Source organism: Magnolia sinica, chromosome 19 (assembly GCF_029962835.1).
Source record: "Magnolia sinica isolate HGM2019 chromosome 19, MsV1, whole genome shotgun sequence".
Lineage (NCBI taxonomy): Eukaryota > Viridiplantae > Streptophyta > Magnoliopsida > Magnoliales > Magnoliaceae > Magnolia > Magnolia sinica.
The window spans coordinates 48,032,243-48,104,331 of record NC_080591.1 but is presented as its reverse complement, the minus strand read 5'-3'; the positions used below and the strand labels follow the sequence as shown (position 1 = coordinate 48,104,331).

The window sequence follows — 72,089 nt, the reverse complement described above, 5'->3', positions numbered from 1 at the left end:
AAATGCATGCAACTGACCATGGAGTGAAGGGAATTGACCGCGAAATGCCTCGAAACGACCGTGAATCAACACGGAATTGTTTGGGATGACCACGAAATGCATGGGAATGATCCTGGTTTGAATCGATTTGACCGCGAAATTTATGCAAATGACCGTGAAGTGAAGGGGATTGACCGCGAAATGCCTCGAAACGACCGTGAATCAACACGGAATTGTTTACCAGATGCAATATCACATCCTCCAGTCCATTATCATATCCTTCTTTGAGCACTTCGATCAATAGAGATTCTTTACCAGATAATGATGGACAATCATTCTCAATTGACCCATACAACAACATATCCTCGATTCCATCACCATCTCCTCCCCCTTCTTCTTTTAAATCGAGCTTCTCGATTAGCGAATGGTGGCCCATCTCCTCCACTTGAAACCCTTCCCCAGTCAATAAGATTCTGGTTGCTGGACCATTGAGGTACATTTTCGATATATCGATATTTACTCGATATATACTTACTTCAATATATCGAAATATCAGAGATATAATCGATAATTGCACTAAAAAATCAGTTCGACGCTGGACATTTTCTGACAATTTTCGATATATCGAAATCTAGTCGATATATCGATACCTCGATATATCGACATCTACTCGATTATATCGATAATACAATTTAAAAAGTATTTTGTCGCTGGACAGTGTGTGACTATTTTCGATCAATCGAATAATAGTCGATATATCGGTCGGTTGTAAGGATGACTTACTAATATTATATCGACTATATTTCGATATAATCGACAAATTACTCTACCATTAATCGATTAGGTTTCGATTATATCGAAGAGTTTCGATATATCGTGTTCTATTCGATATATCGAAGTGCAATTTTTCTGTTTTTTTTCTAATGTGTTTTTTATATTTTTTTTATTTTACTTTTTTAGGTTAGCTTGTTTGTACACACCCATGTCGGTACACACTCCATGTTTTCCAAGTTGTGTTCATAGTCTGCTTCTTCTAGTCTCTTAAGTTGCATGGTCATTTGCATGCATTTTGTGGTCAAATCGCTTCAAACCATGATCATTCCCATGCATTTCATAGTCATCCCAAACAATTCCGTGTTGATTCACGGTCGTTTCGAGGCATTTCACGGTCAATACCCTTCACTTCACGGTCATTTGCATGCATTTCGCGGTCAATTCGCTTCAAACCATGATCATTCCCATGCATTTCGTGGTCATCCCAAACAATTCTGTGTTGATTCACGGTCGTTTCGAGGCATTTTGCGGTCAATTCCCTTCACTTCACGGTCATTTGCATGCATTTCGCGATCAAATCGCTTCAAACCATGATCATTCCCATGCATTTCGCGGTCATCCCAAACAATTCCGTGTTGATTCACGGTCGTTTCGAGGCATTTCGCGGTCAATTCGCTTCACTTCACGGTCATTTGCATGCATTTTGCGATCAATTCGCTTCAAACCATGATCATTCCCATGCACTTCACGGTCGTCCCAAACAATTCCGTGTTGATTCACGGTCGTTTCGAGGCATTTCGCGGTCAATTCGCTTCACTCCACGGTCATTTGCATGCATTTCGCGGTCAATTCGCTTCAAACCATGATCATTCCCATGCATTTCATGGTCATTCCAAACAATTCCGTGTTGATTCACGGTCGTTTCGAGGCATTTCGCGATCAATTCCCTTCACTTCACGGTCAGTTGCATGCATTTCGCAGTCAAATCGCTTCAAACCATGATCATTCCCATGCATTTCCCAGTCATCCCAAACAATTCCGTGTTGATTCACGGCCGTTTCGAGGCATTTCACGGTTAATTCCCTTCACTGCACGGTCAGTTGCAAGCATTTCGCGGTCAATTCGCTTCAAACCATGATCATTCCCATGCATTTCGTGGTCATCCCAAACAATTCCGTGTTGATTCACAGTCGTTTCGAGGCATTTCGCGGTCAATTCCCTTCACTTCACGGTCATTTGCATGTATTTCGCGGTCAAATCGCCTCAAACCATGATCATTCACATGCATTTCGCGGTCATCCCAAACAATTCCGTGTTGATTCACGGTCGTTTCGAGGCATTTCGCGGTCAATTCCCTTCACTCCACGGTCAGTTGCATGCATTTTGCGATCAATTCACTTTAAACCATGATCATTCCCATGCACTTCACGGTCGTCCCAAACAATTCCGTGTTGATTCATGGTCGTTTTGAGGCATTTCGCGGTCAATTTGCTTCACTTCACGGTCATTTGCATGCATTTCGCGGTCAATTCGCTTCAAACCATGATCATTCCCATGCATTTCACGGTCATTCCAAACAATTCCGTGTTGATTCACAGTCGTTTCGAGGCATTTCGTGGTCAATTCCCTTCACTTCACGGTCAGTTACATGCATTTCGCAGTCAAATCGCTTCAAACCATGATCATTCCCATGCATTTCCCAGTCATCCCAAACAATTCCGTGTTGATTCACGGTCGTTTCGAGGCATTTCACGGTCAATTCCCTTCATTGCACGGTCAGTTGCAAGCATTTCGCGGTCAATTCGCTTCAAACCATGATCATTCCCATGCACTTCACGGTCGTCCCAAACAATTCCGTGTTGATTCACGGTCGTTTCGAGGCATTTCGCGGTCAATTCCCTTCACTCCACGGTCAGTTGCATGCATTTCGCGGTCAAATCGCTTCAAACCATGATCATTCCCATGCATTTCGCGGTCATCCCAAACAATTCCGTGTTGATTCACGGTCGTTTCGAGGCATTTCGCGGTCAATTCCCTTCACTTCACGATCATTTGCATGCATTTCGCGGTCAAATCGCTTCAAACCATGATCATTCCCATGCATTTCGCGGTCATCCCAAACAATTCCGTGTTGATTCACGGTCGTTTCGAGGCATTTCGCGGTCAATTCCCTTCACTCCACGGTCAGTTGCATGCATTTCGCGGTCAATTCGCTTCAAACCATGATCATTCCCATGCATTTCACTGTCATCCCAAACAATTCCGTGTTGATTCACGGTCGTTTCGAGGCATTTCGCGGTCAATTCCCTTCACTCCACGGTCAGTTGCATGCATTTCACGGTCAATTCGCTTCAAACCATGATCATTCCCATGCATTTCATTGTCATCCCAAACAATTCCATGTTGATTCACAGTCGTTTCGAGGCATTTTGCAGTCTATTCGCTTCACTTCACGGTCAGTTGCATGCATTTCGCGGTCAATTCGCTTCAAACCATGATCATTCCCATGCACTTCACGGTCGTCCCAAACAATTCCGTGTTGATTCACGGTCGTTTTGAGGCATTTCGCGGTCAATTCGCTTCAAACCATGATCATTCCCATGCATTTCACGGTCATTCCAAACAATTTCGTGTTGATTCACGGTCGTTTCGAGGCATTTCGCGGTCAATTCCCTTCACTTCACGGTCAGTTGCATGCATTTCGCGGTCAAATCGCTTCAAACCATGATCATTCCCATGCATTTCGCGGTCATCCCAAACAATTCCGTGTTGATTCACGGTCGTTTCGAGGCATTTCGCGGTCAATTCCCTTCACTTCACGGTCAGTTGCATGCATTTCGCGGTCAAATCGCTTCAAACCATGATCATTCCCATGCATTTCGCGGTCATCCCAAACAATTCCGTGTTGATTCACGGTCGTTTCGAGGCATTTCGCGGTCAATTCCCTTCACTGCACGGTCAGTTGCATGCATTTCACGGTCAATTCGCTTCAAACCATGATCATTCCCATGCACTTCACGGTCGTCCCAAACAATTCCGTGTTGATTCACGGTCGTTTCGAGGCATTTCGCGGTCAATTTGCTTCACTCCACGGTCATTTGCATGCATTTCGCGGTCAATTCGCTTCAAACCATGATCATTCCCATGCATTTCACGGTCATTCCAAACAATTCCGTGTTGATTCACGGTCGTTTCGAGGCATTTCGCGGTCAATTCCCTTCACTTGACGATCATTTGCATGCATTTTACGGTCAAATCACTTCAAACCATGATCATTCCCATGCATTTCATGGTCGTCCCAAAAAATTCCGTGTTGATTCACGGTCATTTCGAGGCATTTCGCGGTCAATTCCCTTCACTTCACGGTCAGTTGCATGTATTTCGCGCTCAAATCGCTTCAAACCATGATCATTCCTATGCATTTCACGATCGTCCCAAACAATTTCGTGTTAATTCACGGTCGTTTCGAGGCATTTCGCGGTCAATTCCCTTCACTTCACGGTCATTTGCATGCATTTCGCGCTCAAATCGCATCAATTCATGATCATTCCATAATGCATTGAATCGAGCGTGAAGTGAAGGGAATTGACCCATGCCTCGAAACGACCGTGAATCAACACGGAATTGTTTGGGATGACCGTGAAGTGCATGGGAATGATCATGGTTTGAAGCGATTTGAGCGCGAAATGCATGCAAATGATCGTGAAGTGAAGGGAATTGACCGCGAAATGCCTCGAAACGACCGTGAATCAACACGAAATAGTTTGGGATGACCGTGAAATGCATAGAATTGTCCATGAAATGGAGGGAATTGACGGTGAAATGCATGGAAATGACCACGAACTGATTGAAATTGACCGCAAAGTGAATGAAATGGATTGAAGCGAATTGACCGTGAAATGCATGCAAATGACCGCGAAAGTTGGCTAAAGTATCTTCTCCTACCCCAAAATCATATAGGGTACATCAAGTAACTAATTTTGGTTTATAAGATATTCTTGTTGAATGAATAGAGAAATAAATGAAAAAAAGAGAGATTTTTTTTTTTTTAATATGCTTATATATACATATTTATATAGATATGTATTAGAGAAAATTACAGGTAGAATAAAGTTCTCCATGTAAAAAATAAAAACTAAAAAATAAAAAATAAAAAAATAAAAAAATTTGCATAGACTTTTACGGACTACAGTTATGGGACTATAATCCGTAGCTATATCTTCGATACATATTGAATACACTTGATTAATCGAAAATTGCAGGATTTTTATGCAAAGTTGTTGGACAATTTTGGACCTTTTCCGATTAATCGAAAGACATTTGATATATCGAAGTACATATCGAAAGACCTTCGATGTATAGTAGAGGACATATTGAAAAAGCATTGTGCGGTTATCGCTACGGTTATAACCCGTAGCCAATCCTCTTCTCTTTTTTCCTGTTGTAATCCCACCTTTGTGGGTCCTTTTATGAGGTATGTGTTATATCCAAACCGTCCATCTATTTGGCGAACTCATACTAACGCTTGGGAAGAAAAATAAGACAGATTTAGCTATCAAGTGGACCACACTGTAAAAGGCAGTGGAAGATTGAACGTCTACCATTGAAACCCTTTTAGGGGTCCTAGAAGTTTTAGATCATTACAAAATTTGTTTTTCCTCTTCATCTAGGTCTTTGTGACATTATGAATATATTGGATGGAAAATAAATGTTATGGTGGGCCCTACAAAAGTTTCCACGATGAAAATCAAATTTCTGCTGCTCTTTGTGGTGTGGTCCAGTTGCTCTTTGGATATGATTTTTTTTTGCTTGGATAATGCTCCGAAATGATCTCGAAATATGGATGAACGTTGTGGATATAATAAATACGTAATTATGGGGCCCATGTAACTCTGATATCTTTTGAATGGGAACGGATTGGCTACTCCCCCTGACACCAGCCATTGGCTGGTGGTCGGTGCTCTGTGGGGCCCACCATGATGTATGTGTGCCATCCATGCCGTCCATCTATTTTTATATATCATTTTATGACATAGAAAAGAAATGAAGTATATTTCAATCTCAAGTGGACCACATTACAGGAAACAGTGATGAATAAATTTTGACCATTAAAAACGTTTTGGGTGCCATAAAAGTTTTTGATTAAGCTGATATTTATTTTTCCCTTCATCTGGGTCTTTATGACCAAATCAACATATTGGATGTCAAATAAACAGTACAGTGGGCCTTAGGAGGATTTTAATGACGAATATCCATTCATTATTTTTCTCCTGTGGTGTGGCCCACCTAAGATTTATATCCCTATAATTTTTTTATAAAGACATAAAATGATCTTTAAAAATAGATTAACGGAAGGGATGAAACACTTACATCATGGTGGGGCCCACAGAGCACCGACCACCAGCCACGGGGCTGGTGTTAGGGGGAGTAGCCAATCCGTCTCCCTTTTGAACCGTTCGTACGACTCGGAGTTCGAAGAGTGTCAGCGCTTGTCTTCGAGCGCCCCATATCCGCTTGAAGGAACAAGCAGGGGGGCTTTTCGACCTTTGGCAAGCCTTCCGTACAGCTAGGGCGTGTTGTCGCATAGGAAAATAAGGTGGGCGTAGTTTCCTAAATGGGCCATAAATGGGTCGTACAGTCGCAAATTTCTCGTAAAAAAATGTGGGTGCTCCATTAGGTTAATACTAAAAACTTACCCACATTTCTCTTAATTTAAGTTTGTGTGATTTAATTAACATATTGGATGGCAAATAAACATTACAGTGGTCCCACCGAGCTCCGTCCATTACCAGCCGGGTCAGTAAGCCATCACCCGTCCCACTTAAGTGGTAACCTGTGGGGCCTACTGTGATGCGGTTGTTTTTTCCAGGCCATTCATCCTTTTTTTCGGATCATGTTAGGATATTATTCCAAAATTGAAGAACATATAAAGCTCAAATGGCCCACACCACGGCAAACAGTGGGGAATGAACACTTAACTTGAAAACTTGTTGTGGGGAACAGAGGTTTTGGATCAAGCTGTTATTTGTGTTTTCCCTTCATACAGGTATGTGTAACCTTATCAATAGTTTGGATGACAAATAAACATCCCTGTGGACCATAGGCATTTGATGATCAGATGAACATAGCCATTTAGTCCGTGGCTTGGCAAACCAACGGTTACAAAAGGAGAGGTTGATTTTTGCAAGGTTTGCATCTAATTGCCGTTAGTTTTTTTTTCATGGCTTCTAATAACGGAAGGAATCTAATGGATGGTCTAGATTACTGATCAGATTGCCCACGTGTCAGAGTGGACCCGAGGGTGCCACCGGCTGAATTCCACACGCAGCGCAACAAGCTAAACTAGAGGGAAAAGATCATGTGCTCTCCATGCATTGTTACATTCGGTGGACACGCATCTCCTGCCATCCAAGTTCCAACAATGGTGGGCCGGGAATCCCATAACACAGCTTTAAGATATGGGTTCCTACCAAAACCAGCCCATCTATTTAGTGGGCCTGAAACTAGGACTGAGCCCATTGGGCCTCAGTTTTCAGCCAGGCCAGGCCCAATCATTCCAAGCACGCTAAATAAATGGTCAAGATTTTTCATGGAAAACAGGTCAATTGAATAATCCGAACCATCCAGTATACCGGGCCCATCATAGATGCTTATTATCTCAAATGACTACTCTGATCATTTGATCCCAAGCATCCCATTAGCGGCACAAAAATAGACGGCATAAAGAAGACTCCCAATTTCAAGATGGTTTAGGACCACCATTCAAAATTTACTTTACTTTATTTTATGTTTTTTGTTTGACGAGGCTGTGTAGTGGCACCTTGGCCAGAGTTGTATACCCAACAACAAAAATGGCCGTATTTGGCCTTGATTTGCCTACAGTGCCAATCCGTGGCCCGTAGCTTCTTTTTTTTCTTTTTTTTTTGGCATGTGTACGACATGTGGCCCCACCATCACGTCTGTGTTTCATCCACACCGTCCATCCCTTTTCCAGATAATTTTAGGGCTTGTTAAAAAACAGGAGTCAAAGTTAAATCTCAAGTGGACTACACCATTGTAACCCTTTGTATATTTTCCAACCAATATTTGAATGTCATTGTGCATTACCTCTGATTTATCAATTTAAGTGTATATTTATACATTCATTCACACATGTTTTGGATTAAAAAGAATGATGTGGAGTTCACAAAAACCGTCCAAATTAATGGAAGTTCGAATTTTACAAAGTGTAAACCAACCCTGGCAGTGCCACTGCCGAACTCGCAGTGCCACCGTTAAAAAAAAATGGAGTTCTTGGACATACCTAATAGTGCCACCGTAAAAATCTGAATAGAAATTGACGGTGTCACCGTTGCATCCAGTGAGCCACCTTCACCCCTTATTCAGCAATATTTTGCATGTTTAGCTTTTGGCAATTTTCTGTGTATCGGCTTCATAAATTTGTATCTATTTTTTTATAAATTTGATTAAGGTGATTCAAATGCTATATTAAAGTTTAATAAGACTAGTTTTATATAAAAATAAAAATAAAAAAACAAAAGTTAGACGAGATTATATTTATGACGTCTTATAAACTATATTAAAATTTATTAGTTTCATACCACAAGTACTTCCGAAAATTTTAAAATTTGTATAGATTTCAAAATACAATAAATTTTGATATGTATAAAATAGATTTGATGATAAACTACCATAAAAATTATAAAAATAATCTAGTAACTGAAAGTACTAAAAACGTTACAAGTAATAAACTTATTAAAACTGAAAATTTATGAAACTTCATGTTGTTGATGGACCGCATATATTTTTTTCAAATTAAAGTTTTTGTATTCGGTGTCTTATTGATATTGCTTCTAATTATATTAGTGAATCCTGTATGATTATGTTAAAATTTTATATTTTAGTATATTTTAGTAATTCAAGTAATTTCTAACATTGTTAAATTAGAGTTATTGATTATGGATATTAAAGTCGAATCATTGTTTACGCTAATTAGGAATAGGCCACGTTATGAACTTGGCTAATCCAAACTTCAGTTTCCATACATAATAAATCTCGCTATCCAATTCATTCAAGAAATGCCTCGATTTTCTTAACAAAATATAAATCGTTCATTAGTGGGTCACTGAATTCGAGACAGTAGAAAGACGTTCGTCTTAGCAAGCTTGACATTCATCGATTTCACGGGATATCGAGTCAATATCGCATCTCGAATCACTCAACTTAGACTCGCAAGGTTAGTGCATGAATTGTGTGAATATTTTTTAAATTAATTAATAACTTAAGTTAATTGTTTGTATCTGATATTTACAAAGTTGTGACTTTCGGACCATTAAATGATAACCAAATTTAGTGCACCAATCGATATTATTATCCTACTCACATTCATAATTTTATAGATATGATCGACACTCAGTGAACATCGATCCAGGTTAGGACATTCTTATTTGATTGGCACGTCTGATCATCGAATGATTATGTCCAAACATAGATCGTCTAATGAGACACTTATACCATGGCTTAAATTGACCCATATAGCTCCCAGTGGGTCCCATTAGTCAGAAACAATCCCTTTTAGGAACAATATAATGAATAAATGACCATTGAGGCCATTTGCACAACTTTTTGCACTATATAAGGCCCTTATTTGCACACCCGCTCCCATACGAATTCCATGCCCTAGCATAGGTGAGGAAGAAGATAAAGAAAGAATGAGAAAATGAGAGAATGTGGAAGAGAATAAGAGTGAGAGTAGGAGTGGGGAGGTTTTGTGCCTCATTTCATCGATTTCCTCCAATCAAAATCCGAGCTTCAATCGTTTTCCTTTATCGAATCCAACCCATTCACAATTGGAAGGTAATAAACAAACAATATTTTCTAGCCTAAATTTTTTATGATGAATTGCATGAATCTCATATAACTCTTGATGTTTATATAAGAATTAGTGATTTTCCCTGAAAATCCTAACCCTAAGCAGGATTAGGTCAAGTGGAATCCTCCAAGGTGCGGACTATTATTCCTACGTTCTCATTTATCAACCATCAAGGATCTCAGTTAATGATTTATTATTTATAGATAGCTTGGTTTTTACTAACATGTTGACATTTTGATTTGATCACAACATTTGTTATTGGTTGTTTATGGATGCTCACATGTTTCATAAAACACCTAAGTGATTGAATGTATTGTTTTATCGATGCTCACATGTTTGATGGAATGCTTAGGTGAATGTTTGGATTTATTGATGCTCATATGTTTGATGAAATGCTTAAGTGAGTGTGTTGTTTCTATTAGTGCCCACATGTTTGATGAAATATCTAAGTAGTGGTGTCATTGAATTTATACTTCATATGGAACATTGTTATGACTACATAACTAATAGCTAGTCCGTAGTAATGTTTAGAATTACTTACAATGTTGGGACAAGCGGCTAACCGTCCAAAATAAGAGATGGCCCGAGTTAGGTCAGCCGTCATAGGCTTATTTGATCGACCTGTATCAAACACGGAAAACCGACAGTAGTTGGACTACGCGGAATGCTTGCACCCAATACCGGTTACACCGAGATTCTCTAGATAGATGAAGATCTACTTCTGTTTCATTAGTCTCGAAGAACATCCATCATCTACTGAATACTTGTTTCATGTTCGAGCTCTAAAAATACGATTTGTTAAGATTTAGATTTTTCACTCTAGATATTGGTCCTTACAAAAGAAATCTATGCCCCTCTCTCTCTCTCTCTCCAAAGTTTCTTCATTGCGGGGTTCCATTGTTCAATATGGAAATGCTTGTTGTAAGGGAGCAGCATCGGAACCGGTATTACAGTAGAAACAAGCTGCAGATCTCTGATCGACTAAGTTCTCCTTCTAGAAGCTTCCAATATGGAGTAGGAATTTTGCCTTCCCCTTCCTCTATTCCTGTGAAAATATCAGAGTCTTATACCACTCCTCTCTCAAAACACCAGAGAGGAAAAGAGAATTTTTCTTCGAAGGCTCTACAACGTAGTGAACGCGTTGCACTGCCCCATGTGAATAGACTTTAATATAGAGACGCATGCCCTTTCGTTTCTGGTTCTGAGACGTACATGGGTGGTGAGTGTATGTCGGATTTCAAATCTAATTCAAATGGAAATTAATGTATTATTTTAAAATAAAACAACGCAGTACGTTTTGGGCCTGCGATCCAAACACGCCCTAACTTAGTTCGTGTACAACTCTAGTCGAGCTTGCCATAGCTTGACTCGGCTCGACCACTAGTTGACCCCAGCTCAAACTCGGCTCGACTCAGTCCTCAAGCCTGACTGGCCAGCTCGACTCGGTTCGATCAGTAGCTTGGGCCAGTTCGAGCCAAGATCAAGCCTGTGCGGCATTTTCACAAACCCATGGAGTATACTTTCAATTTCTTACTATATGTAAAACAAGTTTACATGTATTTCATCAAACACCTTGTAGCATTAGACATGCTTGTTTGCTGGACTCTTGTCCAGAAATAAACTAGCAAAGTGGACTGATGGTATGTATAAAACACATACATCAAACTCGGGCCATGCAGCTCTGACACTGGCTAGCTGGCTGGTGCTGGGGTCACGAGCCAAACCGCGCCCCCATGGCTGGATATAATTTAAAAACTGCATTGATAAATTTTGGCTCACTCACTATTTTACTTTTAATGGCTGTCCATTTGGCAGCCATTAAATGCAAAGTTGTAATATATATGCTCGATCCACAGTAGGACCAACGACAATTTGGACGGTCTGGATTGGTGTCCATGAGTTCCTCATTCGAGGAGAATGAGCCTCCACCATTTTTCAAGTTCAACATAACAGTCTGGTCCCTCTCTGTAAAGTAGTACGGAGTTCGTTTTGTCTCTGTTGCGGGTCATAATTCAGCGTGCATCGCCACTACTAGCGTCCGCATGCTATGTTCTCTGACGATCGAAACCGTCAATCTCGTGGGGTCTCTGTATATGATCTATTCTAGAAAATTTTACACTGAAAGGATGGTTGTGACCATAACTAACCGTAGATGAATTTTAGAACAATGAAATGGAAAATCTCAAGGGATTGCATACAATTCTAAAAATGAAAGGTTAGGATTATCAGTGAAATGCAATGTCGAGAAACTAGCTTGTTTGTGTTACTAACAAGAATATGGACGGTTCAAATCACGTGGCCATCTCAACATGTGGACCCCGGTGGGCGGCGAATCAGGCTGGATCCTCAGTCGCGACAGAGGCAAAAATGAAACCACCAGTATGAATTGGGATGAGAAACCCACTACCCTCTTCTCCATCCTCGCATGAACGGAAATAGGAAATATCTAATTCCTTGCTCGTTAGGGTTAGGGTTTTTTACTTTCTCTGAGGTTTGGAGAAGAAGAAGGGAAGGGAAGGAGGGAAGACGAAGATGTCATCATCGTCTCAGAACAACGGCGGAGGGAAGCTGATGCCGAATCTGGATCAGGAGAGCACCAAGGTCCTGAATCTAACGGTGCTCCAGCGCATTGATCCCTTCGTCGAAGAGATCCTCATCACCGCGGCTCACGTCACCTTCTACGAATTCAATATCGACCTCAATCAATGGGTCAGATCTCTATTCTCTCCATCTCAATTCCATATCCAATTTCTCCCCATTTGTCTCATGGCTGTGTTCTGATTCCGTTCCTTCTCTTTTCATCAATTTCTCGTGCAGAGTCGCAAGGATGTCGAGGGATCACTCTTCGTTGTCAAAAGGTGAGTTATTATTTTTATTTTTTAATTCCTTGTAAGAGGACTTTTTTTTTTTCCAGTCCTCAAGCCTTGGCAATTGCAGGATTTTGTGCACGCGAGGCCATTAGTTCAGCGATCTGGAACGCTGATCTGATTGGCTCCATTGTGGGCTGGGGATGCCCTGGAAATTTGACAGATTGGAAGGTCCTAATTTTTTGCTCGATCTGGATCGCTGCTGTATGACTTACTTGGTAATTGTACGCCATTGTTCAAAGGTTCCGAGGTTTAGGATCTTCCTATCTGGAGGATGTTTGGGGCACCCTCCGCTGATCACTTTTAACAGTGGGTTCCACATGTATGGCATCATGCGATGGGATTATTGAGTCCTGCGACCCTATTAAGTCGTTTTTATGATTTGGCTGTTAAAATTATTAGAACATAAATATCCTTATACTTCACCGAGACATTTTTATTGTTGAACAGAAATATAAAAATAAAGATTACATATGGTTTCTGCTGTTTATATTGTTATAACAGGCCAAGTCGGTCTAAGAGCCTCAGTGGTGTGTGTTAGAAAATGAGAACTCGAATTTTAGGAGGAATGGTATTGCTTAAGGGCCTGTTTGGATTCATGGAAATGAAAGGAAACACCATGCCCATGTAACTAATTTTCTATTGTTTATGAAGATTTTTTTCATTGGGATTTGTGGGAAACACCTTTTCTGCATTTCCCCACAATTGAAGAAAATGAATTTCTCAGACACACGTGTGCCACCATCTATCTCTATTCTCTAATCAGCCCACATGTGCTAATGTTCCACAGTCCATCTACTGTGCCACTATGCCACTTCTGCTACCATCTATCTTCACTTGGGCCCTGCATGTACAAAATGCCTCAAATATTTTGCATGTGCTAACTTTCCATTGTCAATCTTCTGTTGTGTCGCACATGTGCCACCATCCATTGTCACTTGGGTCCACATGTACAAAGCGCCTCATGTGTGCCAACTTTCCATTGTCCATCTTCTGTTGCGTTGGACATGTGCCACTATCCATCTTTCGCTAGTGCCCCACATGTGCCCCTACCCCACACGTGCCATTTTCCATCTTTAGTCGCTCCATGTATGCCACACGTAACAACATGCCAATTTGCCAACATGCCACACGTGCCAATGTGCCAACATGCACATATACTACCATCAAATGTACAAATCTGTCGCTTGTGTCACATGTGCCACCATACAACTTCGAGCACTCCTTATGTTTTATGTATGTTGCCATTAAGCTTAAGCACCCACATTTACCATCATCCATATTGAAGCATCCCATATGTGTCGCATGTTAATTTGGGACGTGCCAATAATTATCAGGAAAATTTTCTCAGGAAAAGCTGTCTTACCAAACAATAAATTTGGAAACGGGCCTCAAATTTTCTAAAAAAATCTTACTTAAAAACAAACATGGAAAACAAAGTTTCGTTTCCCACAATTTCTAGAAAACAAGGTTTCCTGAGAAACAACATTTCCTTTGTCATGCTTTCCACAAATCCAAACAAGCCCAAAAAATAGTTGGTCATAATCTCCCCTTGGGAATTTTGCCTTGCTCGCCTTTTTCACCTTCTCCAATGTCAATATTTTCACTTATCCTCAATGACTCTATTTGCACTTGTGATATATCCAACCAAGTGGAAGCATAGCCAACAAACCCCTAGGTCCATTCATCCAGAATCTTCCACGCACACATACATGTAATCTTCATATATTCAAAAGCTCATTTAAATCTTTAAGAAGAAAAGGTCATTCAATGGTGACAGCTGATGGAACAATTCTTTGGTATGAAGTTGTGGTTAGTTCTAGAATATCTACTTTTCTACTTTATTATGGAAAAATCCCAATCCACAACCTGAACTTCAATCGCCATCTCAGGCATCTCCTCTGGCATCAAGAATATAATAGAGATGAATCCTCTCAATGGATTCCACAACACACTGAAACAATTCTAGAAAACAAAAGGAGAGAATGATAGATTGTAGGGGGTGGATAATTTTGCCTTGTAGCAGAAAGCCAGGATAAAGAACTCAAAAAGGAATAAAAAATCTCCCACATTTGCAACTTCCTTATGGCCTTTATCTATAACCACCTAATAATTCCAAAACCTAACTTTCCACTTATAAAACTCTTGTAAAAGCTTACTACCAAAGAGTCAAACATCTCCAAAACCTATTACATCTCAAAAGGTTTAAATTTTGTATAAATGCTTATGACTAAACGTCTTCCTAGAACTAACGCAATACAAATTTGAAGCCATTGGTTATGGAGAAGTTTGATGAGGCATTCACAGGAAGATGTTCCATGGTGTGTGTTCTTTGCAAATAACATCGTTTTTATTGACGAGACAAGGGAGAGGATAAATGCAAAGCTATAACTATATGGGGATGCTTTAGAATCCGATGGTTCTAAAATCAGTTGGACTAAAACAGAGTATATGGAATACAATCTTGGTAATGACAAGAGTGAAAACATGAAATTAATAAGATTGCTGACCACAAAGTACCCAAAAAATGACCATTTTCGATATCTTATGTTGAGAATTCATGGGAGAGATTGACAAGGATTTGCTCATAGAATTAGAACTAGGAGGATGAAGTAGAGATGTGCCTTTGGAGTTTTACTTTTATGTTATTGTCACATGCTAATGAACTTGAAGGGGAGATTTTTTAGGATAATAGGCCAGCTATGCTTTATGGGACATAATGCTAGGCAATCAAGGAGCAACATCTTCATAGAATGGACATACATGAAATGAGGATATTGAGATGGATGGGTCGTAAGATGAGGAAGGATGGAATTAGAAATGAATGCATTCAAGGGAACTTAGAAGATTCACCAATAGGTAATAAGATGAGAGAAAGTAGACTTAGATGGTTTGGCCATGTGCAATGGAGATCAAGAGCAGTGAGTTTGTTCAAGTAGAAGGATATAAAAAAGGCAAGGGGAAGGCCTGATGAACGTGTGCAGAGGTAGTAAGAGAAGATGTGATGACCTATGGTAACTGAGGATATGATCCTTTGATAGATTAACAAAACTTGCTAATCAAGTATCAAACCAACTTTTTTTTTTGTAACTTCTGTGAACACAATCACAAAGATAACTTTCTCCCTACTATACGTTAATTTGGAAAGCTACCTACCAACAAATAACCATCCATAAATTTCTAAATTCAAATATGGTTAAATATTATTAATGCTAGAAAAGAAAAGAGAACAACAATACTACAATGCCAACAAGCTAGGCCATGACACAGATGGGGGGAAAAAGAACTAGCGACTAGAGGAAAAAAAAAACCTTCAAAAATTGACAAAAGGAATCTCCAGGACTTAAGAAATTGGACTTGCAGGATGTGCCTCACAATGGCCTTGAGCTGCTGTATATACTAGATATCCTCTGACCAATGTTTTTAATAAGAGGCATGGAGTCCCAACAGAACCTTGTTAGTCTTGCTCCATTCTAAGGATGAGTTAATTTTTTTCTCAGCAATCATATCCACTGATTTTGATTTCCTTGAAAATATTCTCTGTTCCAAATTAACTAGATGCTTCACAAAATCACCTTGATAGACGAATTCTAGAACAAGTCAATGGCCAAACCTCTCAATGTTTGTACCTAATGGTCATGTGTCATGTGTGGACCCGACTATTGTCAACATCGTCATAGGGGGTCAATTGATCCACCTCTTCAACCTTATTTTTTTCTCTTCTTTTTCCTCATCTTACAAGACCCACATGAGGGGTTCTTGGGCCCACTTTAGCTGCATGGATGCACGTGTAAACCACATGCTGTAGATTGGCTTCTAGCACAGTTTTGCAATTTAGTGATCTCACATAGTAGTCTAGCGACTCTAGCTCTTCTCCATCAGTACTCAAGGAATCTAGATCGTATTGCAAGTTTTTTTTTTTTTTTAAAATTTTTTTTTTGGTGATAATTTTGTTTCGCTATCTTTTTAAGTTCAACTTTCTATATATGTTTTGATAATTTTCTGTTTCTATTTTTATTTTATATGTTGAAGGCTTAAAGGGCAAGGGGATGGCCCGAAAGGATGTGTGGGGAGGTGGTTAGGAAAGACTTGTTGACCTGAGGATACTATCCTTGATAGAGTGGAATAGCAGAACATCATTTGTGTTGCTAACCCCAAGTAGCTGGGACAGGGCTTAGCCGATGATGATGATGATTTTGTTTCTATGCTGTTGTTGCTCTGCTGGCAAAGATTTATTTGGACTAATGTAATTTGATGAAGAATGCATGGTGTTGCAGGAACACTCAGCCACGATTCCAGTTCATTGTCATGAACCGACGTAACACAGGTTCGCATTTCTGCTATTTTGTATCTTATTAGATTGATCTAATAGTTGAAAAGTCTTAATTAGAGATTCATAGAGATTTTCGGGTGTTGTTTTAGGGCTTATAAAAGGGGTTGTTCTATGTGGTGTTCGAAATATCGGTATTGCGTTACGTATCGCACCCTTGGGATATGGACACGTATTGGTTATCGCATGGGATATAGCGGTTGTATTGCGTAATTTATTGTTGTTGTTGGAAACATGGGGAAACATTGGAAATGGGTCGAATTTTTCAATGAAATTCCAGTGATTGTTAAAAAAGACATCAATACACACTCACAAATCAAAACATTACAAAAAACAAGTGCACATAATATGTTTTCTTTATATGGTGTCCTAATCTATTTATTGTCTAATTGAATTGATGCAAGTATATTCAAAGTTTATTCATATAATTTATAAATGTAAGAACACGTGTGGAAACACGAGCAATACATTCAAAAGCAAAAGAAGAATCACTAAATTAGGTTACATGCTTGATTTTATGTTTGGAGACAAAGATTGCAACCGATTTGCGAGAAATTGGGAAAATTTTATTTTTTTCTTCAAATTTTCGCAACTCGGTCCTTCTCCTCCAAATCTCAAAATTGAGGCTCTCAATCCATGATATTTCATGCAAAACATGAAAAAACATGGATTTGTAACAATTCAACATTGATTCAACATAATTTACAGAAAAAATGATTGAAAATAAAAAATGCTTATTGGATCGAACATGTGGGATATATCCCACAACTTGTGTATTTCGTATCGCACAGGTGGGATACAAGAAATATCGTGGGACGTATTGGTCGATATCGTCGATATATTTAAAACACTGGTTCTATGATGTAGAAGGCTTTGCATTTTCTGAGTTATGTGAGGTTCCATTTAAGTTTCCGTAAGAATGAGGTTTCAAAAAAGTTGCCCCTACCATAAGTTTTTGGTAGCAACTGCCACCTACTTTTATTTTCATTCCGGAAGAGCCCCTCCCCCCCTTCTGAAAACCTTACCCATCCGTAGCCCATACCAACCCAGAATCCTTTTTGACTTTTTGTCTATGTCCCAATTATACCTTCCTAAAGAATCATAAGAATCATAGATAAAAGTGATGGGACTGGGAGAGAGAATAATCTCACACCAACTTGACATGTGTGTCATCCAAGACTTGTACAGGTGTGGCGGTGCACGTGCTGCATCTGGACCATGTACTGGGTGCACATGTGCTGACTATCGATTGGTGGAATTTTTATTGGAAGTGGAACATTTATTGGCCAATTATAAATCTAAAAAAAAACAATAGTAATATTTCGACAAACCATTGTCCAGTAATCAGGGGATAGGATTGCTCAACCAATCTGATTTTGGGTCTTTGAGTTTGTGACAATAATTCACATATTTGGGTCGGTTTAATGTGAGTGAATGTAAGCCTTGTTAGCAATTTCTAAGTGCTTGTGTATCAAGCGCCATATAGAGCCGTAGTATCAAATGAACTCATTTAAATGCAGCTATCAGAATGAAGAGCTTGCATGGTTCCACTTAGTCATACGGGGGCGTGATTATTCGCTGACGTGGATGTAATACTTGTGGATGAGATCCACCTATCCATCAGGTGCACCACTTCATGTTAGGCCTTGATCCCAAGAATTACACTAATCCAAAACTCAGGCAGGCCTCACCAGCAGGAAACTGTCTAAAACCCGCCCAAAACTTTGAAATTCAGCTCGTTGTGTGGTCTACCTGAGTCTTAGAGTAGTATGAAGTTTTGGAGCGTGACTTCCAGTTGGCGAGAAGAGTCATATTAATGGAGTGGTTGGCGTAAATACACCATGGTGGGCCTTGTCACAACTAATGGTGGGCGTCCCATCCCAATCTTCCTTATGATGCGGCCTTTGAACCTACCATTTTTTTTTCTGCTTCCAAGGTGAACAGAGGCACGCACCTGATGGATGACATGGATCTCATGCACGTTCCCCCCACGTGATGCTCGGTTAGTTGTAGGCACGCCCAGGACTCCACGTAGTCATGCTAGCATAGTTCGAAAACTGTAAATGCTTGTGGGACCTTCACATGGATACAGGGGTATTACTTTCTCAGACGTGGGCAAAACGACTTGATGTGGATGAGATCCACCCTGTCTGTCGGGTGCAGCTGCACTGTGTTTGGACCGGGGCCCAAAAATCAGGCCTATTCAACACTCAGTTTGGCTACAACACAGGAAACAATTGAGATGGGAAGTCCCACCATTAAAATCATTCAAATTGTGGGGTCCACCATGGTGTGTATATGACATCCAATCCAGTCATTTGACATGCCACACTAGGACGAATGGATTCGCTGAAAATCATGAAATTCAAAGACTGCTGTGGGCGACACCACATGGATTTAAAGTTTTAGACATGATTTTACACTTTTGCGTATAGTGTAGTCCACCTAAGTCTTCGACTTGACTGGCCTTTAGGATCCTTGGTAAAAAGTGATGGTGCACTGGATGGACGGGGTGGATCTGATCCATGTCTGCCTCACGTGGTGATCAGTTAGCACAAATCAGGCCTTGGTGTGCGCAGGATAGCGCAGTCCTTGAAAAGGAGGGTATGATTGGAAATAGATTAAAAAAAGCATTAGTCCCTAGCTGGGTTTTTCAATGTAATGGTGTTAAGGACAGTTTCCCAAAAACAAGGGTCTTGCTGGAATGCAAATAAACTTAGGGGACAGGTATAACTGAAAGCCTATAGGAGGGGATTTTTGGTCCTCCCTGAAGTTATTCATTCCTCTCTATTTCATTATTCGTGTGGGTATGTTTTTCGTCCATTCTTGCAGTTCGGGTATGGAAATTTCATTGTTTCGATAATGAGTGCATCATTTTGGTTTCCTCCCTCCATTATAGGACCATAAGAAGTCCCTCTCTTGGGCATAAAGTACTTGATACACTTGGGGTATGGGTGTGGGCTAATGCAAGTGAGTTTATGATTGGGGTATGGTGCTGGCTGTTGGAATTTGGTTAGTACCATGGACTGATATGTACTGGTATATGGTCCTTGGGGATAGACAAATTCTGGATTTTTTTGAGACTGAAGTTAGGACAGATGGAGGATGATTTTAGGTTCACTTGATGGCCATATTGGCTGCTTGGGGCAGAGTGTTGGTTGACAGTTTAGGGACAGATTTGTGCACAGAGATTAAGTTAAAATAAGGGTTGGTATGGGGCTGTTATAGGCCTGATTTGCGAGACATTGGGCTGGCTGAGAGGTGACAGATTTGAAGGCTGTTGAGGTTATGGACAGTTTAGGGACTGTTTAATGGACTGACTGATGTAGGGGGCCATTGAGATTAACAATTCGAGCTTGGATCGGGCTTTAGGTGTAAGGTTGATTGGTTTTCAGATCTAACGGGCTGTAGTAATTTTGGGGTTGTAGGATATAGTACACCTGGAATTTAGCATGAAATAGGACTAAAGGAGATAGGCTTGCAGCACGGTTTAAGATTTGAGTGCAAGGAAAACAGAGAGAAAAAAATCTCCCAAGAAAACCCTACTGTGATACCAAAAATGATGCAATTAGAAGAAAAGAGACTGATCAGGTTTTATGAAGCTACATACCATATTTCTTAGCATAAGAAGGTAAAGGAAGGATAACTAGGTAAAGGCACCACACTCTAGGTTTCTAATGGCATCATACCAATAGAGAAGGTATTCTCATTGCAGAAACACAAAAAAAAATTCTGTTTTATTTCAAGATATTCTTCATAAACTGTCTCTTATATATGGCCAAGAAGCTATATAACCATGCATACATGTCTTTCCATATTCAAATCTGATCCTAATCCTAGAAAAGAATCTGATCTTGCTAAATATAGAAAAAATAAATGAGGAAATGCTTCTAGCAAACTCTAGAACTAACATGCATACGAGGGATTCTATACACAACTATATGGATGTGTGCAACCGTAAGATTGTTGCATAGTGCTTTTAATTCATGATAATGCGGCTAATATTAGAATGCAACTAAATTTTTGTTATTTTCTACGTGTATGATAAATGGGGCCTACTCATGTCATCTCATTGTATGGGATCTGGACTTGATTGCATCATTTTCCCAATGTACTGTTTGAAGGTTGTACCCAAATTGGTGGAAGAAATGCCAAGACAATTATGAGAATGATGATGATGATTTCCCAGACCTGTTCCTGCTTCCTGCTTTCCAAATCGCTGAGAAAGTAGTTAGTGAGGCTAAGTGTAAGGTGTATGCTGATCTTTACAATAGATTGGAGACAAGTGAAGGTGAGAAAGATGTCTTCAAAGATGCAAAAAATGAGAGAGATGAAGGGGTAGGAACCTAGATCACATTAGATGCATTAAAAGTGATGACCAAAGGGTACTAGTAAAAGACAATGAGATCAATGAAAACTCTGAGAGCATAGGGATAAAAGGAACCATAAATCCAAATAATTTTAGAGACCATAGATACTTCCATAAGATTAGGATATGTGAGGTGAAAGAAGCTTTAGGAAAGATGAAAACAAGTAAGGCCCTTGGACTGGATCGTATACCAATAGAGGTTTGGAAATCTATGGGACATGCTAGGTTATCTTGCTTAATAAGTTGTTAAACAAGATTGTGAGATCAAAGAAAATGCCAAATGAATGGAGGAAAAGTATAGTGGTACCTATTTATAAGAATAAAGGAGGCTTGCAATGTTGCAGTAACTTTTGTGGGATTAAACTTATGAACTATATTATGAAACTTTAGGATAGAGTGATTGAGCAAAGACCAAGGCATGGGACGAATGTATTAGAAAATCATTTTGTTTTCATGCCTGGGAGTTCTACCACTGAAGCAATTTTTCTACTTTGACAATTGATGGAGAAATATAGGAAGAAGAGGTGTGATCTCTACACGGTCTTTATTAACTTAAAGAAAGCACACAATAGGGTCCTTGGAGAGTTAATTTGGTGGTTGTTGGAAAAGAAAATGGGTTTTTAAAGGACATATTGACATGATTAAGGATATGTATGAGGGAGCAATAACAAATGTGAGGACCACTAGTGGAGAGACAAGTTAGTTCCCAATTATTGTAGGGTTGCACCAGGAGTTGGCATCTGAACCCGTACCTTTTTGCATTGGTTACAGACAAATTAACGAGGCATTTGTAGGAAGCGAGTCTATGTTGTTTGCAAGTGAAATAGTTTTGAATCTTTTTATTGCAGATAACATAGTTTTGTTTGCGTAAACACAAAGCTAGATTTATGGAGGGATTATAAAGGATTTAAAATTAGCTAGGCTAGGCCTAGAACAAAGAACAATAGGGGCGATAATGAGAAATTAGTCAAGATTGTTGACCGAGAAGTTTCCCAGATTTTCTTTATTAAAAATTTCTTTGCCTTTCAAAAAGGAAAAAAGGAACCTAAATGACTGCATTTTAGTTTCAACGAAATGTTGGTCAGTTAAGGAACAACATGTCATAGGATTACTGTAGCTGAAATGAGGATGTTGATATGAATGAGCAGCAAGACGAGGAAGGATGAAATAGAAATAAATGTATTCGAGGTAACTTAGGAGTAGCACCAATAGGTAATGAGATTACGGAAAGTAGATTTAAATGGGTTCGATCATGTGCATGGAGACCAAGAACTATACCAGTTGGGAGTAAGTTGGTACACATTAATGGCTCTAAAAGGGCTAGGGGAAGGCCCAAAAGGATGTGGATGGATGTAATAAGAAAAGACTTAATGACATATGGTCTAATTAATGCAGGGGCATTTTCACACCAGGCTCAAGTGAAGTGGCCCGTGCGATGCAGGGGCACACTTGAGGTGGGTGGCCTGTGTGAGGCGGGTGGCTCGTGTGATGTGGGGCCCGTGAGGGGGGTTCGATTAATGACTTAACCCATTGTATGTGGGGCTTGGGCTATGAGATAAATGGATTGATTCACCACGCTCTATTAGTTCGAGCTTTTAGAGTAAGTGGTTAGTTGTCTTGCATTAAAGTGGTATTAGAGCGGGAGCTCTCGTGTTCGAGATTCATCACCGGGGGTGATTAAGGTATGGGCATTTTCACACCAGGCTCGAGTGGGGTGGCTTATAGGATGCAGGGGCACACTCGGGGTGGGTGGCCCGTATGAGGCGGGTGGCTTGTGTGAGGCAAGCCCCACTTGTGTGAGGCGGAACCTATGTGAAGTTGTGCTCATGATGGTGGTTCGGCCGAGGAGCTAACCCATGGGATCTGGGGCCTGGGCTATGAGATAAAGGGATTGATTCACCATGCTCTATCAATTCTTGCTTTTAGAGCAAGGGGTTAGTTGTCCTGCATCACTAGCCTCTATAGAGTGGAATGGTGGAACAATATTCATGTATCCGGCTCCAATTACTTGGGACAAGGCTTAGATGATATGATAATGATGATTTTTATTGGTGAAACCTTCAATGAAAAGTTGATCGGTCAATTAGTCAGAATTGTGGTTGGATTGCAGAAAAACATACTAGCAACTTCCATCTCTCCGTGGTTTAGTTTTTACAACATTGACTCAAACATTGTATTTGTACCTAGATTCTTTGTGGGACGCATCTCAAAATTTACCATACGTTTTGTTTGAATACTTGGCATGCAATGTATTGGAATTTCAATTTTAGGTATTGCATTGGCTGCTTCAACTGTGGTGTATTTCAATCGCATGCGTCCTGTATCTCTATGCATCTAGGATTTGTTTGCTTGCTTGTTTGACCAAGAAATCTTAACATGTTCATATAAACAGACAATCTGGTCGAGAATCTCTTGGGAGATTTTGAATATGAAGTCCAAGTTCCATATTTATTGTACCGGAATGCAGCTCAAGAAGTTAATGGTATTTGGTTTTACAATTCTCGTGAATGTGAAGAGGTTGCAAACCTTTTCAGCAGGTATAGACCATTTAAGTTATGCCATTGCAATTTATAGCATTTGCCATTTAAGTTCATAGCTTTATGCATACGGTTTCTGTAATAGTGAATGACATGACAGAATTTTAGGGGGGTCACCGTCAGGTTGATACTCACCGGCTGATGCTCTTAGGAGCTGCTTCTACTTGGAATCACTTTTCGGACTTGGAACTCCTGCTTCCGAGCTGTTTATACTTGCTAGCTCTTTGAAATAGACGCATCCCTGCTCCTGCGCCTGAATTTTTTTTCTGTCCACTTGATGCTCATGCAACTGTAGGTGTAGCTGAGATGATAATTAAGGAGCCTCAATGACAATGTGATTAGGAGCCTCAATGACAATGTGATTAACTCATTATGTAGTCAAGTATCCAGTTGATCACTTTCCTTTGAGCTCTTTCCAAAGGGCCATAATGCCTTCCTAACGTCAGTTATTATTTGTAGGATAGATGTTTGTTAATAAGAAAACACACAGAAAACAAGCTACAAGGCGAAAATAGAGACTTATAGTATGATAAGGGGAATTCTCTCCTGTTCACAACTGAAAGAATAAAATTTTGTCCTTTGCTAGATAATTGGCTCTGCCATTTGCCTTCCTATTAACCTTGGAAAATACCACCTGGCGATTGCTAACCAAATCAACCATTTCCTCTAAGCTAACCACCTTCCAGGGTACTTCATGTGCACCCACGGAATTGTATTTGAGGAATCTCTTCAGCAATTATTGTGATGAATTGAAATCTAATTGACACCCTTAACGCTTGCAGTGCTAACATCCCTTCTGCATAATTTGAGTCGTATATGCCAATCGGGCACACAAAAAACAGAAAAAAAGAAAAGAAAAAAAGCAGTAAAATCCCTCTACTATCACACACTGTCCCAAGCCCCCCTGCCAGCCTGGGGTTGCCAAAGGAGCATCCATCAAAATTAGTTTTGAACCATCAAGAAGGCCCTGTCTCTAATTTGCTGACAAATCCCTGCTTAACTAATTGTTTTTGTGGTGTCCAAACAAAATATGTATTGAGTATATCCAACTTTCATTGGTCAGTGTTTGTAGAAATGATGTACTTTGTCAATCACTGTTGCAGTTAACCGAAGGCTTTTGTATTTTTATGTGAAATACAGTTGTTCGTGATTTTATACTATCGCACACTGTCCCAAGCACTCCTGCTAGCCTGGGGTTGCTGAACGAGCAACCATCAAAATTAGTTTTGAACCATCAAGAAGGCCCTATCTCTAATTTGCTGAAAAATCCTTGTGTACTTTGTCAATCACTGTTGCAGTTAACCGAAGGCTTTTGTATTTTTATGTGAAATACAACTGTTCATGATTTTACTTTAAAACCATGTTATGGTTATGGTTTTGACGTTTAAATTTGAAACGTTGGACAGAGATGTCACCAGTTTTTTAATGTCTTGCCATACTTCATTTGATTCTTAATTGTGATTTTCTTGTCTGTTTCATGTCTCTGTTGTAATGGATATTACAATACCTGTGAAGATATACGGAAGTCTGTGGTATATTCTGTATTGGTAATTTGAAGTCTATTGAGATGAAAATCCAGAAACTGTTGATGATGGTTTACGTTACTTTTTTGTTTTAAAAAAATAAAATAAAAAAATAAAGTCTAGCAAAACATTTCTAGGCTTGTTACGATAGGTCACTAATAATCCTGGATAGCAAGAAAGACTGTTCACGTGGTTTCACTTGTTTGTTCAATTCTTAGTTGTGATTTTCTTTTCAATTTCTTTTCTTTGTTGCGCTGGGTCGCATGCTACTTCCTCCGAAGGTCTTTGGTTTAATGTGCATTGGTAGTATGAAATCTATTAAGATGAAAATCCAAAAATTATTGATGATTGATTTCAGCTTTCTATCAGGCAAACAGTCCTGGGCATGTTACAATGGTTCGCTATTAATCCTGGATTGCGAGAGATACCACTGGTCACGTGTTTTCAATTTTATGGACGAGTACATTCTTTAGAAGTCATTCAGTATCTTATCAAGTGCTGTCCTAATAGTGGCTCTCCATGTAATCTTGGATTTTTAATTTAAAACTGCACAAATGTTTTATACAAACTATTTAGTTACTTTGGAAAAAAATTTCTGTTTGAAATATCAGAACAACTTGTTTAATTTTAAAGTAAAAACTAAATGAACTTTCTGCCATCATAATGTTTACAAAGGCACTATTTATTTGTTTACGAGGTCCCTTTTATCTGTTACTTTTGTGGATGTCACGACTCGCAAGTTTGTTCATGATGTCTGTTGGTGTTAAAAAAAAAAATTAAATCAAAATCTGTAATTTTTTTCTTGATCTATCATTTCGTACCATATTGGAAATTATTTTGCACCTTTGCAAGTTCTAGGAGGTAATGCTTTTAATAGCAGTCAAAGCATATGTATTTGTTTGGGAAATGCAATGCATGTTTGGCTGTTTGCATTCTTGCTATTTTGTTTTAAGCTAACTGCCTCTAAATGTTCAGGATTCTTAATGCATTCTCGAAAGTTCCTCCAAAGTCTAAAGTATCTTCGACCAAGAGGTAATATTTGTTTGTTGTTCTTTTATACCCTTTGAGGACTTCTTTTGGCAGTATCATTCTCATGAATCTCATCTACATAATTCGCAATTTGTTTGTTTGAAAACCTGGATTAGTTTGACAGACCATAGAGGGTGATTAAGATAATTCTACTTTATTTGAAATCAGGCAATTTAATTAGTACAGAATTAAGGTATTGTTGGATGCGTAATTGAATTGATTTCCGATAATTAAAATAGACAGGCCAGAAAATCAGACTAGCCCCGTTTCATCCACATTGATGGTGCTAGTTCGCATGTTGCAACTTGGATTATCTCAAAATCTTAAAATGAGAATTAGTTGAAAATAGGAAAAAGATGGGAAAATAGAAATTTTTTTAATTGGTAATGGGGGAATACATCCTGATCCAGTGCTTCCTCCCCTAGTAGTGTGAGAAAAAACAGTGGGGTGGGACAGATTTCCTGAGCCTCATCAGTCTGATCAATGAATCTCCATGGAAAATGGAGGTGCTGTAGCACCTCAATGCATTCAGCGAGTCTCTTCAAACATGACTCGACCAAGAATCGTGAGGATAAGGTATTTGACCTCAATCCACAATGCTCTAATCCTGGGTATGTTCAAAACACATGTGCCAAGAAAACTCCTTGAACTCCATCCTCATTTCATATTATGTTTCCTATCCCGGTTAGATTGAGACTTCCTCTTGTATTGCCAAAATTGAGGGTAAGTTTAGCAGCTCTGTTTTCTTTTTTGGTGGGTAAGGATGAATTTTATTAAGTGGAGAAAAGTACAGGCAAAAGAGACACATGCCTACAGAGTCCTCCACAAATTACAAGAAACCAATTATCACCATATATGTGATCAATTCTAACACATTACCTATATCCAATCAGTTATTTCAAGAGCATCCTTGTTAGTCCTTGGTGAAGGTATCAGCTTCCAAGTTCACTTTTTTATGCACATGAGAGAGAGAGAGAGAGAGAGAGAGAGAGAGAGAGAGTATGATATTAGCGCACAAATAATCAACGCTCTCAATTAGGTTTGGAACGCTGTATGGCCAGCAACCAAACTTGGCCCACTTGATGGCATTGGCGAAGTCGTCCTCAGTAGTGAGTGGGCTGAGCGGACAGTTTGGAACAGTTCTGCCTCTTTGAAGCATAACAGAGGCCGTGCATGTTTAGAATAATGATGACTAGTGGGTCCAGGAAGCTCAAGGTTACAAGCAATGTTCGTAATATCGATACTATTGGCCGATGTTATCGTTATTGCTGGCTAGCAATACGAAACTCAGTAGAACTCACTGAGAAATGACAAAAAAAAGGAATCGTATGTATTGTGCGATATATTGCAAGATATTACAAAATATCGTGCGATATCGACGATATATCGCAAGATATCGTGCGCAGGCATCATTTTCGGCAATATGAGGCAAAATCCTCTCTTCTACCCCACAAATTCGAAAATAAAAAAATAAAATCTCTTACCTCAAGATTTGTAATAATTACCTTTGATCGGATTTGGTGGGCCAAGCGTCCAGCGTGCTGGATTAGGTACAAAAACCTTAAAACCCTTTTTTTTTTTCTTCCGGAGAGATTCTTTGGAAAAAAATAGATTCCTGCCGAGTTTTTGGGATTTTGGTAGGGATTTGGAAAAAGGATGGAATTTGGGCTAGATTTTTGGGCTTTTGAATGGATTCGAAATCGCAGGACCTTTCGGAGCCTGCGGAGAAGAAGACCAGGCTTGAGTGTTTCATCGACTCTCTCCTTAACTAAGGTGTGTGGATTCGGTGTGACTTTGGTGCATTTAAGACGGTATGGCCCTTACGGTGGGGCCCACCTTGATGTATATATTTTATATCCATTCCGTCTATATGTTTGTAGGTATTAATTTAGGTGATGAGATAAAGAATGAGGTAGATCCAAAGCTCAAGTGGATCCCATCACAGAAAAAAGTGGGGATTGAATGCTTACCATTAAAAACTTCTTGAAGGCTGCAAATGATTTTGATCACGCTAATATTTGTGTGTTCCCTTAGTCCATATCTCCCTTGGCTTGTGAACAGGTTGGATCACAAAAAAACATTATGATGGGCCCTAGGAAGGTTTCAAGTTTCAACGGTGGGTGGACTGTCCCTGTTGTTTTCTGTGGTGGGGTCCACTTGAGATTTGGATCGGCCTCATTCTTTGGCTGATGCCCTAAAATGATTCATCCAAATGGATGGATGGTGTGGATACAATACATACATCATGGTGGGGCCCACAGTCAAGGTCCCACTCACATCTCTTGTCCGTGTGCAGCGGACTAAGAGTGGATTAGTTGTTACCCCGGGAACAACTTAGTGGGTGTTACCCTAACCATGTGGGGCCCATCTTGATGTGTTTTTATATATCCATGCCATCCATCTGTTTTTCCATCTAATTTTAGAACGCGATACCAAACCCTAAGACCTAAATCTTAGATGGACCATACCACTAGAAACAGTGATGAATGACCATTAAAAACTTTTTGTGGGCCACAAGTTTTAGATAAAGCTGATCTTTACATTTTCCCTTCATCCAGATCTTCTTGACATTATCAACAGGTTCGATTGCAAATAAACATTACTTGCTAAAACCTTACGATGGGCTCTTTGGAAATTTAATGGTGGGGCACTCAATCACCACTGTTTCTAGTGGTATGGTCCACCTAAGATTTGGATTTGCATAATTTTTGGAACCCCATCCTCAAATGGGATGGAGAAACAGATGGATGGCGTGGATATACAAAAAAATATTACCTATGTGGGCCACACGCAAGGGGTAACAACCATTAAGCTATTCCTCGGGTAACACCTAATTCACTCCTGCGTGGATTGGAGGACTACGCCAACTCGAGGCGGATGCGGATTTCGGAGTTCCTGCGCTGGGAACCTATGTGGGGCCCATTGTGTGATGAATCCACCCCGTCCATCCGTTTTGTGTGATCATTTTAGGACATGCGGCCAAAATTGAGACATATCTAAGAGTCAAGTGGGCCATACGAGAGGGAAAACTATTGAAACTTGTCCGCGCTCCAGCTTATGTTTATACGACATCCAAATTGTTTATAAGGTCATTCCCACTGGGATTAACTGAAAACACTAAAAGCTTAGCCTGATACAAAACTTTTGTGGCCATGCGAATGGCTTAACGGTAGTTGCTCAATCCCCACTGTTTCCTCTTTTGTGGCCCACTTGGCTCTTACATCAGGCTTAGTTTTGGCTGCATGTCCTAAAATGATCAAGCCAAATGTATGGACGGGGTGGATTCATCAAAAACATCACGGTGGGCCCCATCTAGGTTCCTTAGTACGGGAACTTCCTGAGAAAGGATTTCGCAGTAAATTCGCTTCCACTCTGGGTGCTGTTTTGGTGGAATCCTAGCCACTTGGTTGATCCCTAACTGTGGGGCCCATTGTAATGTATGTGCCTCACATCCACACCGTCCATCCATTTTGAACGCTCATTTTCGGGCATGATCCAAAAAATGAAGTAGGTCCAAGTCTTAGGTGGACCGTAACACAGTTAACAATAGTAGTTGAATCCCCACAATTAAAACTTCATGGGGTCCACTGGAATTTTTATTCGCCATCCAACCTGTTGGTAAGTTCACAAAGACCTGGATGAAGAGACCACACAAATATCAGCTTGATCCAAAGCTTTTGTGGCTCATGAAAAGTTTATAATGGTCGATTACCACTATTTCTTGTATTATGGTCCACCTGAAAAAATTATTAAAAAAAATTATATTTTTAATTTCTACAATATCGTTTTGCTTTTGAATGCATTAGTTGTGTTTTCATACATGTCTTGATACATTTATAAATGTTATGCATCATTTTTGAATATAATTGGCTCTTTTTCAATCAAACAACGCATAACTTGGGACCCTATACAAAGGAAACCTATCATGTGCACTCCTTTTTTGAGATTTTATGATTTAAAAGTGTGTATTAAGGTCTTTTTTAATAATCCCTGAAGTTTCATTGAAAAATTCAACCATTTCCCCAATGTTTCCCCATGTTTCCCAAAAAGTGCGATAAATTTTTTGATACAAACGATATATCCCATGTGATAATTGATATGTATCTGTATCCCAAGGTTGCGATACATTGTGCGATACCGATATTTCGAACATTAGTTGCAAGTACGTAGGGGGTCCCTTTAGATCTTACCTAAGCTTGCCGGACCTAGGTTCCAAAAGAATTTCCTGCCAAGTCCTTTTGTCTTTATGATGCACGGTGGGGACCATTATAGTTTTGTTAAAAAAAGGGCTGTAATAGCCATCGTTATCATTACTGAATACCTTGCTTATGTATGAGGACCCATCTATTAACATGAAGCTCCAAATCCAATCATTAGAAAATTGACCTTAAATTAAATAGAATTGAAATTGCATGATCTTGGGTTCGTTGGAATGATTTACTTAATACGCTTTTGAATAAGACTAATTGCACATGGTTCTAATGTCTTTTGATATCCCAAAAGTGCACTGCAAGATAAGTGACAAGGATAGTTGTTGATGCATAAATTTGGTCGATCCTACCTTACCTCCTGTTAGTCGGAGTACTTGCGATTTATTGGAAAATAAGAGAAGACATTGGGGTGCCAGTTAAGGGCAACAGGTGTATTTATAGGCTTTTGAGGGCGGTGGCGTATAGGGCAATGCCTCTTGGATGGTGATTGCATATTACGGAAGAGATCTTCTTCTGGATGCGTAGTGGTTATCTCCCTGAGATCCACGACGAAGATCTCGAGTGGTTATCTCCCTGAGATCCACGACGAAGATCTCGAGAAGATCTTATCTCAATATATTTTAAGTATATTTGTATTCCGAGCCGGTGGTCGATATCCGAGGCCAACCTCCGAAGTCGAGGTCGTTCCTTGAGACTGAGGTCGGTATCCGAGGCTTGTCACTGAGGCCGAGGTATAAAATAGCCGACACCAAAGGTTGGGGTGATTTTCCAACCCTCAAGCAATCCATAGTCATCCAGTTTGGCTGCTAGGCTCATCTGTCTCATACATCTGGTCAGTCCATTTTTACTCATAACGATAGTAATTAAGACTTTTAACTCTACCTAAATAACTAAAAAACAAGGAGAAAATCTATCTAAGGATGCTATGTTAAGTTGAGAGTTACTCAGTAGAAGACTCCTCATTTGGGACCCATGATGGTGGCCACTCTTCATGTGATCATAATCGCACTCTTCCAAGGTCAAAGATGTGAATTTTCATGTGATGTGCATAAAAATCTAGGCCTTCAGACAGTTTGATTGCAGGCCGTGCGAAAATGATTGTGGGGGACTGTTTTTGTTCATAAAAAAACGGTGGAGATTGGTTTGGTCCAGATGTAGCATGCACTTTATGCCTCCCAGACCACCTTTGATCACTTCTTTCATTTTGATCGAAGCATATGTTTGTATATCTGTAGCATCTTCCTGTCAGCCTTGTTTTGATCCATTAACTTATTTTTAGAAAGCTTTTAGATGGGCTTATAAATCTGAATTTTGGAAAAATCATGGGCTAGCAATTCTAGCATAGACAGATCAATTCTACTATTTGCTAGGCACATGTTTTCACTGATTGTTTCTATTTTTTTATATTAGGTATGAGGTTTTTGAAGGAGGTTTAAGTTCTGAAGCTAGTTTCTTTTTTAGAAGGTCTCGGGTCTCTGGAGTCTACATATCCCATGTAACGGGAAAGGGGAGATGGTTACATGTTATTGACTAATTTTCTCGTCAATTTTAAAAATAAAAATAAATATTTGGTGATGCTTTTTTGTGCTTCTTCAAGCTTTGCGTTAAGATCGACAGTGTTCACTTTTCTTTGGTTGATTTCCTTCTTTATTCTTATTCTGTTTTTTTTTTTTTTTTTTTGAAATATGAAGCAAAATTTATTAGGGCCAACGGCCAAAAAGCAAACAAAACAACAAGGAAGAAAACCAACAAAACAAAGAAACTAAACCTACAAAACAACCATATACACACCCCAATCTGAGAACCCCTAAGGTTATGGAAACAGTGATTATTCCTCTTAAGCCATATAGACCAAAGAACAGCTAACGTTGCAATCCTCCACCTTGAAGCTCCAATCAATCCCTCCCCCGGCGATGCCAGATTCTTTATTCTTATTCTGGCATGTGATTTGTGATCTACCTTGAATTTATTGGTGAATCAGAGACCTAATTGGCAAATCAGCCTCTAGCTTACATCATTTTTGTATCAAGAGCCTCATGCAACACCCCAAGTAAAAAATGCAAAAGAACTTGAGTGTGGAAGGATCTGAAGACTTACCAATAGAAATGAAGGAATCACAGGTGGTCGGATTACTCCCCACAATGGTTGGGTCCAAGACTCCAAGATCATATTTACAATTGTTAAGAGAGAGATTGAGAGCCGGAGTTAAGGTTGGTTGAAATTCAAGATTCATGGTGCCATTAGGGAGATCAACAAAAGTAAAAAAGATCATGCAACTACATGGGACTACCTTCTAAGATTGGTTTAGTGAAATGGAATGCTTCTTTGAATATACGGAGATGGCAGTAACTAAAATGGTGAAACTGATGGCGATGGAAAATTTGGCTTAATGCTTGCGTGGTGAGATGAATTGCAAGCTGATTGCTTCCATCAGGGAAAGACAGACGGCTTCATGGAGTATGATGAATATAAAGTTGCAGAAGAGTTTGTGATGGTGAACCATGTGCTGGAAATGGACAAGAGATGCAAGCAACTGGTTGAATTGGTGAGCTTTTTTGAGAATTCAGGAATCTTATTGAAAAGAAAGAAAAGAGCAACGGAGATGAGTAATCAACTCCCCAAGTAATAATGATGATGATGATATAAAAAAAATAAAATAAAAGACAACGAAATTGTTCAAGGACCTGAGCCCAGTGACCATGTCTCAATACAGAATTGTTGAGCTGCTATTTGAGTTCTGTAAATTGATAGCCAAGTCTTGATTTCACGATTTTGAAGACAATATCTCATATCATCTTGATGTTTGAATCACATTTTTAGAACCATTATTCAATGTTTCGATGGTAGCCAACCGTAATTAGCTGGGATAAGGCTTAGATGATGATGAGTATTCGATGTATTGATGGTATCAACTTATACTTTTTGGTATCGCAGGTCAGTAATATGAAAAAATTCACAGGTCAGTGATATGGAAAATAGGATTATCACAAAAATCACGTTAGATACTGATACTATCGTGGATGCATGCTGATATATCATGATATAGGCAATGCCAGTTGTATGCATACATGGTGTTGAACGGTTCTTCCGATATTTTACACGTATCAATTAATACCAGCAATAATTGCCATATAAAACTAAAAAATCTAGAAAATAAAAAAAGAAGAAGCTTTTTTACCCTATTTTTTCTCGGGGATTGTGTTTTCGTGGTGTCTTAACAACTGCACTTGTGTTGTTTGGCATTAAAAACACAAAATTCGTGGAGAACTGCGATTCGAGGGTGGTTTTGGGTTCAAATCCCAAAGGTTTGCGAGTTTGTTTAAATGCATCCTTCTTTTTTTTTTCAACTCATTAGATATTGCACTTTAGAGACGCACGAGGCTTATTGTCAAGGGAAGTTGCAGAAATGGCATCAAGGACAACAATGATGCCATGTGAGTGTACTTGCGTTAGTAAATTAACAACTACACATTATTACATGCAAGTTGTGGTCTATTCAATGTTCGAAATATCGGTATCGCGCAATGTATCGCACCCATGGGATACAGATACATATCGGTTATCTCACGGATATATCGTTTGTATTGCATAATTTATCGCACTTTTTGAGAAACATGGGGCAACATTGGGAAAATGGTTGAATTTTTCAATGAAACTTCAGGTATTGTTAAAAAAGACCTTAATACACACTTTTAAATCATAACATCGAAAAAAAAGTGCACACAATAGGTTTCCTTTGTATAGGGTCCTATGCTATACGCTGTCTGATTGAACTAAGGCAACTATATTCAAATATAATGCATAACATTTATAAATGTATTAAGACATGTATATCCACACTGTCCATTCATTTTGCTACCTTAATTTACGGCACCATCCCAAAAATGAAGCATATCCAATTATCAAGTGGACTATGCCATAAGAAACAATATTGATTGAGGGCCCTACCATTAAAACCTTCTTAGGGCTCACCTTAATGTTTTCATAGTGTTTATTTACCATCCAATCTGTTGATAATTTGGGTCCTTACCCTTACCCGGGTGGTAGACTCCCGAGAGTTTCAACACCGGGTCAAGGGTTCGAGTACCCATCAGTGGTGAAATCCCACGGTGTGCGTGTAAAAAAATAAAAAATAAAGAATATGTTGATAATTTCACATAAGCCTGGACGAAAGGAAAAAAAAACAAATATTAGATTGATTCAGAACTTTTGTGGCCCATTAATAGTCAATCACCACCTTTTCCTTTGGTGTGGTCCACCTGATAATTGGATGTGCTTCATTTTTTGGATAATACACTAAAATGATTTGGAAAAATGGATGAATGGCATGGATACATAATACATACTTTAAGGTGGGCCCTGCATTAAGGGTTGCATAGTCTTAGGTGAGTTTTGGTGTCTCACCTAATCTGCTCTCAATTTTTGACGTTGACATCTTTACTTTTTGATAGGTCTTGGCTTAAAAAATGAGGCAGATTGTGTGGGCCCCATGCATTGTATCCATGTCGTCAATTCATTTTTTCGGATCATTTTAAAGGTTAAGCCAAAAAATGGGGCAGATCCAAAGATCAAGTGGATCACATCATGGGAAACAATGGGAATAATGGTGCCACTATTGAAACCACTGTTTTCTTTTGTGTGGTCCACTTGTGCTTTGGCTCTGCCCCATTTTTAGGCTCATAGGCTAAAATGATCTGAAGAAATGAATGGATAGAGTGGATATAGCACATACATCATTGTGGAGCCCACGGAGTTCCCGTAATAAAATAATGTTGAGATGTGCTCGTGTAATTCCATTGGTTTAAACAGAGGACGTAAGTAATATGGTGGGACCTTGACTGTGGGGCCACCTCGACGTAATATGGTGTATCTACACCATCAATTCATTTTTGATAGATCATTTTAGGGACCGGGCCAAAAAATGAGGCAAATCCAAATATGAGGTGGACCGCACCACACGAAAAAGTGGTCATTGAATGCCACCATTAAAAAAATTTTGGGGGCTACAAGTTTTGGATCAAGATAATATTTATGTTTTCCCTTCATCCAGGTCTGTTAGACTTTATGAACAAATTGGATGGCAAATAAACATCATGGTGGATCCTTGGAAAGCTTCGACGGTGGATATCATTGCCACCACGGCTTCCTGTCATGTGGTCCACTTGAGCCTTATATCTGCCTACATTTTGGGCTTATACCCTAAAATGACCTATCAAAATGGATGGACAGTGTGGAAAATGAGGTGGATCCAAAACTCAAGTGGGCCATATGAGAGGGAAATCTGGGGAAAGAGTTTCCTACCATTGAAACTTTCTTGGGCTCCACTTTGATGTTTATATGCCATCCAAATCGTTTATGAGGTCATTCCTTCGGGGATGAAGTGAAAACATGAAACGCTTATCCTAATACGAAACTTCTGCGGCCATAAAGATGTTTCAACGGTAGAACCTGAATCCCTACTATTTCCTTCGTGTGGCCCACCTAAGTTTTGGATCTACCTCATTTTTGGTCGTATGTCCTAAAATGAGCTCACAAAACAGATGAACGTGGCCGATTTCTCACAAACATCACGGTGGGCCCCACCTAGCATCCCAACGTAGGAACTTCATGCGTGAAAGGCTTTCGCATGAAATCTGTCCAACCACGCACGATAAAAAGGGGCTTAGAAGCCATTTTTTGAAGCAGGCTCCCAAATCTCCGGATTTCTCTGGATTTTTTCACATTATCTTCTGAAATTACTTCCATTTTCAAGCAATAATCTATTTGAAGAAAGAAAAAAAAGGGAATCGGTGATTTTCTTTGCACTAACCTATGAATGGCTCGCTTCGATCCAAATGGAGCTTTCGATCAGGGCAACTCTTCTACTGGTATGGAAATCCACCTTGTTGAAAGTTTCTCTCTCTCTCTCTCTCTCAAATTAATTTTTTTCTGATTTTTTTGGATATTTATACACAATAAAATTTTTCTTCCCTGGACTGCGATACTGATAATATCGGCTGATATATCAGCCGATAGTATCAATATTGTGAACACTGGGTCTATTTATGGGAGTGACTGCCCAACCCTTTAGCTAGTGGTGGTCCATGTACTCACTATAATCATTGTCATGCAAGCTAGATTGGGTCGCATTTGTGCTCATCTACACAAATAAAAGGAATAGATTGGGGTACAAAGCTCTAGAAGCTCTTCTTTTGCCAGCTACAAAATAAAATTAAGACAAAGGCAACTGTAGGTAAACGATGATAATGAGCAGGGGCTTATCCCTTGGACCCGATGACCATCAGTGGAGATGCATTCATTGACAAGGAGTGTGAGAATCCACTTCATCAGCGGGTTAAGTCAACAAACTCGTACTAGGCAGATCAATGCCTCAATCCCAAGTTTGTTGCAGTTGCAACAAAGATGGACATTGGTGTTGATGAAGTTACTATTGTTAAAGAAGTGGGATTTCAATGTGATTCATTTGATGCTTCGATGAGTAGGAGCCCCATGAGCCCAGCATTTGGGGGTGAGGCACTGAGGTTTTATGGGACGTCATGTAGCATGAGGTTGAGTGATTGTCGAAATTTACCCCCATCTGGTAGTGGAGTTGACGGAGGTGACAACAGTGACATTGAGGGTGACAATGGCAATGATGATTGTTTGCAAGGAGAATCCGAATCAAATACCTCTTAACCCATTCATCATGGAGAGGAGGTATTTTGACCAAGCCACCTGGGACCCGGACCATGGGGCTCGTCCCACAACTGCTAGTGCACAGGAGAGTGTGAGAGTCGACATTTTTTGCATCGCAGGAAACAACTGGCACACGATGGGGATGGTATTGCATGGAGCATTGGGTCCATAGACATGAATGCAAACAAGGGAACTCCACTTCTGTGACGTGCTATGGATATGCCTCTATGGCTATGTGATGAGCCAGTGGCTGCGACACTCATTTGCAGTCATTCAAATATGTCCATAGTCTTGAGTGTGCCTACAGATGGGAACATCGGTATTGCTACTAATAGATGTGTTCAGGATAGTGATATGGGTATGAAGTGGCCAGCCATAGCCACAGGTCCAGCGCCACTAAGGGTGAGATGATGATAGTTATGGTCATTGACATCAATATCCACCGATGGCATGCTGGTGCACATTGTTGAGGGGAATACCATCTATATGTTAGAGAATGCATGGCTTGGTATCATAATCTCAAGAGCCGGGCACAATACTATAGTTATATGATCAACAATATTATAAATGCTCCTTGTAGGGATAGGGACTATGCCTTCAAGCTGCCTCTTAAGTCCATTTTGATCTAAGGCTAAGGTATAGTTTTGGTTCTTTTCAATAGTTGATTGTGTTGTTTGTGTTTTATTGCTTGTATTGTATCGTATGACATTTGAGTGACATGGACTTATATAGGATATAATTGCATTACTTATGGTCCATAGTACTAGTTTTGTCTCCTAAACAGTGGAAAACTATTATTCATTTATTTGAAAAATTTTAAGCATGTAATCATATGTCTTTTAACATCTTCTAAAGTTCCGTAAAAAAATTCCGCCATTTTGGCAGAGTTCGCCACTGATTCCCTCTGACTGCAATACATTATATGAACATCTGATATCTTGGGGTGTTTCCCATGATATTTTCCATATTCCAAGGGTTTGAAACATAGTGTGATACTGATTGATTGAGCACTGTTTAAAACAAGTTGGCTTTCAAGGAGACACAAGATAAATGCTTACACCTTAGCTCGAAAGCTAGATAAATCAATTGGGGTCTTGGGAGAACATAAATGGTACCACAGTGTACGATTATGACAATAGGAAGAAAATACTTGTGAGAACAAATGATGGGCCAAACAACTCACTATATCCAACACTTCTGAAGTCCAAACCTGTATTTTGGGATTGTGGAACACGTGGCCAGTTTGTCTAAATTTACATTTGGAATAGCCAACGTATTTCGTCAACCACTCATTTACATTCACAGAGATAATATGATTGTCAAACATGTCAAGGAGTCATCAAGATGAACTTTGGGTGAATTAGGCCACATATATGGGATTGAATCTGGAATAAATTTTTTTATGGTGTGATTTTATTGTTGCAACTTTAAGGAGCCATTTGATAAGAACAGTGAAAATATATGTAAGGATCAGGCGTTGACACCTTAGTGATGTAACATTACCATGCTTAAGATGGTTGTGAAAAGTGGTTGTTGTGATGCCATCTTTTGGACTGCAGCATATCAAGAGATAAACTATGGATTATATTGATTGATGCTGGTAACACGCACTCCCCAACCACCTATTTTGGTCTCCCACTTTCATTTGTTGACTTCAGAAAGCTTTTATTATGGGATTGGAGGCATTGACTGAAAGCTATCACAATAGAAGAGTATCTTTTTCCTTTGAGGCGGGTACCTCTTATCATACATGCTCTATCCAACCTTCTGATCAAAATATGTCACATTTCTATTGCCTGAAGAGTGGGAAATGTGAAGAATGGGAAATGTTTCGAAGGACTTCGAGAGAGTTTTTTTTTTTTTTTTTTTCCCTTGGTGGATGGGAAAGAGGTTTGCAAACCCATTTATAATACAGGTACTGGTATTAGTTGCTTGCATTTGATTAATCTTGGTGAAAGTTGGTCTTTGCTGCTTGACGATGGTCTGGAAAGCTTATGGAAATGTGTCATTCGCTTCAAATATGGAATTGTTTGTACTTACATACATGTTCAAGAAGCTACTGCATGTTTTTCCATACATCTGGTTAAAAGAATAGTTGAGAGTCCTAGAGAGCTCTGAACTCTTCAATCCCGAAGTGTTTCATACTCCACTAGATCTTTCTAGAGTTACCTAGACTCATCCCAAACTTCTCTAGAACATTGAACATTTTTCAGAAATTTGTCAAAAATAGGTATTTATACTTTTTTTTAATATGTTTTGTTGTTTTAATCATGTCATATGATGTGTTAATCATAGTAGAACGTGTTAATTTGCATTTTACAGATTTGGGGTGCGATTTAATAATTTTTTTTTATTTTTTTTTCTATTTACGCATGAATTTTGGCCCTTTTTTTAAAAAATTCGAAAAATCAATTTTTAATGCTTAATATTGTAAGAGAATCATGTACTGCTTCTAATTACAAAAAATTCAGACATGCATGCAAATAATTTTGTAATTAATTGTCCCAATTTAAATGCATAGGAGACATGCAACACATTTCTCCCAATCCCCAATTTCATTTTTGCTTTTGAAAATTGGAGGGATGGTTTGGCTGTCACAATTCAATGTATCTTTAGTTGTTTAAGCATAATGCCATGTGATGTGTTAATCATGTAGAACATGTTAATGTGCATTTTACAGATTTGGGGTGCCATTTTATATTTTATTAATTTTTTTATTTACCATTTATTTTGGTTTTTTTAAAATTAAAATATTTTTAATATTCGGTTTTAATGTGATTGGATCAACCATTCACATGTATGATCTAAGCTATCCATTTTATATTTTTTAATATTTTTTCTTTTAACCATTTATTTACCCTTTTTTGAAAAAAAAATCATTTTTTAAGACTTTTATTTAGTAATATAATTTGATAAATTTAATATTTATAATTGATTGACAAATTTGGGGTGCCATTTTTTAATTTTTAATTTTTTTTAAACGATTTTCCCCCCTTTTTTAAAATTCGAAAAATATTTTTAAATTCGGTTTTAAATTTATTTTTACATAGATTAAGTTAATTGATTTTAATTTTGGGGTGATTTTATTTTTTAAATTAAAAATTATAAAATATTTTATTTAAATAATTTTCCATTTTTTAAATGACTATCAAGTGTAAGATTTTTAATTTTTTTAATTAATCTTTTGATAATTATTAATCAATTTATTATAAATTTTCATAAATTATTATGCTATTATAATGTGTCTTATTTTAATATTTATTATTTTTCTCATCCAATAGGTTTTGGCATATGGGGTCATCCCCAGCCTATGTTGCCTACGCCCCCGTATCCGTATCGGTTTTGGAGGTCACCGTTACGCCAACCGATACCGATACAGGACACCTTGATGGGAAAGAGGTTTGCAAACCCATTTATAATACAGGTACTGGTATTTAGTTGCTTGCATTTGATTAATCTTGGTGAAAGTTGGTCTTGCCTGCTTGACGATGGTCTGGAAAGCTTATGGAAATGTGTCATTCGCTTCAAATATGGAATTGTTTGTACTTACATACATGTTCAAGAAACTACTGCATGTTTTTCCATACATCTGGTTAAAAGAATAGTTGAGTCCTAGAGAGCTCTGAACTCTTCAATCCCGAAGTGTTTCATACTCCTCTAGATCTTTCTAGAGTTACCTAGACTCATCCCAAACTTCTCTAGAACATTGAAAACTCCTCTAGATTTTTTTTCCCCAGAAACTTCTAGGCACTTCTACTGCATGCAAGTCTCACCTATTATTTAAAATTTACCAAAAGTGGATGGTGGAGTCTGAATATCTCACCTTGTGACGTACTGATGTTATGTACGCAACATGTTTGTATTCAGGACCCTCATGCTCTTCCATTGTAAACCAGAAACGGAGCTCTTTGTCATTTCCTTCTTCAGAATTCTGGATATCATTATATAATTTAGCTTTGAAGGTGCAGCATAAAAGCTTCTGTTCCTCTGTTATTCATGGTGCCAGATAATAACTATGGACTGGTAGTTTGCATAACTAATTTTTCTGGCATCAACTTGGGTGAATAAACAATGTCCTTTTTTTCCCCCCTTTCTTTTCAAATCTTTGTTTTGCAGCAGTGAGTTTGAGGAATTGGAAGCAGTCCCGTCTTTAGCTGTGATGGAAGGCCCTCTAGAACCGTCATCATCATCTGCTGCTACTGTTGCTGATGTTCCTGATGATTCATTTGTGAACTTCTTCAGTGTATGTACTTTGTTAGCATTTACTTGGAACCTATGAATATATTATTTTATTTTAAGAGGTGCATTCAATGTTTGACCTGGATTCCCAGCCTCATATGGCCAGCATCCTGAACAGGTGGGGTCCATCTTTCAATGTTCCAAAACATGCATCCTGTAGGCCCCATGGATGTCTTTGGCCAAAGGTATCCTCAATCTATCAAACCCCAACCATCTGATTGGTGCAAAGATTTCCTGTTCGGCTAGACCGGTGGTTGTATTTACATTCCATGCATACATTTGTAGGTCAAATTATTATTGGATGGCATGGTTTTTGGGTGGGATGGTCCTACCTGTCTTTATGCAATCCAAATGGATTTGGTTGCTGATCCTTCAAAAAAGAAAGAAAACAAATTCTGGTTGCTGAGCATTGTAAATTACCTCTTACTGTTGGTGGCTTGCTCATTAGAGTGGTTATTGGATGTTACCAAAATCAGGCAGTTGTTGCATGGGTGGTATCGTTTAATTTCCATGTGTGTTGTAGTTTGGGATTTGTGTCCATTATTAAAATGCAGAGTTGATATTTTCTTGTGTAATGTGTCTCAATATATGCCATGACGCATTTATAAGATATTCCCTGTTTGGTGTGGAAAGGCCTTTAATTGTGTGTTTGGATATGTGGATTCAGTTTAGGTTCCATGTATAACGTGAATGATTACCCAATGATAGTTTCCATGGTCACTGGAGGAATAGGAAGGCAAAAAGGGGTGCCTGTTTGGATAGCAACTGGAATCCTCAATTGCATTCGACAACTGGTACCTTATTTCTTGTTCCTGAGAAATCTGACAATGGATTAGAGTAATGGTTACTGTGTAGAATCCATTTATCCAAAAATTCCAAACAGCCTAACTGCTTGTCAGTGGAAAACAATTTCCATTTGTGTGTGGATTCCATTTATCCAACCACATACTAAAGTTGCTAATCGGAGGAAAAAAAGTCATTGGGCAATGTGGAAATACATGTAGCTTTGGTTAACAAGGAAATGATACAAGTCCTTTCGCTATGTGGGAACTCCCACAATAACTTCCCACCATTGCATTTCCAAGTGGAAGGTGGATTGGGACCTTCCATCTTGTGAGGCCCACTGATGAACCACAGTTCAAATGACATTACTCAGATGGTCCTGTGGGTCTGTAGTGGCCTTTAAAATGGAATGTTGGCAAAAATGCTTAAAGAGTCAACATTGACTGGCAGTGGATAGAAGTGTTGGATAGGATTCTCTAGTTGGTGCAGTTTTTTGAACTGCGGGCATCCACAGTCGCCCCAATAGATCGTGTCATTTGGTGATCCACCTTCCTCGATTTTGTACAGCTGTTATATGCACACTTTATTCTACATGCATCTGTCTTGTGAGCAGACTTAATCTGTGACATTTGACCATGGCGGCATTTTGTTCGACAGGCGGCCATGAACATGGGCAATGCTTCAAATACAGGACCTGCAGGGCCGCAACACCCATCTCCTGCACCATTATCTTTAACGCCCCACGCGCCCAGTCCCAATCCCTCCCCGTTGCCTGCCCTGCACGCACCGTCTCCTCCTTTGCCAACTTCATCGACTCCTCTGTTACCCCGCCTGGACCCTCCAGATTCTATCGCCAGCAGCAACCGCCCCACCAACCTTGTAAAACCCTTCTCCTTTTTCGCGCCACCACCTTCCTCTTCTCCATTGATGATGCCACCTACATCTTCTTCCATGCCCACAGCTCCCCCGCTTAATCCTCCAGTGAATCTGCAGAGCCCCTATGGTACTCCAATGCTTCAGCCCTTTCCACCACCGGCTCCACCTCCATCTCTCACTCCGAATCCGACTTATGGGCCGGTGATTACAAGAGACAAAGTCCGCGATGCGCTTGTGAGGCTTGCACAGGTATGCTTATTTATTTATTTATTATTAGTTTAAAAAAAACCTGCAGCACGTTTCTATGGAAAATGGCTATACATGTGGCATGTTTTTTTGGGAGATCAGAATCATTGAATGGATGAACCACCATGTGAAAGGGCCCTATCCTGAAACTCACAGAGATTAAACAAATCTTGCCGTCTCATTTTTTACCAGAATGGATGGTCAAGAAAAGTTGTGAGCCCAAAAATGGCCTGCTGCATTCAACGAGTGAAGCTAAGTTGTTGAATAACTTTGAAATTTGGAAATGGCCTATCCATGCAGTGGCTTACCAATCATTGTTTCTGATTATGAAGTGTGCTTCACAAACACGTCCAGCACATGGTGATTCGGACAATTCTGATGAGCTACCATGTTGAGGTGCCATAATTCATATTTTGTAGTGATTGGGCAATTCTGACCATTTGATCATCATGGGGCTTGCCTGTTGAGTGTGGAAAGTTGCTTGTTTTTTGCTCAGCTTATGAGTCAACTCTGTTTGGAGGCCAGTGATCAGACTGCTCTGGTTGTCCTATAACCTAGCTTTGCGGGCTTTGGCCCATCCAGTCAATGGTCATTGCCATGGTGCGGTTGTTCCACGTATACAATGGAGATGATATTCTGGGGTGCACTTCGAGGAACTCCACAGAACATGCAAATTAAGTAGCATTAGGGCTGTCAATGGGTCGGATCCTAGAGTTCCCAGACGGGGTCAAATCAGTGTTGGGTCTTGCTGGGTCGGGTGCTTTCAAGTCCGGGGTCTTGTTTTACCCGGAGCCCGATCCGATTGGGTTTGAGGTACCCATCAGCATTGTTTTCAAATTCCTACGGTTTACTATTTTACTATTTACAATTGAAGTCAAATCTTAAATAAAATGACTTGAATCCCACTTTGAATCCCTCTTGGATGGATTCTACGATTCTATGATTTGAATGCCATGATTTACAATTCAACTACTGATTTACAATTCAAATTATATTTTGTTCTCTTATTTTAAGTTTTATTGGCTTCCATTTCATGTTTTTAAATTTGTGGAGGCTTTAATAATCTTTTAAAACATGTCAATTGTTTTATTTTAATTCTTTATAAGACATAAAATGATGGATCCCATATTTAACCTTTTATTTTTCTATGATTTCTTACCTCTTAAACGGTCGAAATACCAAATTGATGATCTAATGACCTATCAAGAATCTTTTATGAACGATTGCAGTCATATTTGCATATAATTATTGCAGTAATGGTGTTTAGAATTTGACTTCAACTTAAAGAGCATATACTTATTTTATTAATTTTTTCTGCGTACTTTAAATTCAAATTCTGTTTTTCTAGAGTTCCATTTTGTGATTTTAAACTCAAGCTTTATGATTTTTCTAGAGCATATACTTCAAGCTTTATTAGATTCTTTATTTAATAATGAAAACTAATTAAAAAAAAATTTGAAGTCCTTGTTTGGAAATTGCACTTCATGATTTTGCCGTTAAAACATGACAACTTTTATGCTTTTGAGGGAACATTATTTTGAAGTCCATTGAGTTATACATTCTCAATTGATAATGTCATGATATGTTACTTTCTTGTTGTATATTGATGGAAAATGAATAATTGATTTGTTTTCTTAGTTTTTCGTATTTATAATTTATTCTTTTTTTTTTCCTGATTATGATTTGCGATACGATTTGATTCAGGCCTTGCTATGATTTGTGACATGGTAACGATTATGATGACTTTGTGGCCATTGTTGGGTCTTTAGATCCTGGTTTCAAGTCAGGTTTGGGTTGTGCCCACATCAAATAAGGATATTCACATGGTTTGCCCACTTAAATGGATGAATTAGATGACGCACCTGTATGATAGTTTGACACATGCAACATTATATGGATTGTAAACCTCATTCCCTTGCTAGAATAATTAGTATATATTTAAAATATCTAATATTACTACTAAAATTAACTGGACCCAATTTGGCCTGGCCTGATCCCCTTTTTAATCTGGAACTGGACCCAGACCTGACCAGACCTGGTTTTCTACTGGGTCCAAATGACAGACCCAAATCCAACTGATTACTAAACGGGTCTGAGAAATTGTAATGCGTACTTTAACATCGAGTTGAGTCCAATGGGTACCTGTGGTCTGGGTACCCGTTGACAGCCCTAAGTAGCATTCCTCCTTTCCTAACTGCAGGACTGCTTTGTTTTATTACATTTTCGATGGAAGCGGCTCTGATGCTAACCTCCTTTTAATCTCATTGTTTTGCTGTGTGACAGAACAATCATTTCATAGACATGGTGTACCGAGAAATTCTGAATGCGCACTATTCATGACCTTGCCGAGGAGTGTCAAGGGCTGCCGAGTTTTCCTTGATGTAGTTTGATGAATTCAAATGTTTATAAGACCTGTTCATGTATAGCTTTTGCTGAGTCATTGTCTTTTGAGGATGGAGAAACTTCACTTGTATACCTCGTTTTACTTCTTGTGATTGCCATTATGGACATCTCTTGTTTGGACCCCACTTCTGGAAAAGCATATGTGGACTGCTGGCCGAGTATGAAGAGGAATGCTATTTTGGTATAGAGAAAAGCTTCAATGCTCGGGCAGGGTGATCGATGATATGCAGTCACTTGTAAATTACTTAGAAATTGCATACGTGGCATACAATTGAGTCAAATTAAACTGCCCAAATTATGTTATCCAGTTTAGATGTACCATCAATGAAAAAATTACACTAATTTTTTATTTTTTTATAAAACACGCACTCACACCACAATTGGTATTCAAACCCATGACCGCGTGTTGAAACTCTTGTGAGTCTGCCACTGAGGCATGAGTAATGGCCAAAAAAATAAATAAAAATTACACTCATTTGATTATGATTAAACAAATCCAATGGTCCTATTTGGACAAACAGGTATCCACTGATAAGAGGTTAGGATTGTTCAAACAATCTGATTTTTGGACCGTGACTTGGGTTTCACAATTTAGTTTGGTGTGTGACTTGTACATGCCACCAATACAAGTGCTGAGTGGCTGCATATCAACCATGTATTATGCAACTCCTCGTTAGTATATGCTGGATGGAAGTTAAAAGCATGGTTTCAAAACATAAAATCTCCGTGAGTTTTAGAACTTCGATATAAAGCGTGGAGTCGAGTTGACCTGGTTGGGCTTCGCTGAGTTTTGGAACTATGAATCTATGATATAAAGCATGGTTCTAGCATGCGGCAAACATATGGTGGTTGGAGCCGTTGATCTGGCAGTCTGTGGCTTGGATGAGCCATGCTTGGAAACAGTTGTGATTTGATGATCCTAGACATTTGGTCATTATAAGTTTTGCAATTCAAAGTAGATTGTGATCGTTTTTTTTTTTTAAATAAAAAATAAAAAAATAAAAAATAAAAAAAATTAGCTAAATTACCCGCTGGACCAACGTTTGGACAACAGTGCCATGTGATCAGAGCTGGGCATCGAGTCAGTCCGAGTTAGGGCTGACCCCACTCGGTTCGGTTTTGAAATAGGGCTGACCCGACTCAATCTGGTTTTGAAATAGGCCTGATCCAAACTTGACCGGTCTCGGTACTGTGTCCAGCATTCCTGACCTGATCCGAGTCCGGGTCTGGCCTGGACCAATCCAGACCGAGTTTGACCCAGTCAGAAGTACCGAGTTGGGTCGAGCAGGCACCGAGTTGGGTCGAGTAGGCACCGAGTTGGATCGGGTACAGTGGGTCTTCACGGGCTGAAATCACAACTCAAAACCTAGAATCACTTGCCAAAATTGCAGCCTCTCCATCAGCTGCACAGCATCTCAGATCTGAAACGTCAGATCTGAGTTATTTTTAATATATAAGTACGAGTCGAGTTTCGGATCGAGTCGAGTCAGTACCGACTTGGGTTTCAGGTTGAGTCAAGTTATTGGGAGACTCAAACTCGACTCAATTTGAGTCCGGATTGGACCAAGTCAACTTGATTCGAATAGACTCACCCACTGGGTTCAGATCGAGTCGGATTTGAATGAGTCAGACGAGTTGAGTTTGCCGAGTCGAGTCATCCTGTGCCCAGCTCTACATGCGATGATGTGGCTTTGTCAAAATGGTCCATTGCAGCAGTATTCTTCAGCAAAGAAAATTTAAAACAGATTTGCTACAAGTCATTTGTCTCATTTGCAAGCAACACAATCGAGAGGAGAGATAAATGTTGATAAAAGAGCAGGGAATATTTGATTATCCAACTGGTTGGTTTCTATAAAAGGGATGGACAACCAATTATGTATTAAACGATGGGTATTTTAGTGGGGCATTTTTAAAATAAAAAAATAGAAGAAAGAAAAAGGTTGGCAAGAATTATTTTGATAGATCCATCCCATAACACCAAAAGGTAGACTGAGATTGAGTAACGAATTTGTAACCTTTTTAAAAAAAATTAATTCTTTTCCACGACTTAATTTCTATGGTAGCATATATCTGATGGACACAGATTGAAATGAGGATACGAAGGTTTCAATCAAGATGATTTATTCTTTCTTGAAGCCTTGTATGTAATGTGTAATGATATGGCATTATTTCGGAGAGAGGCTCAGAGGCTTGATGAAATAGATGTCTGTGAAGATGCAGACACAACATATGTTAATATGGACTATTCTATCTGGTTGGAAACAGGATGATTCCGCTCCTTGGGTAGGCCACATCATCTAAAGTGGGCTGAAGGTTATTATTATTATATAGTCTTCCACTCCTTTAGGATCGTACTGATGATACTATGGTCATACTGTACGTGGTCTACCAACTGGAAATTACCAGGTAGGAAAATCGTAATCCGCCAATCTTATGGGTTAAAAAATATAAACGGTTAAGACGGGAAAAAAAAAGAAGCCCAAACGTTCAATAGTCAACCTTCATCAAATGTGTGGTACATATGAGCCGTTGGATAGCTTGTTTTTGGGATGAAGATTTCATAGTGTGAAAATCAGGCTGATGGCCCAAGCGTGGATGTCGGTTCTTATCATTGTCTGAGTCGCCTGAAGAGTGGGTCCCATTTCAGATGTACCATAAACAAAAGACTACGCTTATTTGATTACTTGACTATGGGATTAGTTTTTCGCTGTTGTATACTAGCGTGCCAGAATTGGAATTGTAGACCCAATTCGAATTGAATAACAATGACCCCAAGCGTCAAGATAGGCAGACATGTAGTGTATGACTAAGATCCAGAGAGATCGGATGCTATTCAGTCACTCGCTCAATGTGTAAATTGGATAAGGCGATAGTTAGCGGGTGGGGTTCATTCTAGATAATGGGTTTCACCTTTGCCTTCCGTATTAAAGGACTTACCAATACAGAGAATGAAATGGGAAAAAAATCCTTACAGTCGGTCGCGAGGAACAACTGAAGAACACATTTCCGATGGATGAGCTGAGTCCAGCGTGTGGGCGTTGACTCAAATAACAACTATAATTACTAGCTACTTAGTTACTGCTACAGATTACACTAAGAAATGTAAATTGACAATCTTGGAAAGTAAAAATTACACTAATGAATGTAATTTGCTTAACAAAGAAAGTAAATGATTACACTATGGAAAGTAAATCAACAAAATAATTTGAGAGATAGATTTAGTGTGTTTAGGTTGGGTTGGACCAATTTCCTTATTGCTTTGCTTTGTTATTTATAGCTTGGATCTAGCCATTTTGGATTCTTTTACACGATCGGACAATTGCCGTAACCACTTTTCCCTATTACCTTTTGAATGCTTCCAACGTCTCGCTTCCTGTGCTTCTCTTCTTGCCACATGTCATGTAACGGTTTAAGCACCATCACTTCCTCATCGGTTGCTTTAATTTTGTGGTACACGACACCACCTGATATGTCCCGCCTCTACTTAATGAGAAATCTCGTTCGTACATATCTGCATATCTCTGAACCTATCATGTGTATCCATACAGATCACATGTAACATCCTCTGATTGGTCATGGCAGGGAATGATGCCAGTGGAGATGAACATTTGCCCTCCACGTCATTGTACCTTTGTCAGAAAGGTGACAACGGCGTAAGACCCTTCATTAGTGACACATTTATTGTGTACACACGTCACTTGGGCGTTAACCGCATTCGGCCGACTCCTCGTAATGTATCAGCGATAGTCGCATTTTATCAAGGCGACAAAGAAACCCCATATTGACATGTGTCCTTATATCGATTCCAACAAAACCATAATATGGTATAATAAATGCTTCCTCCCTTCAGTTGATATAAGCGTCATTTCGAAAATTGCTCTTCCTACACTCTCATTCTCTATTCTCTGTCTCAAACTTTCTTCTTCCTAAAAACTTAGCATTCTTGCTCTGATTCCTAACCATAGCTGCCTCTTCTTCATCCATTAATTCCTTCAATCAGATAGATTTAATAATTGTGATAGATGTTCTTAGAGACAAGTGCATTGAGAAGATCGTCTTCGAATCACCCTTAGGTGATTACCTTTGTTTGGGTCCTACGTTCTCCACTGCAACAGAAGAAGAGGAGGTTTATGCATTGTATCCGTTCTTTCCAATCTGTCCTGGGGAAAATTTGTTGATTCACTCTGGACCTGTCCCTGATGACGCGAACGCTCTAAATAGTCCCAGGACGTGGCCGAAGCTTCTTCAGAATTGGAAATCCTGGTTCATTCATGTATCTTCACAATATGAGGATGCCCGGAGAAGGGTTGGCATCTATGAATGCATTAAGCTCTTTGTTTGAGAGTATCCAGTGAACCCCTCTCCTTCTTGCTGCCTCGACATTTTGGAGCATGTTGACGAACACCTTCTTTCTTGGTTGTGGTCCAATAAGCCCGACCGTAATTGATGTCTCGACTCTAACGCAGTTGCTGTCATTCAGTATGACAGTTTATCCAAGCTTCGTATCCAGGCTACACAAAGATTTCCTTGGCAAGAACGCCAAGGCCTACGCCAACTTCATGAAGGCCTATCTCAAGATCGATGGCTTGGTCGATGAAGATGAGCATGTGATATTTTTACTTCTCTGGATTTGCCGCCATCTATTATGTGTGAATGCTTAGCAAGTTACCATAGAATACATTGCTTTGGCCGAATAACTTTTTCAAGGCTACAAACTTGCCTTAGCACCTTTTGTGCTCGACCACTTATATACAGGGATCTACGAGATGACCCATAAGGTAGTATACTCCGTAGGAGGACCACTGTGGCTCCTGCAGATGTGGTTTTATGCTTACTTTCACCCCTCTCTCTTAAAACATTCCATCCATGACGACCAAACCTACACTTTGTATGGTGAGAGAATTCTCCACTCCCCTCAGGAGAATCTTTCATGTGATGGATATCTATCTTCCCTCCTTTATGTGAATAAGACTAATAAGAGTAAGACCTTCATGCCTTCCTTCGAGGGAGAATATGGCCTAAGCTGGCTCACCGGTCAGTTCACATCAAATGATGAGGAGTTTGTGACTCAGTCGCAACAGGTGTTGGGGAGTTATCTTATCAGCCGAGACCTTCCATATGGAGGTACAATTGAGCAAGGCAAAAATACTAATCGAGGTTGAGCAGTACTACCCTCAGCTATTTACTTTGTAATTCGGCCTCGTCCAATGCATCCCCTGCCCCCTGACTCACAAAACTTACAACCAACCACCATTCGATCGCCGAGTGGAGACTGATGCGAGACTCTATTCATCTCTTCATTCTTCCTACCGCAAGGAGACAAAATGATCTAGTGCTCCCCAGCAATCCCAACCTACCATAGGTAATGAATATCTTCCTCGATTAGTGGGAGTATCACTATGACAAGTTGACAAATAACAAAGACCCTACAAAGCTCATCGGCCACTTTACCTTACAATTGGAGGTAAAAGGGAAGAAAAGAGCAGCTGCCCCATTGGTCGCCGCACTGGCTAAGAACATAAGCGAGCCAGAGTCAAGATCGCCCGTTTCTTCCCCCCCCCCCCCCCCAAAGCTCGAACGACCGAGGTTGCTGCCCCACCAAGCCAAGAGGTCTTGACGGAAGATTTTGGGGCTTCTGCCCTCGCTCCATCGGCTCTTTATCCTCTAGCGGCCCCAAAGAGGATTTTGGACTTGGGAGCTCCACTTGCTCCTCCCCTTAAGGCGCCAGTCCTCACTCTTCGGCGTGTCAGTTCTCTCAAACCTTCTCCAATAATAGATGATCAACCGTTAACAGTGGCCACCGGGCCTCGACGGCGATCAGGTACTTCTTCGCCTGCGGCTGTATTTTCTTTTGAAACACACTTCAAAACCAAGTACTGGCCCGATCTCTCCTTCACTGAATACTTGAAAGAGATTGAGGAAGGCTTGAAACATCACCAGGAAGTTCATTTCAATAAAGAGATTGAGGAAGGCTTCCTGGAGATTGAGGAAGTTCATTTCAATAAATGGTGGCGAGATAGAGAAAGATTAAATAATCTTGACCTACCCTTCGATGAGAGGTATCTCACCCCTTATTGTCCCAATCCGCCACCAATCTCTACTTATACTCGACCACTGACAAGAATAATAAAAAATCATCATGTCGTTAATAATTGACCCTTCGTCTACGATGTCCGATCTGATTTAGGTGGAGATCGCTCGCTTATACATTTAACTGTAATGATTTTTTTTAAAATTATTATTATTATTATTATTATTTTTTTTTTGCATCAACTGACTTTCGTTGTTTCTTTCATAGTTACTCGAGAGTTAATGGCCGCAGATAAACAGATAGTTGTGGCTTAACCACAACAACGACCACTAAAGATTGACGCTTCTATGATCACTAAGATCCAAACCATTAATTCGGAAGCAACTGTCAGTGCTAAAGGCCTCCCTTCTAATAGCCCTCCTAAAGTTAGTACTCTGCCTAGTGACTCAAAGTAGATGATCCAGATCCCCCGCAGTCCCCACGCACCAGCTAGGAAAAAGGGAATGAAGCACTTCTCCCTCATCGATCGACTAAGAAGTTTTCACTCCACCTGTAGCGCCAGCTCCCCTACCAGTCGAAGAGATCTCTGTCTCAGACAAGGTAGAGGTCGTGACCGTCGAAGCAACAATGGACGAAACAGTGATCAAGACTGAGGAGACCATGACGGTTGAGGTTGCAGAGCTAAGTGTGGTCGAGACTGCTGAGCCCAGCTCTCATCCACCATATGTCCTAGAACCCACATTCACGGATGATGCTCCCATCTCCAATAGTAAAGATCTCCCTCCCTTCGATGATATCATGTTTTTGTTTAAGAAGGCCTTTGCTGGAGACATAGCTATGGCCGAATCTCATTCACATTTAGACAATTTGCAAGATGTTAAGGCCGAGCTTCATGATCTCTTACAATGGGGCTAGCAGGATCCCTTGATGCCGAGTCGGTTGACAAACTCAATCGATTGGTTGAGTCATACCATGTCCACTCTTGGTTAGACCCTACCTTGGTTGACAAGGTACTTGGCCTTCAAGAACTCCCAGGGCTGCTAAAGGCACGTTATCACATCATTGTTGTTGTCGATCGACTTGAGGCCGAGCGAATTACGGTTGAGTCTGAAAGAGCCTCTACACACATCATCGCCAAGGACTTCGTGTTTGAGAACGTTGAATTGAAAACTTCTCAGGTCGAATTGGAGAACTTGAAAGTTATGACCATGACTTTGGAGGCTGATCTGATCACGCTGAAGCAAGAGTTCGCGGGAAAACACTCTGAACATCTTCAACGCAAGAGGGTTACCCAATTGGCAGTTGTTGTGCATTCTCGAACAATAGTCATTGGCTAAATATCTCGATCGACGGCTAAAAGGGATGCTACCTTACAAGTTACGAAAGGCCACTTGAAGGCGATTACAGTGTTTCGCCTCTTTTGACTTGTAATTTGTAATAGCTTTATTAATATAAACACCTGTTAAGACATTTTATCATTCATTGTACCTTTAATTTCCACTTCTCACATTTGCAACTGATTGTTGACTCGTCCATAAAAATTTGGCAAAATGTGGGTTGATCCCGAACTTGTAACCCTTAACCGCCCTGTGCCCCTAATTGTGCGGAATATGCAACAGTTTTATCGCCATGATAACTATAGGTCGTGGGGTGCCTGGATTCCCTATTTAAATGAAATCTGGTGTTTTCTTAAATTCACATGCTCTTCTTTTTTATGTTCCGCTATACATCCATGGCTTCCAATTCTTCTTCCTTTATTGCAAGCGCCGAACGTTATTTAAAAGAGATTTTTGAATGGGGGCTAAAGAAATACTCTCATTCCTCATTATTGTTTAATGCCAATGGTTTTGCAATGTATACATCATCTGTGGACGAATCGAATACCACGATCGGGAAGCTTGTTCAAATGATGAAGCATTTGTACGTCATAGGAGACAAGTTCCATAAACTAACTTTTGCTAAACAAAGGAACTTGGAGTACCTTTGGCAGCAAGATTTGGCTAATGAGGAGTCTACAATGATGAGCAGGTCGCATGAACTAGTCTCGTATGGTCGATTGCAGTGCATTCAAATGCATCAATTCAACCGAACCATGCTGAGAATGCTGCAGTGCTATCAGGTAGGGCTAGTAAAAGAGCTGAAAGAGAGGAAATACACCTTTTAAGCCAAGGAAATGGGTGTTCCAAAAGATCTTTCCTTCTTGAATGAACATATCGCCCTATATCAATTATGATCAAAGGCAAGCTTCAACGCTAGACGAGCGGCCGAGGATGCAGTCTCTTCAAGCGGTCTTCGTGTCAATCAACTACTCTATCTTCTGTCACTTATCATCGAATAGAGAAAAAGCTGGGCCGCATTAAAGGAGGAAAACTAAAATGGAGTGCTAACGATGTCCTGGGGGGGTGAATAAGACAATGCCAAATAATCAAAATAAATGCGGAATATATAAAGATTACAAAAATCTCAATCACTTGAGTATTGAAACCTTGATTCCAAATAATTCGTAGGACAACCTTCACATAAAATATTTGGCAGGATAACATTATTTCACGAATTTCTTTAGAATCAATCTTTCAAACTAGCAAAAGTACATAAAATGATTACAACATTCATCACAAGAATGAAATAATATATAACATCCAATCACAAAAAAGAATAAGGCATTCACCACTTGGCACAAGGAGTTATAGTGGTTCGGTGCTTAAAACAACCACACCTACTCCACTCCCACAATTATTATCCTCGTAATTTTGGCTTTCACCATAAAAAGGTTTTCACAGGGTCACCTTGTAACGCTTCGAAAATCGAGGGTCGAACAAAGCTCAACTCTCGAGATCCAATACATCACTTATGCAACATAGATAATGATGTTTAAATATTGTTCATATTTGTGCATTAAACATGAGTGAGATTACACTAAAATAGCATATTATACTCCAGAGGTAATGTGATTAAGCAAGCGGAAGACTGTAACATGCATATTTGAACAAGTAAGCGATTTACAACCTCCAGAGTATAAGTATGTAACTGGGCTGAATGTTTACATGTATTGTTTCCAAAATTTACAAAATAGCAAAACATAAAGTGTCCAACTATCTCATAACCTTGTAATCCCGGTGACGCAGCTCTAAGTCTACACAGACCCGCCTGAGAGCTGCACGTAGGAGAACTCCTCATTGTCTATGAAATCTGGCTCCGTCGCATAAGCCACATCATCATCTGTAACTAAAACAGTCTGGTTGGTGTTTTAAAACACTGTCCTAAAGTGCGAGTGAGTGATCAATTCAATGGTACTATAAGGCAAAAGTTAACATGTTTTCAATTCAATCAAGCAGTAATGATAAAGCAATACATCAATCACTTCCTAATTACTCTTGTTAATGTAGGAATGATATGTAGTAATGATGCATGCCCTCGCCTGGACTCCCTCAACGACTTCATCTAACGATCGTGCATGACAAACTAACTAAACGTGCTCTTCCTTGCTAAAACACATGCAATGCGGTGCATGGTCGTGTTAACCAAGTTCTTAATTAGGCTTATCATACAGCAGATTCGGAAAGTTAAGGTACCTCCCTTTATATCATTAACCCAAGCGGGGATCCATCTAGGGTCATCAATCCTAGTTAATCACATACAATAGGCAAGTTGTAGGGCATCACCCCTACTGAGAGCAGTGGATGGGTAAATTCAAGTGTTTATACTCGAGGTTACTATGAGAGGCTCGCCACCTGAACATATGCCGACAGCTCGAATATGATGTCCCATACACCACCATATTCAGCTCACGAGTTTTTGGTTACTCATTGGTCACTACGGGGAGACTCGTCACCCCAGCATAGGCCGACAACTCAACCACAGTGTCTTATACCACCATGCCTGGCTCATGAGTCTTAGCGGATCTCGGTATCATGGTTGAAACGGGCTTTACCTTGGTAAGTGGTACCTTAGATTCAAGCAGTAGTGTCCATATATGATAAACACACAATAGACCAATCAGATTATTTGACAAGTTCGATTGGTACGAGCGCATGCTGAATTAATCGACATGGAGCACATAAGTACTCCACGTGGCCTAACCACTGTCGACAATCACCGTACGACTCGGATTCATCGAACGTATCCAATGTAGCGAGACTACTTCGGCCACTCAATCGGGGACCGTTACCCATTACCTGGACTACGTAGTAGTCCCAATCACACTTAAATGTAATAGGTAGTCACATATGTTAATTATAACATCATTTAACAAATAATTCAAACATAATTCTTTTTTGAGCATTTTATCAAACACATTGAACATGTTATTATACATATGCAATTCATCCATAAATTACATAGTAGCAATTCACATTACATGAAGGAAACTATAGATATGGATAAGTTAGTTGAGAATCCTATCTCAACACCCTTATAAAAAGCGATTCATTAAACAATTTCTCATTTAGACATTTTATCAAGCACTTAGACTACACATTACTACATACATCAACTAAATTAGTTATAGCATATATTATGGCAAATCCTTTCATAAAGGAGTTGTTATACATACAACAAACATGTATTTCTAGATTAATAGTCATGGCAAGTACAAATCATAATTACAATTTCATTCAAACATTTCAACAAACATATGGAATGCATTATATATTCACATAGTTCACACACATGTATAATTTATCGAATATATCGTAACTAAGATCATATGGCAGTAGTCAAGTCAGACATAAATTATTACTGACATTGAAAGCCTTGAAAACCATAACCGAAACGTTTATAGTCTGCACTTTTCGTAAGAATACTTGATTCGGACGTGGTTCGAATCCTATGTTACCGTAAACGGAACAACGGGTACCTAAATCATGAAATAGGTTAGCTATTTCACTGATTACTCTATCTGAATTTCTAAAGCAAGATTAGGGTTAGGATTCCTTACCCAAATCGTAGTTAGAAAGGTTCGTGTAGCGATGGTGGGGAGGCGAAACGTCGTGTGGAGTCATGCGAAAAGATCCCAGCAACGATCTCTAGAATCTCCCTTCTCTCCTTACTCTTTTCTCTTCCTTTCTCTCTTCTCTCTCCTAAGGTTAGAGAAATTCGTATGGAATGAGAGAGGGGTGGTTTAAGGTCCTTATATAGGCCTAAAAGTGATGTCGATGGCCCCAGGGCCATGGTATACTTAGGTTACAGCCAAAAGGTGCTTGTTTTTGACAAACAGGGCCCTTAGGAAGGTCCATTTCTTACCCACATCATGGAGCAAGTTCCCTGACATTGAATCTATGCTAGGACTATGTTTATGTTGAGATCTGACAAACTGATCGACCGTGAAGGACTCGTATCAGGTTAACGGTCGTCGTCCCTCGATAAGGGCCACAAGTATACCGATAAGTGCAGGAAAATTTTCCTGATCCATGGGTGTAGTTTGGTTAGAAATTGACGATCTGAAGTCTTTAATTTCGCCCTCAAGCGAATGGTCTAATTCACTTACGTTTGGGTTCATTTTCTAAAGATATTCACGTTTCTCACACACTTCGCTCAAGGCTCAAGTTGTGCATTTTTGGATGCTATTTAGGCTCGATTCCCATGGTGGTTGTCAAGCCCAATAAGATGATCGTAACCTTATAGTTTCGCAGTCATCGGACTTTCGACGCGTAGTCCAGGTCTGATACGGAGTTTCAATGTGCTCCCGAGAGCAACTGAGTTTTGCGATTTTCCTGAGGTTTTCAAGTAATGTTGAGCTAGCGATTTTGATGGTTTTGGGTCTTGCAGTTTGTATAGATAGTGGTTCAAGCTAATCCACCGATTAATTTAGTTTAGTACTTAATAAATTTTCGTCTAATTTTCACAGCATACGTTCTTTAGGGATTTCTGCCTGAGGTGGTACTCGAGTCTTTGTACAGATTTTTCTAAGACGTTACACACCTTAACAACCTAATATAGTTTATTGTGATTTTTATATGCTATCACAATAAAAATCCTACTGAGATTTTCACAGGCTATCTCAGACAAAACCTTATTGAGATTTTCACAGGCTACCTTAGAAAAATCTAAAAAGAATTTCAGAAAGTATACTTATCTTCAAATGCAAAAGACGTGGAAGAAGCTTGTAGCAGAATGACATCTTTCTTGAACGTAGATGGCGCAGTGTTCAATCAGACAGAAAAAGTCTAGGGTTCTATAGATTTTAATAATGGAAAAACCCAAATGCTACTTAATTCAATTCTCTTAAATATCAAAGAAGAGTATAGTTTACTCTCTTAGATTAAGTCTAAAATAATCTTGAGAAAAATAGAATTGAATAAGCTATTAAAATAAAATGTATAAATACCAACAGATAGCTTGCCGAGGACTAGAGCTTCGCTCTCACTTACATAAGAATTACAATAATTTTTCGTGTTCATTTAGAATGAGAGAAAGACTCAATTTATAGGCAAAGAAGTTCCTTCTTTGACTAGTCTAAAATAGGCTTCGACTAGCCCGAGTCCTCCGGATTCTATTCAACGGATTTTGGATTGCGCGGGATAAAAATGATCCAAAATTCGGTTGGCCCAAGGTCAAATTCGGCTGGCCGAATTCTCACAAATTTTAAAAGAGTGCATTGATGGAATTTCACCCGAACTTTCTCGGACAGGCCGAATTTCAAGCTTAAGCTAGCCGAATCAAAACTTAGGCTAGCCGAATTTCCAACAAAAGTTATTATTTAGCTTGAGCTTGAAGTTCGCTGGCCAAATTCCAAAGCAAAAACACTGATAAAACCCATGATAAAGAATTTTTGAAAGCACCCATTCCTAAGGTCTTTATAAGGCTATACCATCTGTGTTTTAGCAAATATCTGAGTCACCTAGTCTTGAACTTAGTCTTGACTTTAACTTGAATACAAGCGGCGATTTATTTGAGAAGATGTGCTGATCTTGTCTTGATCATAAGCCGATCTTGAGCTGATCTTTACCCGATCTTTAGGCATACAGAATTGTTGTGAATCTATACTTGTGAACTGATCTTAAGACGCTTTTGTCTTATGAAATTTGACAATCTATGTGTGCTTGACATAAGAGCACTTACAATCTCTCCCTTTGTCAAATTCGTGACAAAACATAATACTGTACATTAGAAGATCAACTATACACAATTTTGTAATCTTTAGTTGTTCGCAACTAATGCTTCATTGATGCTCAACTGATGCTCCATTGATGCTTCCCCTGAGAAAATAAAACATGTAGTATTCTAGCAATATGCACATGCACCACTATTTTCATCCCCATTTTGTCACAAATTGATAAATGAAGGTCTGATATATGATTAAAAAGATCATGTAGAAATAACAACAGTATCAACATGTAAAAATAGCCATTAACATGTATATCAGGGAAATGTTTAAAAGATTAGTGAAATATATCAGCAAGATTAATAACATTGTATAGGATAGTGTAAAAAATATTTAAGATATCCATATCAAACACAATCTAGAATGTCTAAATATCATCAAAATATCTAAACAAGCCAAAGGGGAGTTTGGATTCTGGTGCCTTAATCGAAGGTACTTGGACACTAAACATAAGATGTCCAAGAATCGAACCATGCTTGGGATGCAAGTGAAACTAAATAATGATGTAGCAAATTAAGGAAGGCAAATAGATGCGAATACCAGATATAACAAAATAGAAAACTCTAAGCATAAAGGGAGTAAGATCAGTCTTATTCTCAGCTCGAGAATATACATTAGATGTAAAGATCCAATGTAAGACGTGATATTTAAGAAACATTTTGTTAGAGGCAAGGGCATTACCAGATCGCCATTCAACATTGAAACCACAATGCTTTAGTAATAGTTTTCTTTTTAGAGTTAGACATTTTCTTTGAAAGTGTGGCAATCAGAATTCTATCATCTGTAATGTCTACGTCCATTAGGGCAGATAGGACGGAAGGCATACGTGTGAATGTTTCTTCTACAAATTGAATAGAGAATGACAAATTCTAAACAGAAACATCACAAATAGAGGCGTACATGCCTTGTACAACGGACTAGTAAGCTGTTCCACCCCAGTTCAAAATGCGATCCCAACCAACCTCAGAAAGAATAAGAACTAGACCAAACTGAGTGATGTGGTCCAGATTTACAACTTTTTTAATGATAATGTCCCTTGTGCGGAAGTCCTGGACATTTTCCAAATCATCCTCCGGTGATCGTAGGGTGTGTATGCTAAGTGGAGTTGATTTAGAAGATGAACCGGTTTGAGCCTTGCGAATAGATTTTTTAGTTGTACATTCTATTATAAATGCACAAGAGACTTACAAGAAAAATGTAAGGAAGAAAGTACATCAGATTTTGATGAAAAACCCACGAGAAAAAGGGTTTCAAATAGAGAAAAATTTACTCAAACTTTAATCTACCAATAGACAACTTAAAACTTGAAGAAATTTGAAAATAAATCACTTACAAGAGAGTTTGGTTGATGGGTTAGTCGAATGGAGCACCGCCTAGCCGAGGAAGAAGATGTGGAGTGAAAATAAATTGGAGTTTTTTTTTCCCTTTTTAGGTAAACCCGTGCGATCTTTGGCTAGCCCGAGTACGTGCTCAACTGGCCGAAGATGTCAGTCAACTATGGGCTGGCCGAAAAATCCTAACAAATTTGATTTTATAATTTATTACAACAATTATATTTATTTTTTAATTTTCTTTTCATGCAAGTCATAATTATAAATAAACATAAAAATAAATGCAAAGAAAAGAATAATTATTATAAATACACAATCTAATATTATCCTTTAGATTTGAAAACTTAATATTGTCAAGTGGCTTAGTTAGTATATATGCAAGCTACTTCTCAGTTTGAATGTATTCCACCATGATAGTTTTATCTTCAACTAATTCTCGAATATAATGATATCATATGTCAATATGCTTTGTACAAAAATATTGAATATGATTTTTATAGATATTTATTGCACTAGAATTATCACAATATAAAGTCATCATATCTTTCGTAATTTCATAATCAACTAGCATTCTTTTCATCCACATTAGTTGAGTGTAAGCATTTCGTGCAGCAATATATTCAGCCTCTGCAGTGGATAGAGATACAGAGTTTTATTTCTTGCTAAGACATGATATTAAGCAGTTTCTAACATAGAAACATCCATCGTTGGTAGATTTTTTATCATCAATATTTCCTGCCCATTCTGTATCTGTATAACCTACGATTTGTATAGACGTATCATGTGGATACCATAAGCCTAAGTTTGTAGAACTTATGACATATCTCATTATTTGTTTGACGACATATAAATGAGATTCCTTAGGATCAGATTGATATCTAGCACAGATTCCAACACCGAATGCAATATCAGGTCTACTAACAGTTAAAAATAGAAGACAACCAATCATACTATAATATAATCAAGAGTCTACACTTTTACCTAATTCATCTTTTGAGAGTTTAAGAATCGTAATCATAGGAGTATTGAAATTCTTACCATTTTCAAAACCAAACCTTCTTATAAGGTTCCAAGCATATTTGGTATGTGAGATGAACATATTGTCTTTAAGTTGTTTTACTTGTAATCCAAGGAAGTCGTTTAACTCGCTGACCATACTTATTTCAAACTTGGATTTCATAAGTTCTGCAAACTCAGTAAATAACTTAGTGCACGTAGATCCATAGATAATATCATCAACATATATTTGAACAGTTATGATATTATCATTATATTTTTTGACAAATAGGGTTTTGTCAAAATTATGACTAAGTAAGAATTTAGTCAACTTTTCTTACCATGCTTCGGGAGCTTGTTTTAAACTATAAAGAGTATTTTTAAGACAGTAAACATGATCGGGAAGTTTGTGATTTTCAATACCCTTTGGTTGTTCAACATAGACTTCCTCATTTAAATCACTGTTTAGAAAATCACTTTTTATATCCATTTGATATATTTTAAAATTTTTATGGCATGTAATGAAAATGAATAATTTAATCGATTCAAGTCGCGCAACTGGTGCAAAGGTTTCATCATAATCAATACCTTCTATCTGAGTATAACCTTGTATAACCAATTGTGTTTTATTTCTGATAATGTTCCCCATTTCATCAGTTTTATTTTTAAAAATTCACTTAGTTCCAATTACATGTTTGTCAATAGGTCTAGAAACCAAATACCATATATCATTTTTAATAAATTGATTTAATTCATCTTGGATGACATTTATCCAACTTTTATCAGCGAGCGCTTCATTTACATTACCTGATTTAATTTGGGGAGTAAAACAGACATGATTACATATATTTTCTAGTTGTTTTCTTGTCTGAATGCCAGTGTGAGGGTTAACAAGTATTTGATTAGTCAGATGGTCTTTAACTAACTTTAACTCAATATTGTCTGATTTAGATGAAGATTCAGGTATATTGATCAAATTGATATCATCATCATTTTGATCAAGACTGGGTGTGATCTGTCGATCATCTATCACAACATTTATAGATTCTTGTATAACTCCAGTTCTTTGGTTAAGAACACAGTATGCCCAAGTATTTATGGCATAACCTAGAAATATTTCCTCATTGCTTTTGGCTTCAAATTTTTCTAAGTTTTTACAGTCACATAAAATAAAGCATTTGCTTCCAAAAGTTCAAAAATATTTAATACTGGGCTTTTTGTTAAACCATAGTTGATTGGTTGTTTAGTTTTTAACTTTTCTAATATAAACACGATTAATTATATAGCATGTAGTACTAATAGCTTCAGCCCATAAATTTTTATGTAAGTTAATACTATTTAGCATTACATTAGTCATTTCTTGCAGAATTCAGTTTTTTTTTTCAGTAACCCCATTTTTCTGAGGTGTTTTTGGAGCAAAAAATCCATGCAATATACCATGATCATTGCAGTATTTCTCAAAATTACTATTTTTGAATTCAGTTCCGTAATCACTTCTAATTTTGACCACAGATAACTCTTTTTCAATGTAGATACGTTTTATAAGTTTTCTGACTTCATCAAGAGTATTTGATTTTTCTTTTAGAAAGGCGACCCAAGAGTATCTAGTGTAGTCATTAACTACCACAAAAAAATATTTCTTTCTGCATTTACTCTCCATTCTAGTTGGTCCAATTAAATCTATATGAAGAAGTTCAAGAGGTCTAGCTGTGGCTAAGGAGTTCACTTTCTTGTGACTATTGCTACCTTGCTTGCCTATTTGACATACGCTACAAACTTTTTTTTAAAATATTTTTCAGTTTGGGTAGGCCACGTAAGTGATTTGTAAGACCCGAGGCCTCGAAATCTAGTTTGTACACTGGATAGTTGTTGACTGTAGGTCCATTGGCCTTGAGAATGTTTTAACTTGATCAAAATGTTGTTCTGTTATCGAGCCGCAAGCCTTATTTCAACCCGATGGCTGAATTTTAAAGATACGGACTTAAAATGAAACAATCTTAGAAATGACAATTATGTTCTTATTTTCTCTGGCGGAGCCCTACCATCGAGTTTTCAAAATCCGCTAGGTCCGAGAGCCTAACTGTTGTAGCCGTAGTCAAGTTACGAAGTTACTGACAAAAATGGCATGTCAATAGGACACCCGAATTGTAAGTTATGCATAGATATGTACATGTATATTTTACTAAAATAACTCAAATGACCTTGATTTTTAAAAAAAATTCTTGGAATGCTTTCTTTCAAATCACTTAAATAACATTTTGTTTATTGCTACCATAAGTTTAAACTTCTCAAAATCATCACAAAACATCCCATAACCCTCCTTTTTAGACAAAAGCCCATTTAAAACCATTTTCATGTTCATAAATATGAAAAACCTCTTTCAACATTCCATTTCCAGCACTTTAATTGAGAAGAAGAAGAAGAAGAAAAGGAAATAGAAGTTGAGGTTGAGAACCAATCCTCTGCTAGTTACAGGTGAATGCATAGAATAGGAGCACGCAAATTTGTACGTTGGAGTTTTCTTGAAAACCCTATCGCTGAATTTTCATTTAGGATTAGTTGATTGCTAGAATTTTTATTTTAAGGTTAGATCATTGCTGGATTTTCTGTTTTAGGGTTAAGCTATCGCTAGATTTTCATTTAGGGTTAGATTATTGTTGGAATTTCTGTTTTAAGGTTAGATTGTTGCTGGATTTTCTGTTTTAAGGTTAGGTTCATGCTGGATTTTCATTTAGGGTTAGGTGAGTGCTGGAATTTCTATTTTAAGGTTAGATTATTACTGGATTTACTGTTTTAGGGTTAGGTTATCGCTGAAATTTCAGTTAGGGCTAGATTATTGCTGGAATTTCTGTTTTAAGGTTAGAATATTGCTAGATTTGCTGTTTTAGGGTTAGGTTATTGCTAAATTTTCATTTAGGGCTAGATTATTGCTGAAATTTCTGTTTTAAAGTTAGAATATTGCTGGATTTTCTGTTTGGGTTAGGTTCTCGCTGGATTTTCATTTAGGGTTAGGTAATTGCTTAGTTTACTAATCTAGGGTTAGGTTATTATCGGGTTATTGCTGGATTTTTCTGATTTAGTTAGTGAGATTATTAATGGAAGGTTGGATGATAGAGATGAGTTAGTTTTGTTTAAATTCATACGAATTGCCATCGATTTCTCCTTGTCCCTTACAAAGTCCGCCCACTACCTGTTTGACAAAACATTTAAAAGAATTATCTTTCCTCCTTTTGATGTAGTTAATTCTTGAGAAAAAGCATGCTTGTGACATGAAGTCTGATAGCGGAATGAATTCGGGATTGGAATTAGATTGGTTAAGTCATGTGCATATCATATGCATGGTTCATAGTTGGTGTATCATTGTATGATTAAGAGTGAATGATTCATATCATGGTATGTTGATCATAGTGGGTTGTGTTGCGACAGATGATGTGTCTATGAATAGTATGTGAACCATCTAGATACATGATGTATTACATGAGACCCCTATGAGAAACTTAAAATTTATGAGGAGACCACATGAGGAAGGTCATCCTTTGCTTGTCTTGAAAAACATGATCTATTGTGCTTGTGTGTAGACTCATGCATACATGCATACAGTGATTGTAAATGCGATGAAACATACTTTGTTATGACACGAGTTGGACACCACACCGAAAATGTGTAAGTCAACAGGACATGATTAGAGGGTTCGTGGGTGAAAGTCCCTAAGCCCCGATTGGTACCATTGAGAGCAACCAATCGAAATACCGAAATACCAAAGTAGACAATGAATCCCACCGACGCGTGTCGATTGGTTGAGAGGTTTAACCTGACCTGCTTATGGGCAAGCAAAGATAGGTTGTGTGTGACGAGCTCGTAAATTGTCTGCTATCGTTTTACTAGACAACTTTTGACTTCTTGCTGTTAGGCAGATAGTGAGGTTTAACACAAGTGGGTTAGACTAGTTTGGCCGGTGAACTATGTAGTCTCACCTCTGTAGTTAATCACGGTAGAAAGTCTATACAAGTGGGTAGTGATCATACGCAAGTCCCACCTCTGTTTCAAACTTTAGTGATCCAATTGGGAAATGTGGAAAGTTATGGAAACGTTGAAAGAGTATGCATGTTACAAGTGGGTAGAAGTTTCACCTCTGTATAAAAAAATGATTTGGAACATAAAAAGTGGCATAACGTACTATATCTTTATTTTATTGTTATCGATCCAGAAAGCCTGTGCATTCTTGTGCATTATGAGCATGACATGAAACATGCATTTTCACTACACACACGCACTCACTAGGCTTAGTAGCTCAAGCTTTCCTTTTTTTATTTTTACAGGTGAGAGTAGGGAGCTGCAGGAGTAGAGGCTATAGACTCCAGTTGTCCTTTTTGTTTTGTACATATCAATGTATATATTTTTTTGTAATACCCTAAATATGTACATCAGGTATAGTAAATATGACATGGTTTATGTTTTGGTTTTGCCTTAATGTGCTTAGTTGTCCACAGTAATATATGATGAAATTTTGAGAAATGCTACGTGTTTGTCGTTTTGACTTTCAAAAATTGTCCTTGTGGAGCCCCACTTATGGGACTTAGTATATGATAGTTGGAAGTCCCAAAATCGGAGTTCTACGGAGGCTGTCAACCAAAATGTGGTGTATAGTAATCATGGATTACCAACACTAGATTTAGGGTCATGATAGAAATAGTATCAGAGCATGATCTGGAAAATATCTGCATAAATCATATAATGTATTTACTATATGTTGTTGTGTTAGAGTTGTTAGGTTCATGTTTTGTAAAGTAGAGGAGTTGTATGGTTATTTAATATTGTATATATTGTATAGGTTTCCTTATTCTTTGTTCTTTTTAGGCTAATTCGGTGTTTTATCCATAGGATGCCGCCTAGAAAGAATCCTGTTCAGACTCTTCCAGTGCAACCCAAGTCTAAGTTAAAATCTACGCCAAAAGCTGTTCAGACTCCTCTAGTGCAACCTAAGTATAAGTCAAAATCTGTTCCAGATCCAGTTATACCTATTCCTACAACACAACTTCAACAATTATTGCAGCTATGTCAACTATAACGCTAATCAAAAGCAGCGATCTAGTTATACTCCTGAGACATCAGCGTAGGAGCGGGCCAGTGCTCTTTTTATAGAGTTTAGACGTCTAGATCCACCTTGTTTTTCTAGTAAGCTAGATCCTATGGCAACCGAGTTATGGAAGTCAGAAATAGAGAAACTTTTTCAAGTTATGGATTGTACTTCCAAGCAATGTGTTACCTTAGCGACTTATCAATTGCAAGGAGAGGCAGAACAATGGTGGAAGTCCGTTGTTCGTTTAGTAGATCTAAAATTTGTGTGGACATGGGAAACATTTAAAGACCAGTTCGATCGTAAGTTTTTCTCCGTAGCTGTTCGTCGTCAGAAAGCACATAAATTTGATTATTTGGTTCAGGGTGAGATGTCTGTTACTGACTATGAGGCTCATTTTATAGAATTATCTCGTTTTGCTCTACATTTAGTAGCTAATGATGATTTAAAGGCGAGAAAATTTGAGAATGGTTTTCGTCCTAGTTTGCGATCTCGAGTTAGAGGGTTTGAGTTGTCGACTCTTGAGGGAGTAGTAGCGAAGGCACAAATTTTTGAGTCTGATTGGAACTAACAACAAAGTACACATCCATCTACTTCTAATCAACAAAGGAAGAGGAGATTTATTTCAGAGAGTGGTAGTAGTTTTTAGCCCTTTTCATCCCCAAAGAGGCCTACAGTTAGATATGATAATGCAGCCAGACCTGATGTAAGACCTCCCAGTTTCACCATATGTTCCTCAACGATAGTTTTTAGCCAAACCTGATGTCAGATCCCTAGTATCACCGTTTGTTCCTCAGCAACAGTTTTTCGGAGCCTGTTATAATTGTGGTAGTGTAGGGCACCGTAAAAAGGATTGTCCCAATTCGCAGAAACAACAGCCATATCAACCACCTAGACATCAACAGCCCCAGCAGCAAAGGCCACCATATAGGACATAATATAGGCCCCAACAACAACAGTCTCAATAGCAGTCATAGCGGCAGCAAGGTAAACAACCCTTACCCCTTCAGACGCAACCCCGTGTTTATGCAATCCAGAAAAGAGATTCTCGGACTAAAGGAGGAGCCATAGAAGGTATACTTGTAGTATCATCCCTTTTTGCATGTGTCCTTTTTGATTCTGACGTATCATATTCATTTATAGGAGAGTTTTTGTCAGTCGTTGGAATTGTCGAGAACATCGATGACTAAGGGATTAGAGCTCTTGACTCCTTTAGGGAAAAGAATGGTGTTGAGTTCTATATGTCAGGACTGTCCTATTTACATAGTAGAGTATGTCATTCCAATCGATTGTTATGTTTTGGAGTTATTAGAGTATGATGTGATTTTGGAAATGGACTGGTTATCTAAGTACCATGCAGTGTTGGACTGTACAGCTAAGATAGTCACCTTTTCTATACCTGACTAGCCTTGATTTCATTTTGTGGCTAATCCTAAAGATAAGTTTATAGAGACTTTGATGTCCTGTGTTCACAACGAGTCTAAAAGTGTATGAATTAAACAGTTGCTGGTAGTACGTGATTTTCCAGATATTTTTTAAAAAATTCCAGGTTTGCCACCCGCTAAACGTACAGAATTTCGAATAGATCTTATCCTTGTCACTTCCCCTATATCCAGAGCCCCTTATCGTATGACACCGTTAGAGTTGCATGAGTTGCAAAGATAGATAGATGAATTATATTGTTTGGAGTTTATTCACCAGAGTACTTCACCTTAGGGAGCGCCTGTGCTTTTTGTAAAGAAGAAGGATAGTTCTTTATGGTTGTGTGTCGATTATAGAGGACTTAATAAGGTAACGATTAGAAACAAGTATCCGCTCCCAAGAATAGATGATTTATTCGATCAATTGAGTGGTGCACAGTATTTCTCGAAGATAGATTTACGGTCTGGGTATTATCAGATTCGGGCTTGGGAGGAAGATATCCCAAAGACAGCTTTTGTAACTCGTTATGGACAATTTGAATTTCAGGTCATGTCATTTAGTCTGACCAATGAACCTCCAGTATTTATCCAGTTGATGAATGAGGTATTCCGTCCTTATTTGGACCAGTTTATTGTTGTTTCTATTGATGATATTTTAATATATTCAAAGACAAGGGAAGATCATGATTGTCACTTAGAGATGACGTTGCAAACCCTTCGTGCCCGCCAGCATATACTAAACTGAAAAAATGTAAGTTTTGGCAGGAAGAAGTAAAATTTTTGGGGCACACAATTTCAAAGAATGGAGTTTCGGTTGTTCTAGCTAAGGTTGAAGCAGTTTTGCAATGGAAACAGCCGAAGAATGCATCTGAGATTCGGAGTTTCTTAGGTCTAGCAGGGTATTACAGACGTTTTGTTAAAGGATTTTCTCGTATAGCTGCCCCACTGACTCGATTGACTCGAAAGGATGCAATGTTTGTTTGGAGTGGAGCCTGTGAGCGGGCATTCGTGGAACTAAAAATTTGTCTTACGACGGCACCGATTCTCACTCTTCCATCTGGGAGTGAGGGATTCGTTGTTTATACAGATGCCTCGCTTATAGGTTTGGGGTGTGTCCTAATGCAACAAGGCAAGGTAGTAGCATATGCATCTCGTCAACTTAGGTCTCATGAGCAGAATTATCCCGCACATGACCTAGAGTTAGCAGCGGTAGTTTTTGCCCTCAAAGTATGGAGGCATTACTTGTATGGGGTTAGATTCGAACTCTTTTCGGATCATAAGATCCTGAAATGCCTCTTTTCCCAAGCTGAATTGAATATGAGGTAGAGACGTTGAATGGAATTGATGAAAGACTATGATTTTGATCTTCAGTACCACCCATGAAAAGCTAATGTTGTAGCGGATGCTTTAAGTCGTCACCCACAGGCCCGAGTGGCACAATTGATGATGCGAGAGTGGAAAATGGTAGAAGATATAACTGAATTTGATTTTGAGATGATTCTACAGTCCTCAGTTGTACAAGTAGCAAACTTGATGATTCAGCCCTCTTTAATATCCCAAGTAATAGAAGCCCAACAGTTTGATCAATGGGCATTGTTTTGTAAAGATGTGATAATAGGGAAAAGTCAACCGGAGTGGCAGATAGGTTTGGATGGTGGACTTCGGTTTCAGGGCAGATTATATGTTCCAGATATCTCAGAATTGAAGAAGGCCCTTATGGATGAGGCACATCACACTCAGTTTATTATCCACCCAGGATCTATGAAGATGTATAAAGATATGAAAGGTAATTTTGGTGGATTGGAATGAAACATGAAGTTGCTAGGCATGTGTTAGAGTGTAACATTTGCAAATGAGTAAAGCCAGATCATCAAAAGCCTGCAGGGGAATCGCAACCTTTGGAGATACCAATATGGAAGTGGGAACATGTAACTATGGATTTCATTGTCGGTTTACCAAGAACCTTATGTTGACATGATGCTATATGGGTTATTATAGACCGTTTGACAAAGACAGCCGACTTTCTTCCTATTTGTATTTCTTGGTCTAAAGATCGACTCGCAATGTTGTTTATAAACGAAATTGTTAGATTACATGGTGTACATGTTTCGATTGTATCTGACCGAGATCCGAGGTTTACATCGAAGTTTTGGAAAAATTTTCAAAAAGCAATGAGGACGACTTTAAGATTTAGTACAACATATCATCCACAAATAGATGGGTAGTCCGAAAGAGTTAACTAGATTCTCGAGGATATGCTCAGATCATGTGCCTTAGATTTCTCTGGTAGTTGGGACGACCACTTGTCGTTAGAAGAATTTGTGTATAATAATAGTTTTCAGGCTACTATTGGCATGACACCCTATGAGGCGTTATATGGTAGACCTTGTAGGTCCCCAACTTGTTGGACTGAGATTGGTGAGCGATGTCTTTTAGGTCCCGATGTTGTCCGGAAAACGTCTGAAAAGATTGATCTTATTCGACAACGTATGTTTACAGCTCAAAGTCGGCAGAAGAGTTTTGCAGTTCGCCGACGTTTAAAGTTTGTCGAGGGAGACCGTGTAATCTCCGAGTTCCACTAGTGAAAAGTGTGGTATGATTTGGTGTTAAGGGAAAGTTAGCCCTGAGGTTTATAGGGCCCTTTGATATTGTTGGACGAGTTGGCACTATAGCTTATCGTCTCGCTTTGCCACCTCAATTATCTAGAGTTCATAACGTTTTTCACGTCTCGATGCTCCGTAAATGTGATCTAAAGATAATAACACCTATTATTGACTGGCAATCCTTAGCAGTTCGGGAAGATACATCCTATATCAAGTAGCCAATTTGTATCTTGGATAGAAAAGAACAAGTTCTTCATACTAAAGTCATTCCCTTAGTTAAAGTCCAATGGGGTTATCATTCTGTAGAAGAAGCAACTTGGGAACGGGAAGCAGAGATATGCAGTCGTTACCCTCATTTATTTGATTCCTATGTACATATAAATATGATATGGTTATTATTAGTGTACTGTTTTTGAAATTTCGAGGACGAAATTTTTTTAGGAGGGAAGAGTTGTAAGACCTGAGGCCCCGAAATCTGGTTTGTACACTGGATAGCCGTTGACTGTAGGTCCATTGGCCTCGAAAATATTTTGACTTGATCATAATGTTGTTTTGTTATCGAGCTGTAAACCGTATTTCAACCTGATGGCCGAATTTTAAAGATACAGACTTAAAATGAAACAATCTGAGAAATGACAACTATGTTCTTATTTTCTTTGACAGAGCTCTACCATCGAGTTTTCAAAATCCGTTAGGTCCGAGAGCCTAACCGTTGTGGCTGTAGTCAAGTTACGGAGTTACTGGCGAAAACGGCATATCAATAAGACACCCGAATTGTAAGTTATGCATAGATATGTACATGTATATTTTACTAAAATAACTCAAATGACCTCGATTTTTTTAAAATCCTTGGAATACTTTCTTTTAAATCACTTAAATAATATTTTGTTTATTGCTACCATAAGTTTAAAGTTTTCAAAATCATCACAAAACATCCTATAACCCTCCTTTTTAGATAAAAGCCCATTTAAAACCATTTTCAAGTCCATAAATATGAAAAACCTCTTTCAACATTCCATTTCCAGCACTCTAGTTGAGAAGAAGAAGAAGAAGAAAAAAAAGAAATAAAAGTTGAGGTTGAGAACCAATCCTCTGCTAGTTACAGGTGAGTGCATAGATTATGAGCATGCATATAGTACGTTAGGGTTTTCTTGAAAACCCTATCGTTGAATTTTTATTTAGGGTTAGGTGATTGCTGGAATTTCTGTTTTAAGGTTAGATTATTGCTAAATTTTCTGTTTTAGGGTTAGTCTATCAATGGATTTTCATTTAGGGTTAGATTATTGCTGAAATTTTTGTTTTAAGGTTAGATTGTTGCTGGATTTTCTGTTTTAGGGTTAGGTTCATGCTGAATTTTCATTTAGGGTTAGGTGAGTGCTGGAATTTCTGTTTTAAGGTTATATTATTGCTAGATTTGTTGCTTTAGGATTAAGTTATCGCTGAAATTTCATTTAGGGCTAGATTATTACTGGAATTTCTGTTTTAAGGTTAGAATATTGCTGGATTTTCTGTTTGGGTTAGGTTCTCGCTGGATTTTCATTTAGGGTTAGGTAATTGTTGAGTTTACTAATTTAGGGTTAGGTTATTGTCGGATTTTCTGAAGGTTATTGCTGGATTTTTCTGATTTAGTTAGTGAGATTATTAATGGAAGGTTGAATGATATAGATGAGTTAGTTTTGTTAAATTCATACGAATTGCCATTGGTTTCTCGCTGTCCCTTACAAAGTCCGCCCACTACCTGTTTGACAAAACATTTAAAAGAATTATCCTTCCTCCTTTTGATGTAGTTAATTCTTGAGAAAAAGCATGCTTGTG

General features: G+C 38.8%; 1 protein-coding gene across 2 annotated transcripts; it reads left to right on the top strand.

Moving 5' to 3' along the window:
* The first annotated feature begins 12,023 nt into the window (after positions 1-12,023).
* Positions 12,024-45,838, top strand: LOC131235328 (mRNA-decapping enzyme-like protein). Of its 2 annotated transcripts, none has more exons than XM_058232466.1 (8): positions 12,024-12,334; positions 12,443-12,483; positions 16,770-16,819; positions 23,584-23,728; positions 26,227-26,283; positions 41,286-41,409; positions 42,846-43,313; positions 45,594-45,838. In XM_058232466.1, the coding sequence occupies exons 1-8, from the start codon at positions 12,158-12,160 to the stop codon at positions 45,648-45,650; spliced, it is 1,119 nt and encodes a 372-aa protein (XP_058088449.1). In that variant the 5' UTR covers positions 12,024-12,157; the 3' UTR covers positions 45,651-45,838. The 2 variants fall into 2 exon arrangements, with proteins under 2 accessions (XP_058088449.1, XP_058088448.1); XM_058232465.1 differs by having other exon boundaries at positions 41,283-41,409.
* Positions 45,839-72,089: the final 26,251 nt, after the last annotated feature.

Excerpts from the sequence above, each read along its gene's own strand:
- LOC131235328 (XM_058232465.1), top strand. The coding sequence starts at position 12,158 with ATGTCATCATCGTCTCAGAACAACGGCGGAGGGAAGCTGATGCCGAAT. Across the intron at positions 12,335-12,442 it reads ATATCGACCTCAATCAATGG|AGTCGCAAGGATGTCGAGGG; the intron begins GTCAGATCTCTA and ends TTTCTCGTGCAG. Across the intron at positions 43,314-45,593 it reads CGCTTGTGAGGCTTGCACAG|AACAATCATTTCATAGACAT; the intron begins GTATGCTTATTT and ends GCTGTGTGACAG.